This window comes from Lotus japonicus, chromosome 1, assembly GCF_012489685.1.
Source record: "Lotus japonicus ecotype B-129 chromosome 1, LjGifu_v1.2".
Lineage (NCBI taxonomy): Eukaryota > Viridiplantae > Streptophyta > Magnoliopsida > Fabales > Fabaceae > Lotus > Lotus japonicus.
This window is the reverse complement of record NC_080041.1, coordinates 33729855-33781962: the sequence shown is the minus strand read 5'-3', so window position 1 is coordinate 33781962 and position 52108 is coordinate 33729855. Positions and strand designations below refer to the sequence as shown.

At 37.7% G+C, this 52108-nt stretch overlaps 3 protein-coding genes across 4 annotated transcripts; all 3 read left to right on the top strand.

Annotated features, from left to right (window-relative positions):
- The first annotated feature begins 14792 nt into the window (after window positions 1-14792).
- LOC130734475 (uncharacterized) lies at window positions 14793-20060 on the top strand. Its single transcript, XM_057586917.1, has 7 exons — window positions 14793-15158; window positions 15242-15344; window positions 15698-16780; window positions 17365-17427; window positions 17536-17753; window positions 18329-18447; window positions 19715-20060. The coding sequence occupies exons 1-7, from the start codon at window positions 15117-15119 to the stop codon at window positions 19818-19820; spliced, it is 1734 nt and encodes a 577-aa protein (XP_057442900.1). The 5' UTR covers window positions 14793-15116; the 3' UTR covers window positions 19821-20060.
- A 6220-nt stretch (window positions 20061-26280) lies between these two features.
- On the top strand, window positions 26281-31518 carry LOC130734474 (protein PEP-RELATED DEVELOPMENT ARRESTED 1, chloroplastic). The gene is made up of 8 exons (XM_057586916.1): window positions 26281-26820; window positions 28876-28944; window positions 29042-29212; window positions 29940-30083; window positions 30293-30451; window positions 30560-30625; window positions 30872-30931; window positions 31165-31518. Exons 1-8 carry the CDS (start codon window positions 26371-26373, stop codon window positions 31210-31212), a joined length of 1167 nt encoding a protein of 388 aa, XP_057442899.1. The 5' UTR covers window positions 26281-26370; the 3' UTR covers window positions 31213-31518.
- Window positions 31519-32496: 978 nt separating this feature from the next.
- LOC130734473 (casein kinase 1-like protein 3) lies at window positions 32497-45228 on the top strand. 2 transcript variants are annotated; one of them, XM_057586914.1, is made up of 15 exons: window positions 32497-32693; window positions 32783-32823; window positions 34400-34469; window positions 34577-34725; window positions 34952-35047; window positions 35174-35244; window positions 36066-36127; window positions 36204-36267; window positions 36380-36464; window positions 42020-42146; window positions 42830-42903; window positions 43393-43447; window positions 43928-44040; window positions 44538-44702; window positions 44879-45228. In XM_057586914.1, exons 1-14 carry the CDS (start codon window positions 32618-32620, stop codon window positions 44697-44699), a joined length of 1245 nt encoding a protein of 414 aa, XP_057442897.1. In that variant the 5' UTR covers window positions 32497-32617; the 3' UTR covers window positions 44700-44702; window positions 44879-45228. The 2 variants fall into 2 exon arrangements, with proteins under 2 accessions (XP_057442897.1, XP_057442898.1); XM_057586915.1 differs by lacking the exon at window positions 44538-44702 and having other exon boundaries at window positions 32507-32693.
- The last annotated feature ends 6880 nt before the right edge of the window (window positions 45229-52108 follow it).

Genomic DNA, 52108 nt, shown 5'->3' with positions numbered 1-52108 from the left:
CCCTTTTCGCCTACAACCTAGGGAGCATCGGTTTTAATAATATAATAACCGTTGGGATTTCAAATTTTATACAGCATTACATAATGCCGCTTCACGTCCGCTTGTCTATAAATACGCCATGATGTTTCTTTACAAGCTTTATGCTTTTCAAATTCTCAAAACTTCTCTGAAACTCTCTGCAATTCCTACTTCCCCATTTTCTTCAGCAAACCTTTCAACCATTTCCATGGCTTCCGATTCTGGCGACGCTGTTCCGTTGGCTTCTGACCTCAAAATGGGTGAGGCCAAATGTGTCCCTATTCCAGACCCACCGTATGAAGAAGAGAAGAGAGCTATCTGAAAATCTCAGGTACTCATTCCTTTCTCTGTTAATGGTACCTTACGCGCCATTTTAGGACCTCTGAAAAAAGTGAGAGAGAATAGACCCACTAGCCTCCCCGATGACTATGAAACATTTCACCCTAGTATTCGAGGAAAGGAACTTATATTGGCTTTTCGATCTTCCTATCGCTTGCCTTTTCTGAGTGACCCCAAGAGAGCTTTTTGATCTGCCCCTTTCAATCCAACTGCTAACGATGGAGCTTATTTAAAATGGCATGATAGGGTAGAAGCTTGCAAGTCTCAACATTGGAAAAACACTGGGATTTTCGACCTAATCCAATTGTCGAGGTCACCCATTTCATACCATCCTGCCATGCTTTTGAGCTCATTCTACTTCTGGGAGAGGTCTACCAACAGTTTCCATGTTCCCTTTGGTATGATCACCCCAACCCTTCTCGACGTTGCTACGATTGCTGGCCTCTGACCCATGGGTGATGACTATCACTCTACCGCTGCCCCGGTTAAGCCTATCGCAATTTCAACAGACAATGTGGCCTTTAGTCGATTTATCAAAGACCATTACGTCGAAGAAGGTGAAGTCTCTGATGCTGAGCATGTCGCTTTTCTCCTGTATTGGCTCTCTGCCTATGTCTTTTGCACCAAGTCCCTAAGGATTCCTGCCAAACTCCTTCCTCTGGCTAACTTGCTTCATGAAGGTCGAAAGGTCGCAATGGCCAAGCTTGTTCTCGGCAATCTTTACCAGATGATCAACGAAGCAGTGGCTGATATTCGAGATCCCAAAATCACTTCTTTGAACGCGGTCGGTCCCTTATGGTTGCTTCAACTCTGGTTGAACGCAGTTTTCGAATCGTTTCTGCCGGCCAAGAAAACTCCTTCTGCAGTCTCCAACACGAGGATTGATGCTCACAGACTTGAAACTTTAACCCCTCCTTACGATGCTTCTACCTTTGAGGCGGATTTTAAGAAGTATTTTACTATGTTTTTCGTGTTGAAACATTACCGATCCAGTTATGCCCCATACAACAAACCAAGTCATGGCCCGAGATGGTTGAGAAATTCGTACCTCAACCTTCCTAATTCAGGAGATCTTTCCAAACACCAACTTGAACTCTGGCAAACTATATTATCTCCTAGAGTTTTAACGATAGGTTTTGCCAGCAACGATTACACCCTGTGTAGTTACAACCCTCAGCTAGTTTCTCGACAATTTGGGTTAAGTCAGGACATGCCCAACACCTTATTCGACAATACCCTTGTTCTTTATCCTGGCGCCGTCACCAAGACTAGTGTTTTCGACAATACCGTTCACCACTACAACAAGAAACTGCTCAACCTTAGTCCTTTCCCTTTCGTCTCTTCTTACTATGTTACCAAGTCATTTAAAACCTGGTGGTCCGAGTATTGGACTGAAATTTCGATGAAGCTTGAGGATTGTCTTCAATGCATGACAAATGCTTTTCTTTTGCAAAAACATGCTCCCAAGAAGACCAAAGGTATGCACCTGGCCGAAATCAACGCTTTTCAACAATTCTTTGGTGTGGTATATTTTCTAGGTCCTCGACTTCGAGAAACTGTTGCTAATGTAGCCCGGGTGCCCAGGCAAAAGTGGGAGTCTAAAGCCAAAAAATCTCGGTTGGTCATCCCTTCCCATGAGGATGGTCTTTCTTTTGTTACTCGTAAAACTGGCTTTAAATTCCCACCGTTGCCTACCTGTGAGTATGCTTTGGCCTTTCCATTGGTCCTTCCTAAATGGGTTGACCACGTAAGTATAAAGAATATTTGGAATGAGGCGTTGCCTCCTCGGAAGCGAGTGACCTGGACCAAATACTACCCATGGAATTTTCCTTTACATGTGCCGGTCGAAATCTTCAACCACTCGCTAAACGCGTGTATTGGTCAAGGTAACTATTTCGACCTGGCCTTCTTGCGATATTTGTTGCTTGACCCCTTTTCCTTTAACTCTTTGCAGCTGAGCCAATTCCTCGACCAACTCCTCAAGTGCCTCCAGCTACCATTGAAATTGTTGATGATGATGACGACGATGACGCCAGCTTGGCTGATAAGCTTAATGTGACAAGGTAATATCTGGCTGAGGCTTCCTTCTTTTTAAGCATGTATATTGTGCTAATTTTTCATTTTTTTTAGAGTCGAAAAAGAAAAGCCATTCCTACCACTTCTGCCAGTCAGAAAAAGGGCAAAGGGGCCAGTGGTTCAGCTGTCAGCAAACCCTCTCCGGCTAAATCTACTAGCCGTCCTGGAATGATTGAAGGAGATGATGGTCAAGCCATTGATAAGGTTTGAAGTTTCCTGCTTACATCCATCTTTCCATATGTTTTGGCGATGGTACTTATGTTTTGCTCTTCACCTAGGTCGAAGTGTAAGAACACTCTGCTTCCAGTCCCCCTCCTCATGAAGACCTGCCTATCCCTGATTCAGCCACGCCCAAACGCAAACACGGTGAGAAGGCTTCAGTCGAAAAAGTTCCCAAAAATAAATCCAAATCTGGTCGCAAGTCTGGTAGCCACTCTTCCCAACTTTCCAAGAGTTCAACGAGTTCCAGTCCTCACAAGAGGTCTGCTCACAAGGTAACCCATTGTTGGCAATGGCCTATTTCAATTTGTTTTCCCTTTTTCTTCCCTCAAGGATTTTTGCTCTTCGTTCTTCAGAGGGTTGGCATGTCTAAAATGGTTGTGCCTCGAGCCAACCTGTTTCCTCGTTATCCTCCTCCAGTCGTTCTGTCGAGTCCTTTGCGCAGTTTGGAGTCCTCGAGTTCGAGTTTAGAATCTAGCGAGTTAGACCCTGTGTGGGACAAGTTGACGTTCTATTTCAATTCAAAGCCAATTGCTTGCCAGCATCCTGGTTGTGAACCTTATTATACCAAGGAATGTCGAGATAACCTTTCTAATTTTCCTCCGCAGGATACTCAGAGCACCTCCCCTCCTGCCCGTGAGCAAAGTGTGCCACATGTCGAAGTTCAAAGTGGTGAGGACCAGGTGCTCCCAGTCACTCAGCCTGACCAAGTGATTGGCGTCATGCCTCCTCCTAAGTCTCCTGTTGCTGCTGGCGTTGGGGCCCAAACCTCGACTCAGGCTTCCCCCGTTCCCAAGGCTCAACAAGACTCTGGAATGGCTCTGCTTTCTCCGCAAGCTAAAGGAGGTTCAGCTTCTTCGAGGACTACAGCCTTGTCCCATGCTTCTAGTGAAAAGTTAGATGCTCTCTTTGCCAAGGACCCTCTTGGTGCCATCCAAGGTTTTCTCGATGGTACTCTAGACCTTGATTCTCCACCACCCCAGGTCGACGTTGCCCAGACTGCTGAGCCCCGTGGGGTGGCCAATGCTGATCAAATCAACGAGAACTTGGCCAAGCTTAAGAGCCTGATCTTTACTGAAGGTTTTCTTGATCGGGTTCAGGCTGACCCTAAGGCTAGTCATGAGGTTAAGGAGCTACTCACTTTCCTCATTGGTCAGTGTCTTGACCATGCTCAGGCTGTTGCCCTTGTCGAGTTGCAAACCTTCTTGGTTGATCTCTTAGCTGTCTTCGATCAAGCCAAGAACGTGGGCCAAATCATCAAGAGCAAGGGGGCGCGGGTTGCTTCTGGTACAAGTCAAATCTCGAATATGAAAGATGAAGTTCTCAAACTGAATGCAAGGAAGACCTTGATAGCCTCTGATTTGGCAAGTATCGACAATCGGCTCGATGAGCTTTAAAGAGAGATGGTTAAGCTGGAAAAGGAGAGGGCGACCTTGGTTGAAGAGGGCCTTGCTGTGAACACCTGCTTGGCTGCTCTTGCTGATGAGTGCAAGAAGTTGATGTTGTCTACCTCCAAACTCTCCAAAGAAATCGAAGTCGACACTCTTGCTAAGCAGAGTTTGGAAGCCAAAATTGCTGCTGCCAAAGGCCAACTTGAAGCTTTTAAGTCAAAGTATTAGGATTTTCATCCTTCTTTCTTTTTATTCTCTTGGCCTGTAATGACTATGATCTTGGGTGGCCTTTGTTGCCAATTTATGTGATGCTGACTTAAGTATGTATTTCGACAATGGTTCAGTGTTTGAATTGGCACGGATTTCGACATGGGTTGTCCAGTGATATCCACCTATATTTTTATTGTCGAATTAATTCCTATTACACTGCCTTTTACTTTCAACACCATTTGAATTGACATCGTCCAAAGCAATCTAACTTTTCCTCTTCCAAGTTATTACTTGACTCCTTGGAAATAGGGTAATTTATGGCATTCTTTTACCACGTTCTTATTGACGATGAAACAACTTGCTCCACTCACGGTGGTGGCCTACGTGGCTGATGGTAAGTGAGTGAAAATTGGCAACTGATTACCCTTCATTAATGCAACTGTTTGTTACAATTTACTATAAATGAGGCTATTTTTACTCTTCTTCATCAGTAACTCCTCCACAGCCTTCTTCATTAGTAACATCTTTTTTATACCTTTGATTTTTTAACCATGGATAGCCGTATTATCCTTCGTCGTATTCGTACCTTGGCCTTTCAAGGGGATCTCTTTCAGGCCATGTACTCTTCCTTTTCCATGGTTGAGGAACTCTTGGGGCTTATTCATCAACTGCTTCAGAGGCAGATCATTGCTCGCGTCAGAGCTCCACTCCAGGAGTTACTTACCGAGGCACAGCCTCTGTATGAAGAGTATAATCAGCTTTCCGTGATGGTGACCTTTCAAGACTTCCTCATGGATGAGATGATGGAGAAGTTTGATCATCTCCAAGCCTCTCTAGGTCAACAAGATCCTAAAGGGTTCGTCTGACTGGCTGTCGAGATTTCGGCGGTTGCTCTCGACGAGCTAACAGCTCGGCAGGAGAAGGCTCGACTAGAGGGCCAGATGGAAATAGTAGTAGAGTGTTTGGCACCTTTGAGGGCTAGGTATCGTGCCTATAGGGCAAACCCTCCTTTTTAGAAGTTTCCTCTTCGCCATACTTGTAATGTCTCATTATAATTAATAAAACATTCCGATTTGGCCACATCTGTTCTATGTTTTGCTTCTTTACTTATTCGATTCTAACTTCGTGCAACATTGGCTTATACGCTTTCAAGTATTTACCATTTATTGTCACACGTCGACTTTGACCATTTAACTCTTTAATCGAATAAGCGTTGTTAGAAAGTACTTTCTCGACCTTGAACGGGCCTTCCCAATTTGGGGCCCATTTACTGTAATTTCTATCTTTTTTATCTACTGGCAAGATAACTTTCCAAACATAATCACCAACAATAAAAGATCGATTTCTAACCTTTTTGTTGTATGCCTTTGCAATGCGATCCTTTTGTCTGGTTAGAATGTCTAAAGCCAATAGTCTATCTTCCTCGAGATTCACCAATTCATCAAGCATCATATTCCAATAGTCTTCACTAGGGATTTCTTCTTGTCTTTGAATTCTACAAGATTGCAAGTAGACTTCCGCTGGTAATACTGCTTCTTGACCATACGCTAGTCGAAAAGGTGTTGCCCCTGTGGCCTCCCTTGGTGAATTTCGGTAAGCCCACAAAATCTGGCCTAGGGTCTCATGCCAGCTCTTGGGTTTTCGACCCACATGCTTCTTGATCAAACTGATCAAGGTCTTGTTGGCGGCTTCCACCTGACCATTTGCTTGGGCATAGTAGGGGGTCGAATTTAGGAGTTTTATGCCCCAGGACTCTGCGAAAGCTGCTACTTTTCGACCCACAAACATTGTGCCTTGATCTGTTGTGAGTGACTCAAGCAAACCAAAACGATATATCTTGAGTGACATTTTGTAATGGAATGGCCTCCACCCACTTAGTAAAATAGTCCATTGCCACGATTATGTATTTGTGTTGTTTTGAAGAAGATGGGTTGATCTCGCCAATTAAGTCTAAAGCCCAACCCCTGAACGACCATGGTTTGATGATGGAATGTAGTTCACTGGCTGGCACATGTTGGATCCCTGCATGCTTTTGGGAATCTTGGCAACCCTTTGCGTATTCGATGCAATCCTTCATAATGGTTGGCCAGTACACCCCTTGTCGAAATAAGATCCATTTCATTTTGGCTCCAGCTTGATTAGCGCCACATAAGCCATCATGCACTGCTGAAATTGCTATGAAGGCGTCATCCTCACTCAAGCACTTTAACAAAGTTCCATCGACATTCTTCTTAAACAATTCGTTGCCCATAATGGTGTAACTTAGAGCCCTATACTTGATTTTCCTGTCCGTGGTTCCTACAGGGTTCTGCAAGTAGTCGACAATTGGCTTTCTCCAATCACTAGGTGTTAGATTGTCGATAACCATGACATCGAGATCTAATGGGTTCAACTTTTCCTTAATCTTGACCAATTCCTTCAATCTATTTTTGTCTACCATATACCAGGAAGCGATTTGTGCCAATTCATTGGCTTCTTGATTGCTTATCCTAGGTATATGGCCGATTCCTGCTTGGTCGAAATTGGCTAGTAAACCTGTAGCTTTTATGTAATATCTTGCTAAGTTTTCACTAACGCATTTATATTCCTTGGTAAGCTGTTTTATCACCAACTCAGAATCCCCTTTTATGACAATGTTTCTTGCTCCTAAAGCCAATAAGATTTCGAGGCCAGAGATTAAGGCTTTATATTCAGTTTCGTTATTAGAACAATTCTTTCGAATTCGAAACATGAACTTAGTAGGGATGCCTTGTGGAGAAATGATAAGCATTCCGATCCCCGCTCCCTCTTTATGGCTTGAGCCATCGAAAACAACTTCCAGGGTTGAATTCCTACGTACGCTATGGCTTCTTCAGGCAACGTGTGGTCTGCCAAGAAGTCTGCCACTGCTTGCCCCTTGATCGCTTTTAAAGGGACATATGTAAGTGAATAGTCAGTCAAAGCCAAAGCCCATTTACCAATTCGACTATGCAAAATAGGTTTAGACAACATGTGCTTTATTATATCATAGTGGGAAAACTCAATGCCATTTTCATCTTCCTGAGCCAACATGCTTCCAATGGTTTCATCTGTTGCTGAAATGTATAACCTCATTGGCTTCCCTTTTATTGGTGGGATCATCACTGGAGGACTTGACAAGTATTCTTTGAGTTCGTTGAAAGCCTTCTGGTGCTCTGCTTCCCAGCGAAACGTTTCTTCTTTCTTGAGTCGAAGAAGCGATGAAAAGGGCTTGGTCTTCTCGCTGAGATTTGCTATGAATCTTCTAAGAAAGTTGATATTCCCTAGCAGTGATTGCAACTGCTTCTTACTGGTTGGTGGGCTGGTGTCGAGGATAGCCTTGGCCTTGTTCTTGTTGATTTCGATGCCCTTCTTGTGCACCACAAAGCCCAAAAAAATACCTGCAATTACACCAAAAGCACATTTGAGGGGGTTCATTTTCAGACCATGCTTCCTCATTCTTTCGAACGATCTTCTTAGATGTAGCAGGTGGTCGTCCCTTGAAGGGGATTTCACCACTATGTCATCAATATAAACCTGCATGAAAGTTTCGATAAAATCATGGAAGATGATATTCATTACCCTTTGGTAGGTCGCGCCAGCATTTTTCAACCCAAATGGCATGACCACCCACTCGTATGTCCCCAAGGCACCAGGACATTGAAAAGCTGTCTTCAACACATCTTCTTTGGCAATAAAAATCTGGTTTTACCCAGAATAGCCATCCAACAAACTCAGGTACTCATGGCCAGCTGCTGAATCTACCATCATTTCTGCAATTGGCATGTGATACTCGTCTTTAGGTGTGGCAGCATTCAAATCTCGAAAATCAATGCAAACTCTCATCTTGCCATTTTTCTTAATCACTGGAACCACGTTAGCGAGCCAGTCGACATATCTAGCTGCTCTAATGAACTTGCACTTCAAGAGTCTCTCGATTTCCTCTTTAATTTTAACTAAGACATTTGGGTGGAATCTCCTGGACAACTGTTTTACTGGCTTTTTGTCTTCTTTGATTGGTAGTTGAAACTCCACCAATTCCCGACTGAGTCCAGGCATTTCATCATAGTCCCAGGCAAAGCAGTCCTTGAATTCTTTTAACAAATCCACCATTTTGTCCCTGAGCTCTGGGTCAATAAGGGCACTTATGTAGGTTGTGTAAGATCAAGTTTTGATCTAGTAGTACAATTCTATGTTTTGATGATTACAAGTTAACCTTTTGATATGAACAATTGTGGTACTCTAACGTGTTTTTCTGAGTGTGCTATTTACAGGCTCTGACCTCAACTCAATCTCACACAAATCAGAAGCACTGTGTATAAAGAGCAACCCAAGCAACGCTTTCGCATTCACCATGTTCAGTATGAACAGTGGAAAAGCTTCAGAAGTTCTGAAGTTATACAAACTCTGATGTGGACTCAGTCACTAGAAGCTCTGAAGATCCAGAAAGTCTGATAACCAAGAAACACTGAAGGCTCAGATATTCTGATGGTGTAGAAGACTCTGAAGATCCAGAAGCTGATTAGTGAAATTCTGTTGTCCAGAAGCAAGATACTCTGAAGACCATGTTCTTCCCTCTGAGTTCAGAATCAGAAGAAACAATGGTCAGAGGATCTGGGCTCTCCCTCTGACTCTGATCAACCGGCTTCACAAGTTCCAATATGAAGCATTCCCCTGATCAGAAGTCTCCTAGGTTTAAAGGTCAAGTCGCTATCCAAGTACAAAAGCAATTGTACCTTCCTGACGACCTACCTAACAGTCTCAGACACAGCAGAAGCTGGATTTTCCAGAACTGCCCTCCAACGGTAGCATTTCCCATGCAACGCTCAACCCTAATCCTTGGAGTATATAAAGAGGCTGAAGACTGAAAGAAACGGCTAGAAGCATTCACATACGCGCAAGACAAACAAAAATTCTTCTAAGCTTTCTTTCATCTGAAATTCATTGAGTTTACTATTAGCTTTTTAGAAGCAAATCTCTTGTAAACAATTCTTTGATAAACAGTTTGTTTAGTTCCTTTAGGAGATCAAGGTTGATCGGATCCTAGAGAAGACTAAGAGAGTGAATCTTAGTGTGAGCTAAGTCAGTGTAATTGTTAGTCACTTGTAGGTTTCAAGTGCAGTTGTAACTCTTACCTGATTAGTGGATTGCCTTCATTCTAAGAAGGAAGAAATCACCTTAACGGGTGGACTGGAGTAGCTTGAGTGATTTATCAAGTGAACCAGGATAAAATCCTTGTGTGCTTTTCTATCTCTTATCTTTAGCACTTAAGTTCTCGAAAGATTTGTCAAAATCTTTAAGGTGGAAGTTTTATACCGAAAACGTTATTCAAACCCCCCCTTTCTACCGTTTTTCATACCTTCAGGTTGGCCTTTTCTTCGATCCATCACCCAGGTCTATTTCCTCTAAGGGATCCTGTGCCTCCATTTTCGTGACATCCACCAGGGGTTTTTCGAATCCCAAGGGGCCATCGTCATAAATGCAATCCAACCTCAGATTGCGTAGATCCTCTATGCTTTCACCACCTGGTTTATTTTCCAAGCATAAATCGTCTTTCTCATTTCAAATCATCATCTCGACAGGCAAAATTGAAGCATCAATTTCTCCTTTGATGGCTGGATTTTCAACTATTCTGTCGGCCTCTAGAGCCGTTTTCACTTTGTTTTCGACCGCATAGGCCGAAATTCGAGCTAGGCTCGAATTAATCATCATTAGTTGATATTCCCACTCCTGTTGTGACATTTTCATCCTTGACCACTTCCTTTGTGGCATCCTCGTCTTCTTCACTCTGCCATCCACTCATGGCATCCACCTTGCAAGACTCATTGAGGTGCAGACCTCGAATTGGGTCTAAGGTTACAGAATACTCCGAGTAAGGGTTGAAATACTGGTTGGCCACTGTGTCCAAGGGAGCAATTGTAGTCAAGTTCTTCTCAAAGTTCTTTTTGTCGACATAGCCTGCTTCCGCTAAGTAGTAGCTTTGGTCTGCTTGTACATTCTCGACCACTCCATCTGCTTTCCAAATGGAGATTCTTTGATGCAGGGTGGAAGGTACTACCCCCACACCATGGATCCATTCACTGCCCAGCAACAGATTGTAGTTGGCCTTTGAGGGCACAACAATGAAGATAGTAGATCTGCTCACTGTTCCTACAGTTATGTTCAATATAATTGCACCCATGGAGGTGCTTGTCTTGCCTTCATAGTCTGACAAGACCATGTCATGAGGAATTAGATCCGCCTCTGTTTTGCCCAACTTCTTCAACATGAACCTAGGCATCAAGTTAATGGCAGCTCCTCCGTCGACTAGAACCTTGTTGACTCCTTTGTCTTCTACTTTGGCCCATACAAATAAAGGCTTCACGTGACTCTTCATGTGCTCCGAAGGCCTTTGGAAAATGACCCTCTCATCTTCGACAGCTCCCCTCTGCATAACGTAGTAGCATAAAGGATTGTCATCAGCCTCTTCCCCGACATAATAATCCTCGTCACCCTCGGTAACTTCTAATATTCTGTCGAAGTCTGCCGGCAGGATGGACACCATGCAAATGATATTGAGGTCTTCTCCATCGCTGTCCTTGAAGTCCTCTAGCATATCTTCATCCTCATCCTCAGTTACCACCTTCACTTTTTCCTTGGCAGAGTCTGGCAAGGTCATCCCTTGTTTGATAGCATGGTCGAGATGATTAATGATTGAAGCCGAACTTGACTTGTCTTCTAGAGCATCTGCTGGCTTTATATCCCATAATGATCGAAACTTTCCACCTCTTTCTTTCTCAGCCTTCCTCTTTCTTAGAAAACGTCGAAATTGGGTCTTTGTCATTTGTTCTGGCCCATAGTAGTTCCTTGAGCCATAAGAGTAGTTCCTCGACACCTGAGAGTTGTTAACATAAGAGGATCCTTGGCCTAAGCCAATTCTCTGCCATTTCTGTCGTGGCTTTGGCTTAGGGGGTGCTGACCTAAACCACTGGTTCTTGGGCACATCAGCATTGGGGAGGTAGGTCTTGCCCTTCCCCTTTTGATCTTGGCCTTTCTGACCGCGGTGTGCTTGGGTAGTTTCAGTCAGCTCTTCATGGGGGTAAATGAGCCTCCTGTCCACAGGTACCTTCTGTTGGTAGTGCTTCTTCATCTCAGAATCTTGGTAGGCCTTTGCTGCTGACTTGTCGAAAACGGCGTTGTATCTAGGGCACAACATGACTTCTTTCTCCCCATCTTTGCTTCGAGATAGGAATTCGACGAGAGTTTCTCCAGCTTGCGGGTAGACTTACTCCAGACTAATGTCTTCAGGTGGTTCCTCCACTGCCACATCCTTGGCCTCTGATTCCCCAAGGGTCAAACCCAGGTCGAGTTTCTCAGCAATATCTACCATGCAGATGTGGAGAGGCTCCACATAGTTGGCCTCAGCTTTCTGCAATGAGTCTGAGTCGACTTTCATCTGCCCTAGCTTTAGCCTTTTCGCCATACTTGAGCCTTCCTAAATCCAGTGCTCCCTGAACGAGGTCCCTTAAACGAACACACTGTGAGGTCCAGTGACCAAAAAAGTTGTGATACTTACAATATTTTTTCCCTTTTTTTTTGTTCAGGAGAAGGCAATTTTTGGTCCTTAGGGACCACAATCAAACCATCAGATACAAGTATGTCATAAATCGCATCACATTTGGTTACATCAAACGTATAGGTTTTAACAGTAGGAATGTTATCCTTGGGGGGTTCTTCCCCAACCTTTTTTCATAAGGCTTTAGAGCTTTGCACACATAAGGATCTCCTGGCTGTAGTTCAGCCAGATTGATGTCATTAATGTCGACATCAGGGGCAACCTCATGATACACACATGTGTTTTGATAAATAGATTCAGTATCTATGTAAGCCACTTTCTCTTTCTTGGGCCATTTGTGAGTAGTTTTAGCCTTCTCGTCAGTCTTCTCTGCCTTTAATAATTCGACATGTCTCACTCTATCTGCGAGTTGTGACATATCTCGAATATACTGCGTGTCGAGTTTCTTCCTGATCGAGTATTCTAAACCACCTACAGCCAGGATAACTAGCTCATGTTCTGGGACATGAGTAAAGCATCGAGATTTCAGCATTCTGAACCTATTTAAATAATCATCAATGGACTCTGCATTCTTCCTCTTGACACTAGCCAGATCTTTCAGGCTCACCTTACACTCCCCCCTAAAGAATTGTTCGTGGAAGATTCTTTCCAATTGAGCCCAAGTGTGAACTGACCTTGGGGCAAGGGTTGTGAACCACGTGAATGCGTTCTTCGTTAGAGAACTAGGAAAATACTACATTTTCAGATTTTCATTAATGGCTAAGTCTCCAGCTTCAATCTAGTACCTAGCCACATGCTCTACCGTGGACTCTCCCGAGTTTCCTGAAAACTTAGTGAACTTAGGGACTTTCCAGCCTCGAGGAAGCTCGGCTTCAAGAACCTCTTCAGTAAAGGCTGAGACAAAATGGGGCCTATTCGCAAAGCCCTCATTGAAACCATGTTGGTTTAACAATTATTCGACAATGGCAGCAACATTCTGCTGCCCCCCAGCATTCTGGTGTCGAATTCTCTCCAAAACTCCATCAGCATGTTCATTCCTGTTCACCACGTAAAGGTTTTGGGGTGGTTGATGCACTCCCCCATTCTCCTCGAACAAGGGGTTTTCCCCTACGTTTGGGTATGCTGGCACAGGTCTATGCGCGGGAATCACGACAGGCGGGATTTGTTCGATCCCTGGCAGAGGTGCGACTTCGACTTGAGCCCTAACATTGTGGCCAAGCGCCCCATCTGATGAGCCAATTGCTGGTTATTGGCATTCGTATTTTGAATCAGAGGGTTAATAATCTCTCCCATCTGTCGAGATAGCATGTTAACCATTTCATGGTTACTATCGTCGACTTGTTGCTTGATGGCCTAAAGTGACCCTGAGTTCATGCCCGTGGGCAAGTACACTTGTGGACTTTGTCCTGTGGTGAAGCCAGGAGGGCTTACTCGACTTCCCAAGTTCATCATTGTCCCGTTTGCCCCAAAAGGGGGTACCCCAAAGGGGAGGACGTTATCAGAAAACGTCGAATAATTACCTTGCAAGCCCTGCATCAAAGATGCGGGCATGCCAAAAGGCATGTCTCTCGCAGATAGAGAGACATTTGGCATAAACGAGGTTCGGGGCACATTGGCCACTCCTCTTGTTACCGTTGAGGGTGCCACTGCCTGAACCGTCGTTGGAATGGGCATTTCCGCCATTGCGGAAACCGCTAGACTTTGAGTTGGCGTGGCGGTGCCAGAACTTAAACCGGAGGATAATTCCTCATTATTGTTACCGCTGCTTCCACCAGGACTACTCTGATTAACCACATTGGATCCTTGGGGGGAGGTCCTACCTCGATTGCTTGCCATACTTACAGTTCTACCACTCCTCAAGTGCATAAAAATAACTCACGCAAGCAGAGAACAGGTAACAAGTAACATGCAACACACAAAACACTTCTGTAAAACTTAGTTTTCACAAAAATGGTCCCAACGGGCGTGCCAATTTGTTTACGGTGATATTTGGTAAACAAACATTCTCTGAATTTGATTGGAAAAAGTTTAAGAGTTGTGGGAATTAAGGGTTCTTTTGGGAAAACGTCTTGTCAAAGTGCTGTGTGTGAAATATGAGTTTTCGACAACCAAGTGTCAATGAGTGAGTTCAGTAACTTGGAATAATCAAAACAAACAATCAAAAGGGCTGAAAGTCGAATTTCATTAAGTTAAAAGAAAGTTACACGAAATAAATCGAAAAGCTGGAAATTACATCAAATGAGAAAATATCGACAGGAAACCAAATAAACACAACACAAAGCTTGAAAGCATAAAAAGCAGGAATCTTAAATGGCTGGTTCTGCAACATACTCCTTCATGGTCACGTTAGGCTCATTGAGTCTCTTTGATGCGAACATGTGAGCTTTTTAGTGAATTTTTGGGAGTTGAGTTGGGAACCCTTTTTCGGAATGATCTTCTCCTATTTATAGTGCTTCATTGCTTCACATGTCCTTGGCGGTTTTCCTTCTCGCTGGATGAATTAGTGGGCTTAGTGATCCACGATCTCCTACTTACTTTAGAAGCTTCTTACATCGTGGGGGAGGGGTGTACCTCAACCGTTCGCCTGCATCGTGGATGGAAGCACGCTCCTCTAACCGTTTCTGTTGCAACATGTGTATTGTGCACGTGCCAATTTTGCCCGTTCAAATAGCAACTGCCTCCATCGTCAGCTTCGTCGAATTGTGCCATCAGTTTAACTTAGCATCTTTCCTGATTTTCCTGGACTCATTTCTTCGACGGGCCCATGTGGCTTTGGGCCAAATATTTTTGGGCCAACACACATGTAACAATACAGACCCACATGAATAGTACTAAGAACTAAGAAATAATAACTAGCCTTGGAAATACTCTTAAGGATGTTGAAATGAAATGTTAAGACAACATTATCCCTAATTGAAAACTTTTTTGTGTGGAATTAAATAGTACCTTTTTCCTTCTCAAAGTGAAAAAAACCATTTTGGTATCAAGATGTTCTCCCCTTGTCTCCTTCCCTCCAAGTTCTCGAACCTACAAATATTCGAATGAATTTGAACAAAATCAAACGAACCCACATCACTGTCTTTATTTAGTCTCCCACATGATTCATTTCACAGACAAGGAGGCAACATTTGAAAGCGCGCTCCTCAACTCACACTCACACCAATTCAAATCACTTCCAATTTCTCTCTCTTCCTTCATTCTTTCCCTATTTTCACTCTTCACTCACAACCAGATCCAATTCGAAACCCTAACCCACTCAATTTCTTCGCTTTTCCCCTCTTCCACTCTCAATTCATCGATCGAATGTTGCAATGGATGAGGAATGCTCTTCGGGATTAGCCTCGCACTCCAAGGTTCGTTCTTTCGAAGCTTCTTGGGTTCGATTCGATTGTTGTTGTGAAATCTGAATCAATTTTCACCCTTTTCGTTTGTTTAGGTTATGGGAGAGAAGCGTGGTAGTACCCATTTGGGAGAGAATCATGACCACGCTCGTAAACGGATCAAAATGAAAGATCTTCAATCCATTGTTCACTCCGCGGGTAATTTACATGATTTTGGTTTTCAATTTTGTAAATTTGAACTGGATTTTGGACTTACATGTTTGGAAAATTCAATCTTGTGCTTTTGTTTTCATCGCCGAGAGCAAAAGGTTGAAGCTTTTTTCAATTACGGCCAATTTCGCAATTGTGTTCTGAAAGATTTTAGCATCTGAATACTTGAACTAGGTTTTACAGTTACATGTTTGGAAGTTTCAATCTTGTGCTTTTGTTTACATGGTGGAGGGTACAAGATTAATTTTTTTTTCTTCTTTTCAATTACAGTTATACCTGTTTGAATTTCCCTGATGGGGTTTTATTTTAGTGTATGATTTGTGTTTGCATTTGTGGTGCAGAGACTAAATCTCGCGCCTCGGAATTTACGGACGATAAAGAAAACAGTGGTCAGAGTTCCTTTGGTGACAAAGAGATGTCACAAATTACTGAGGTCCCTGTAACTGTGGACATAAATGCTTCTGAAGAAGAGAAAACTCTGGATCTTAATACTGAAGCTTGCGGTGCCAGAGGTTTGTCTCTGGGTAAAAGTGATGAGAATCTTGCTAAAGAGTCGTTGTCTGAGAAGCAACAAGGTGGTAATTTTGTAAGCACAAGAGGAATTGATGTGGATCTCAATGCAGAAGATGATACTAGCTCTATAAATGTGGAACGTGGGGATTCTCACAAAGGATATGGCCGCCGCGTTAAGGCAAAGGATGTGTCTGAGAGTGGGAGCTGTATTGGACCTTTAGAAGAAAAAGATTCAATGAGAATATGGAAGGAGATGAAGCAAAATGGGTTTCTTTCATCCACCTATGGAGGAATCCCGATGCCGAAGCCACGTGGGAGGAAATGTAAAAATGAGATGCTTAAGAAAAAGATGGAAATCGCAAAGAGAGAACAGGTGAACAGATTTACAAAGATTGCGGCTCCGAGTGGACTGCTGAATGATCTAAACCCTGGAATTATTAATCATGTGAGAAACAGAAAACAGGTCCATTCAATTATTGAAGCTCTTGTAAGGTCTGAAAAGCATGAAAATAGCAGCTCAGGGAGCAAGCAAGCAACACATCGAATGAATGGAAGTATAGGAGTTAGCAAAAGGGACCTCGAGCATATGAATGATGCGGGTAAACATCAGCTTTCTTTTCCTCATGAAGAAGGGACCTTTCATTACTCTTCAGGGATTAGACAAGCACAAAAGGGTCCAGTGGCAATGAATGATTCCTCCTGCATTGTGGAGGACAATGTTTGTGACCACGACACAAATTCTATTGAGAAAGCCAGTCTTAAAAGTTGTGTATCAAAGACAAGCTATGTCACAGAAGATGATATTTTAACACTGAAATTGTCATCTTCGATGAAGGCATCAGGGAGTTCTACCAAATTTTCAAACGAGGAATCATCAAATGTCATGATGGTTTCCCCTCTTTCCCTAAAAGGCTCGTAGGCATTTCTTCATTCTTTTACTTCTATTATTTTTTTCCAGTTTTAATTCCTTGTCTTCTTTCATTGTTGTTCTTGATAGCATTTCATCTTATGCTTAGAGATAGGAAGGGATCAATTCTTTTTACTTTTTGGGGTCTGAAAGCTAGTGATGGAATGATATATTAGAAAAATTATTTTTTACATCATACTAGTTTAGAAATCATGCTATTGGTCCTAAAAATGTTGTTGTGCATCACTGTTTCAGCTTGTCAATATGCATGAAGCATAGACACCCGTACGACATTTGTACTTCACGTGTCAGACACCAGACACCTTTTTGCGGTGTTTGAGCAAAATATTTTTTTCCTTCAGCTCTGACACCTCATGCCAAGTCCTCTTGTTGGTCAGACACTTGTGTGTTTGTGTGTGCATGCGGTGTCCTACATTTTTTATGTTAGCCGTGTCTTGTCCGGTGTCGGAGTCGGTTGTTTCATAGAATATGTACCATATAGATTTAGCTACAAAAGAAACAATAGCCATAGCTGATATAAATGCTTGTTTGGGCCTTTACTGATATTGGTGCTTTTATGTTTTTCAGCTGCCACTGTTGCTTCACAATGGTTGGAGCTTCTACATCAAGACATCAAAGGTCGTCTTTCAGGTAATGCCTTATTGATTTCATTTGACCATGTTTTGGAGAGGGAACTACTTTACATGTTGTTTTTATACTACTTACATATGGTTTTTAAACTCTTCTCTACACTTCCAGCTTTACGTCGCAGTAGGAAGAGAGTTCGATCTGTAATCTCAACTGAGTTACCTTTTCTTATATCGAAGGAATTTGCAAATAGCCAGGATTATGATCCTTATGCTGCGAACATGTCTGCTGGATTTCCCACTTGCAAAACAGCAGAATTGCATCGGGCTAGGTGGAGTGCTTTGTTTGATCATATGGATGAAGCACTTTCAGAAGAAGAAAAACAACTTGTGAGTGCAAAACAGGCAGAACATTTTTTTTCATGGTCTTAAGGTTTATTTTAGACTTTTTTTTAGTTCAAGCTATGCTAAAGGTACGCTCTGAATTTACACGTGTACATGCAAGAATAATAAGTTAGTGTTTGGTTTGTTTTCTATTTTCATTTTCAATTAGTATGTTTTTATTCATAATTACTAAATGTCACCCTACTTTTCTTTTTGTCAAAGTTTTATGTAGGAAAAATAAAAACTTTTTCTTGTTATCGTCCTTTATTGTACAAAACCTTGAGGAAGTATAATGAAAACTAGGTATCACTTTTTAATTATTGATTGGAACAGTCAAGTTGAAGGTACATTTTAACATCAGACCATGCCTGCAAAGCTTAGGGTCTATTTTATTTAAGTTTCATACAATTCTCTCCTTCCTTGTGTAAGGTGGATACTTAGATGTGTCCATGGCGAGATCTGCTAGCTAGGAAGGTTCCAAGTTGTTTGGTTCTTTCATTTGATTACATAATTAAGGAGAAAGGAGTTTGCGTGCTTTTTCTTCATCTAAATCTAAACTTTTTCCTGGTTCATAATTTCAGGAAAGTTGGTTGAATCAAGTAAAAGAAAAGCAATTACTATGTGGTCAGGGTCTGCAACTTGTAAACTGGAGCAAGGTTTATGGTTTACCAGAGCTGGGAACTTCAGAAAATGACTCCAGGTAAATGTGTTAATACATGATATAAGCTTATACGCCATTGTGCTATTAAATTGGAACAGGATGATTTTTCGATATCCATATATTTACATTATGATTGTTAGAAGTATAGTATCTTCACCTAATGGCTTAAGCTTTTGGGATAGGTAGTTCATGACATATGTCATAGCCTTTATAACAAAGTGGTCTAGAGTTCGATCTTTATTGCCCCCAATCCCCCATAATTCTAATAAAAAGAAAAGTTGAGTTTTAGCTCAAGGTATGTGAGCTTGTGCATCGTCCATGCTTCAAGCTTAGTGGTTGCATAAAGAGGTGTGTTAGAATTATAATATAAAACCATTCTCGTGTCTTCACCCAACAACTTAAGATATTGGGATATTTGGTTAATGAAAGTAATGACTCACAAATTGTGATAATACGTTTAAGGAATAAGAAAATAAAGGGAAGTATTTTGTTGTGTAAAATAGTAAGAGAGGTTGATGTTTGGAAGTCTATTGAAGAAATTTGTTTTAACGAATCCAACTTCAAAAGTTTGACTGCAGACTGTGTAGTCATATTAAGTGGCAAGAATATGCATCTGTTAGGTGTGTGAACTTGGGGCTTAGCAACAATGTCATGTTGATACCTGACATGACAAATTTACATTTAGCTGGACGATATACTAGACATATTGTTGATGTACATGATTGCTTTTTGCTTTTTACTCTCTACTTTTGCTTCTTCTGAAAGGAAGTAGAGTTTCTGAAAGAGAAGAGGTATTTTTTGTTTTTTTATCATTTTGATAGCCATGTTTTGCATATGGAGTATAGAGGTCTCTTAGAAGATGCTTTCAATTTACATAACTTCCTATGGTCAAATTTCATCCTGTGCATTGCATAAGTAGTGTTCTTCTTAGTCACTAATGGAAAGAAGCTTATAAAATTGGCTGCCTCACTTAGCTCTAGTGTCTTGAATTGTACTGCAACTAGGAATTTTTCAAGCAAACTGGTCAATGTTTTCCTTCCCTCTCTTTCATGCATCTTCCAAAGTCCAAACATATAAACATACTATTTTTCACTCATTTTTCTTCCTATCAACTTCCCTCATTCCAAAACACCCCTAAACAAACAGTGTCAATATATTGGCTTTATCTCAGTCTTTACCTTTGACAGCATTATAATTTGCACATAATTATCTGCCAATGTATAAACCTATTATATTATAGCCTATAGAGCGAAGCTTACTGTCACAACTCACAAAGCTGACAATTATGATGTTCTATAATGTGCAGAGTCTCACAATTAGATAGCTCGGAGAAAGAGTTAGCGGTTAATGCAGCTGCAGCTTCCATATATTCAACATGCAATTTTCTGTTGTCAGAGTTAACCTGCATGTGACAGAGTTTGTACGTTTATCTAATACATAGCGTTGCAACCGTATCTTGAACGAGTGATGATATCCGTCAAGAACCAAAAAGAAAAAGTAATTGTCATGGTTATGTAGAGAAGCTAAAGCCTAGGTTCTCATGAACTAACACTAGGTATCATAATAATACTTATGATTTTTTCTTCTTCTTTGGTGTAATACATGGTATGGTTGTAACACTAGCTGTTGAATTAATTGTTTTCTTTTTTTAACTTTTGCCAAACGTCACCGAATGTTTTTTATTAACATTCGTTTATTAAAAGTCTGAAGTTAAAAAAATCTAATTTAAAGAAATAAACTTAAAAAGCAGAGAAATAAGGGGAGTTTGCATTGATGTAAATGCGCTAGAGTCCACTCTGTTGGCATTGAGGGAAGAATAAGTAATCGTCTCCAATAAATCATAACAATGAATGTAAATGTTCATAGCTTATCTAGCTTTATCCTTCGGGAAGCCACTTGAGAACATGTGGACCTGATTCAAACGCTCCTCTTGACTGACATTTACAATTTGTGCTTGTTCCAATAAAAATGGGTAAATGGTTCTTGGCGTTGGGAGCTTATATGGCGTAGACCAATTCTGGATAGAGAGGTGATTTTGATGACTGAATTTCTGAACCTTGTGTTCAGTTACTCTTTCAGATGATTGGATTTGGACCGAAGAAGAAAGAGGCCATTTCTCTGTTAAGTCTGCCTATTTAATTCTGCAAGGAGCAATAGTGGAGCCTAATGACAAAGTGTTTCGCACTCTCTAGTCCTTGAAAGCCCCTTCAAATGTTCTGTCACTAGCTTGGAAGGTGCTGAAAAGCAGAATCCTATCAAAGGAGAATCTGAAAAAAAAAAAAGGAGAATTTTACAAAACACACCCCAATTTCCTTGCTCCTTCTGCTCACTTGCTGAGGAAACAACTTCACACATGTTTTTCACCTGCCCGTTATGGAGTGTTTGGGTTTTTATTTCGGCAAAAATTCACCCACGTTTTTGAAAAGGTTACTAAAGTGACCCTCGAGAAATCGGGGCGTTACAAAAGGGTTGTCACTCTGGCGACCACCATAACGGGCTATCAAAGCTCATTTTAGTTTGACCCAAGTCAAAACCTTCTTTATTTCACAAAGGAGATTGAACCAGAGGATTGTGGCTCCTTCCATGCCCAGCTTGGCCAAACACACCTTCACTTCCTCAGACGTCCTTTGTACTTTGAAGTATGTCTCAGTACGGGTGATCCACCCAACCGAGTTTGTACCATCGAACGATGGCAGTTCCACCTTCTTCACTGCCATTTTGTACTCTATTGCAAAGTCCTCCAAGAGTAGAGAGCCTGAGGTCTCCTCCTGACGCTCATTGCGCAATTTTGTAAACTCCAACAGTATGGATTGGCGGAATTCTACCAAGGATTGCAGCATAGAAGCCTCCATCACCGACATACGCTCCTCTAACGCGTAAACTCTGTCAGACATCTTCGGTGACATGGACAACAACACACCAAGATAGGTTTATGGACAAATCTGAATGAACAATGTTCGGGGATGAACAGTGCTCGCGGGTGAATAGTACCTGATGAATAGTTTTTGCAGGGTCTGTAGCGCGCGGCGGTGGTTGGAAGAATTCGAATTCGGCAGGTCGAACCAATGATAGAACTCAGAATTTCTGAGGTAGATTATAATTGAATATGAAAGGAAAAGATGAGCACAAGACTCTACAATGGAAAATACTCCAGAGTTTGCGACTCCTCACCAGAGAGATATTCTCTCATAACCTAATTCTCACCAGCAAAACATGCATCCTTTCTCCTGCTCTCCTTCCTCCTTATAAAACCCCGATTAACCTAAAATAACCTAGCTGCCACATAGGCTACACATATTTATTTTTAATATATAAAATAACACTAATACTAATTATCTTCAATCCTTCTAACTCTATTGCTCTGGCTTGGAGGATCCTTCTCAATAGAATTCAAACGAAGGCAGATTTGGTACATAGGAATGCTTTACCTCCTAATTCTGGTGTGGAGTGTGGGCTATGTTTGAGTGAGGAGGAAAATTGCCACCATCTGTTTTTTGGTTGTATTGTAAGCTGGAAGGTTTGGATGAGAATTTGCAACTGGCTTGGTGTGTCCACAGTCTTGCAGCAGGAGCCTATTGCAAACTTTTCACAATTCTGTGCGTTTCAGGGGACAATGTCTTGTTCTAAAACTATGGCCTTGATCTGGATTGCTACTGTGGGTGCAATATGGTATTTTAGAAATGGTGCTGTTTTTAGAGGGGAGGAGGTGAGTGTAGACAGAATTGTTGAATTAATACAGTTCAGGTCTTGGTTATGGTTGAAGGTGAAGGGAAAATGTTCTTTGGTGTCACATTATGACTGGGTTTCTCAACCTGCATACTGTATTCAATTGATGAATTGAGTGGAGGGTGGGATTATTTGCTAGTGGTCTTTTCTGGTCTGCTGTTTGCATTAGTTGAAAAACTGTCATCTTGGTATATTGTTGAGTGTTGGTGTTATTTTTTGGTGGTGAGCGTGAGGCTAGTTAATGTAGCAAAGGGGATATTTTTTTTGCTCATTCAGATTGACTATGGGACCTGTTATTGTGTTTCTTGGCTGGTGTTCCTTGGTGCTATATCTACTGTATACTATAGGGAGGCTCGTGACCTTAATGGAGTTTCATATGTGGCTCTTCCAATTTATAGTACAACATAGGGCTGTGGTTTTTTCTTTTTGATGGCTGACTGTGGATGCTAAATTGTTGCTTTATGGTGAATAGAGGGCAATTGGAGGGCAACTTCAAAGGAGGATTTGTTTTGATAGGAAGGGGGTTTGGCTTGTTCTATGACTTCTATCTTTGTTGAGTATAATACTGCTGGTGTTTTCTTTGGCTGCTTCATTGGTGCCAAGGCTTTGGGATTTGGTGGCTGCAAGTAATGAAGGTTATTATGGTGATCACTTCCATTAGCACTTTAACTATTTGTTGGAGTATATATTGAGGACAGTGGTGGAGGAGACTTCTTTTGCTATCTTGCTATGCTGTGTTGTGTGTTTGCTTTATTTCAGGTGGATCGTGGTTTTTGGCTTTAGAGATGCAAGTCAAATGTTTTATTTTTGGCTTGGTGAATATTTTCAAGGTTGGTGGTGACGCTGCTCTTTTCTTGGAGTACTCTACATATTATTTTGGCTCTCTGGAATTTATATTGAAGGCAATGGTTGGTGTTATCAATTAAGCAGATTTGGTTTGGTGTAGGGGCAGTAGCTTGAGTTGTAATTGTACTCTATTTAGTGTTTATTATATTACTCCTTGGAAGGGTCGTTTTTTATCTTAGTAAGAGATACTCTTTTTTCTTCACTAGGTTTCCCAAAGGGGTTTTCCCTAGTAAGGTTTTAATGAGGCCTCTTCCTTTGATCTCTCTTCCTTGGAGGGGTTGGTGGTGGGTTAGTAAATGGTTCTTTACCATTTTATCAATAGGCTAATGTCTTATTGTATCTTCTCTGTGCTCTTTCTCTTTTTGTATTGGGTTGAAGTACCCATTGTACTTCGCTTCAATATAAATTTTCTATTGCCTATAAAAAAAATCTCTAATAACCCCATCCCACTGATCAAAGAAATCCCCCCTAATAAATTGAATCCCACTAATCAAGGGAATCCTGCCAGCCCCACCCCCACTCATTAATCCTCATATCTGGTGTCCTATCAGACACAATTAGACCCCCTTCTTGTGTCCCTATGATTAACTTTAGTTGGTATTAGAGTCTCAATTGGTTTTAGAGTCTCGCTCTTGGTTGACATCTTAATAGATATAGAGAAGATCCAATGGCTGACAACTAACATACATCAATCATGAGCGGCAAATCCACCATCAAAATCCCTCTCCCCAAGAACAACAACTACACCTACTGGAAAGAAAGAATGAAGTTGCTTGTGGAGCTCACAAGCTGCAAATTGTGGAGCAAAAGAGACTATGCCATTGCAAATGAAGCAAATTGAGAACATATATATCATAATCAAATCAATGCAAAAGAAAATATCTTTCTCATATTCTCATTAAGTGAATATGAATATGAGAACGTACGCAAGTAATCTACTACCGAGAACATCTGAGATGCCTCAACAATGGCTCATGAGGAAACTTCAAATGTTTAAAGATCAAACTTCAAGATCCATATCTATCTCATATGAACTCTTTTGATCTGGATATTTTGCTACGACTCTTGGAATCACCCCATCTACTAATGGCAAAGATAAAGTATAATCATACCTCAAAACTTTGGTGATTCCTTAAGAAACAAGGTAGATTTCATTATTCAACACTCATCTAAAAATTGAAGTCTGAAGATCAATCTTAAAAAGATGAAGGATGAAAGTTGAAAGGTGCACTGAAGCAATAGAGGAAGAGCCAAATCAATATGAAAGAAACAAAGTTTGGATTATGGTTCCTAAATCAAGACAAAAAAGGACCAGATCTTTGGTGCACATGGGTTGACACAAACATGACAGACAAAGAAGAATAAAGCAAGTTCGGAAAATTCCCAAGTACTATATCCTTACTCATAAGGTGAAACTCAATATACATAAGCCTTATCTTGCTACATACTTTTAGTTGATTGTTATCTTTGTATTGCTTTCTGCTTAATAGTACTTCACATGCTCTACTCTATTTTTTTTTCCTGGGTATCGTTTCTTTGATTGGTGGTGGCCAAATTTGCCCCCAAACCACCAGCATAACCTACCACACGACATAGCCTGATTCCGAAAATGTAACATTCCGATCTGATGACTGACCTCACACTGACAACACGAGTCTTTTCAGCGTGCTTTGTCCTGACTTACGCGCTTCTCGAGAAAATTTCCCAGGAGATCACTCATCCCAATATTGCTCCAAGGCAAGCACAGTTAACCATGAAGTTTTTTATGAGTTGGGCTCCCGAAAAGAAGATGCGTCTTGTTGTCATGAGTGATACCAATCAAATCTTTTATTCCCTCCTCAACTGTATAGTCTCATACTTATGCAGTCTCAGAATACCTCTTCTTCGGGTGCGAGATCGGTTCATTCTGCGTCCCTCTGCCTAGAAGCCTTGCAGAAGCTGCTCCTTGTCCGTTCCTCATTGTATTGGCGATCACTCCCCGCCCTCGTTGGCCCCGGGTATCACAGGCCCACTAGCATCCGCTTGGTTCGTCCCCAAACCACACCGTAGTGGGAGAGGTCGGCTCTGATACCTTTTGTAACATCCTGATATGACGACTGACCTCACACTAACAACATGAGTCTTTTCAGCGCGCTTTGTTCTCACTTACGCGCTTCCTGGGAAAACTTCCTGGTACTTGTTGTCATGAACAGTACCAATCAAGTCTTTTATGCCCTCCTCAACTGTATAGTCTCATACTTATGCAGTCTCAGAATACCTTTTCTTCGGGTGCGAGATCGGTTCATTCTGCGTCCCTCTGCCTAGAAGCCTTGCAGAAGCTGCTCCTTGTCCGTTCCTCATTGTATTGGCGATCACTCCCCGCCCTCGTTGGCCCCGGGTATCACAGGCCCACTAGCATCCGCTTGGTTCGTCCCCAAAGCACACCGTAGTGGGAGAGGTCGGCTCTGATACCTTTTGTAACATCCTGATATGACGACTGACCTCACACTAACAACATGAGTCTTTTCAGCGCGCTTTGTTCTCACTTACGCGCTTCCTGGGAAAACTTCCTGGTACTTGTTGTCATGAACAGTACCAATCAAGTCTTTTATGCCCTCCTCAACTGTATAGTCCCATACCTATACAGCCTCAGAATACCTCTTCTTCGGGTGGAAGATCCGTCCATTTATGTGTCCCTTTGCCTGCCAGGAGCCGCTCCTTGTCCGTGTGTCATTGCACCGACGATCACTCCCCGCCCTCGTCGGCCCCGAGTGTCATAGAAAACAGAGACCCACCCACGGTTGATTACAAATCAAGTCATACACATCTCAGTTTTGGTCAAGTGGGCTGAAATTAGCTCGAACCTGCCCGATGCTCCGACCTAGTTTTTACCTCACACAACACTTGGGTAAGAAGTAACAAGGGACGCGCTTCAGTATGTGGGCCAAAACATGGGCGCCTTTAGCATGCACAACAAATACTTGTGCAAAGTTTCACAATGACCTATTTACCTATTATCATAGGTAGAGGAGCAAGTCAATTCTTTTCTTTAAAAAAAATTATTCAAATTTGATCCAAATCTATCCTAAATTATATTAGGACCCCTCCTCCTCCCTTCCTCCACCTCCTCTCCCCTCAACCTCCTCCCCTTCGCCACAACCACCGAATCTTCTCCCAAAACACTAGGGCCAACTTTGAATTAATTTGGAATATGATTCTAGTGTCAATATAGAAATCATATTAGTTATGGGCCAAAGTATAAGAAAGCTTTTTTTTTTAAAAAAGAAACAACAACATATGGAGGTCAAAATGGGTTTGTGCAACTTTAAAAAAAATCCTTTGCAGGTTCCGCTAGAAGGCCCCCCTAAGACGGGTTTCGTAGAACAAAATCTTATCCTCCGGTGTCACGAAATGTTTTCTTGCTGCTTCTCTATCTCACACACTCATCCTCCTCTAAACCTCTTCGGTTTCCCTTGTCGAACGTTAACTCCCTCCCACCACCGCCACCACCAGCTTCAGTTGAAGCAGCAGCAACAACCCAAGAGAATCATTGTCTTCAGCTACGAAGTGGGTGGCGGTTACGCCGCGGAGGAACAACTCCACCACCGGAATGAACCAGATATTGATACTTCTGCCCAGCGTGAGGCACTTCTCAATGGAGGTGAACAAGTCATCTCTGTTCTCCAGGAAATGATTACCCTTTTGGAAGAAATGGATATTCAAGAAGAAGAATCTGAGAAAGTTGCAGTGGAGCTCGCTGCTCAAGGAGTTATTGGAAAGAGAGTTGATCAGATGGAGTCTGATTTCATGTTGGCTCTTGATTACATGATTCAGCTTGCTGAGCAAGACCAGGATGATAAGGTAGTATCATTTTTAAATACCACTTTAAAAAAAAAAAACTTGATTCATTTTATGTTATGTTCCATTCCTTATAGATTTGTATACATTTTATGTAAAATCAACCTGTGATTGGTGCACAAACTTAAATTAATTTGAAGTTTCATCAACAAACTATCCTAAAAGCTTATGTTGTTGGGTTCACACATGAATGGTTTTTTGTTATATTTCTAACATGCCCACATACAAGAGTCCATTGGGCTTGCGGACAATGCACAAGTCCAACTACATTGTGTCGAACAAGGATTAGAAGTGCGAACTAGACACTAGGGAGAAACTAGAAGAGTGAAGGAAGAGATGGGTTTCAGGCAAACTAGGAATGAGATTGGCAAGCGGAATAGCAGGTAGAGTAGAGTCAAGGGTTGTGCAACAAGATTTTGGGATTTGAACATAGGAAAATATGATTTGTTTTTAACTAGGTTATGTGACCTGATACAGTTTGTTTCCAGCTGCAAACTTGATTTGGGGCGAACAATCCTATGATTCAATGATTTAGAGTGGTGATCCTACATGAGTTAACCTGGACTGGGCGAGACCCCCATCCCCTAGAGGGACTTGCCCAGGGACAAGGAAGTGCCCAGGGACAAGGAAGATCATGTAAAGCGGAACCGCTAGTGGCGAAGGAAAAGACTTAGGTAGATTAGGGTCTCACCCAGGCTTGTTAATAGCGCGCTATAGCGGCGCAATAGCCTATAGCGTAGAGGCCTGGGGGTTCACCGCTACTCCACTATTCACCGCTATTTGCGCTATTTTCCGCTATAGCGCCGCAATAGCGCTCGAAATAGCATTTTTTGGGATTGCCGCTACACTACGCTATCTGCCATTAACAACCCTGGTCTCACCTAGGGTGATCGCCAGTGGCGGTCGAGAGGTGTAAGGGAATTGGGCCGAGGGCATTAAGGCTCAACTAGCTCTGTTAGTGAAAGAATTAGGGCTCCGTGTAACCTCCCAATAAAAGGGGACTTTGACATCATTGTAAAAGACTTTTGGCATTTTATCTAAAAAAGGATTAGGTTATTAGCACACCCTCTCTGCTAGGGTTTGAGGCCTATACCCTTTCTGAGTGTTCATTCCGGAACATAACCATTTTGCAAGTTCAGTATTGCTTGGAAGGCCATAATGCGTAGACTCTTATGATCCAATGAGTTGAGTCACAAGTTTGACGACCATGATGAAGAAGAAGGGGAAACAAAATAATGCAGGATTGCTTTATTCCCTTGAATACCTAATGCGAGTACGAAATCTACATACATAGCCAAAATAGAGTCAATGAAATGTGTGCACGAGAGTTAGAAACTTTATAAGTTAATGATTGCCAAGAAAATGATTTTTATTGTCTCACAAATTTATTAGAATAGGTAATGTTAAAAATAAGGTACAGAAATTTGCAAACCTGTAGACTCATCGAATTTTTCTGGTTGTTCCGATACCTTAATGAACATAAACAAATTAGTTTTTGAGTGGGTAGTGTTTCCTTCTCCTTAGAGCAATCCCCAATTCTAGAAGCCATGCTAAGATCACCTAAAAGAGAAAATGAACTAGTAGGGCTTTGAACTTTCATCTAAGTCCCAAAAGGAATGCTTAGTATCGATTTAAAATAAAGCAAAATGGAAGGAAAAGAGAAAATGCAGAGCAGGAGGAGGAGACAACCGTGACAGAAGAAAATTCATGAGGTTGAGTCTTTGAATCTAATTTGTTTAAATGAAACTGGGCGACACATTATTGGGAACAGACTAATGGTTTTTGTTTCATGTTATTTTATTTCGTACTGTTCTGCTTTTGTTTCTTTGTTTTCATAATGGGTGTCATACTGCAATTGATGCAACTTACTTGTACTCATACATGCACACACTTATTGGTTCTTCCTATTTGATCATATCAAGAGAAGGATATTGTACATCTGGCTATCCCTCAAGCCCTCTAAATGATACCTCTATCCCATAATTTAATACTCTTTTAGCAAAAAACACTGTCATTATTTTGTGGGTAGGAAATAACCGCTTATCTCTTTCCATTCAGCGCAAGTCACTGTTGGAAGTTATCAAAGAGACTGTATTATCACATCTAACAAAAAAATGTCCGCCCCATGTAAGTTCTTTAAATGTCTTGATCATATTTTTGATTTAAGAATGGTTCCAACTTATATTTTGAATATCAATGTTCAATACTTCCCCTCGTCATTTAGGTTCAAGTAATTGGTCTTCTATGTAGAACTCCCCTAAAGGAAAGCAGACATGAATTACTACGCCGAGTTGCAGCCGGTGGTGGAGTTTTTAAAGGCGAAAATGACTTGAAGATTCACATCCCAGGGGCAAATCTTAATGACATAGCTAACCAAGCTGATGATTTAGTAGAGGTATTTATAGAAATTTCAAGCATTATATAAATTACCTGGATCTTGCTGACTTTTGAACTTTATAACGTCTCATATATGGCAGTTGGCATCTATCTGACTGTGGTTAGTAAAATGTAATTTATAAAAGATGTATGAGAATAAATTAGATTTTTTCTTCCAGTATTCAGTTTCCTTTTATTTTTTCCATTTGACATGTCATATGCTGATGTCTGCTATCAATCCAAATGGATGAGAATAAATTAGATTTGATCTCATATTATGTTTCTTCACAGTTTCAGTACTACTAAGTATTATCAAGTAATAATATTTTTCCAATCATACCTTTCTAGTAATCCTTTTAATTGGCTTTCAAAAAACAAAAAGGAAATAAAGGCCATAATAACTGAAATAATATCACAGTGAAACAGAATAGAGGAAAACTGGAAAAAGGAAGATAGGAATTACTCTATCCTAGAGTTGTACCATTTACATTATTTACAATACATCAATAGTTTTCGTTTTCCATCAATTTTCATTATTTTTAAAATTATGTCGGTCTTTCAAGAGCTGTCTTTCTTTTGTATTGTTCATTCTCCTAGAAGTACTCTAAAATGTTCAAGTACTTCCATTATTTTTTCAATCGAGTGAATTTTTTTTCCCTCTATCTTGAATATTGACAAGTAAATCTCATGAGTTCTAGATAATATGTGTGTTTGGTTAATAGTCTTGTGGTGAACTATGTTTGTAGACAATGGAAACTCGTCCTGCTGTGCCTGATCGAAAACTTCTGGCAAGGCTTGTTTTGATCAGAGAAGAAGCTCGTGATATGATGGGAGGGGGGATTTTGGATGAACGAAATGACCGTGGATTAAGTACTCTACCTCAATCTGAGGTATGTTGATGTGTAGTTTTCATGTTTGACCTTAATATGGTTTTACTTCTGGTGAAATTTTACCCATTTTTGTGTCAATTTCACCTGATTATTTCTGTTGCTAAAAGGGCATGGAAATGTCCACAACATGTGGACATGTGGACATCTAAAAGTAAACCAAAATGCTATTCATTGTAAAAATATCATCGGCGTGACTGTTAGTAGCGCAGGTGAACTTCTTAACCAAATTGGTGGCTTTAAAACCTGGGAAAGTCGTGCTTGGAATGATAAGAAATGTAATGCAAGGAAAAGATGAAGGTGCAGACAACTCTGGCCGGAGCGATGAAGATGACACCACACATAGGGTTACAAGTGGAATTGCTGGAAGGGTGGGTTGAATTGGATGGATGTGTATTACTTAGCTAGTTACTGTGTTATACAAACAAGTCATAGTCTCTGAATAGCATATTTATTATTTAACTTGCCATGATATCCAGGCTAGTGTGACAGGACGGAAGCCACATCCAGTACGCCCTGGCATGTTTCTTGAGACTGTCTCTAAGGTAATGCTATGTCCCTTTTTATTTCAGTTGAATAGTTTGCTCTGAAGCGTAGCGGGTTGAGAATTCCTTGAAGTTGCAAAATACTTGGTTCAGTTTAAAATTTCATCCTCTTGGGACCCAATACTATTGTACTGTGATATTTTTTCCCTAAGTTGTTGTTTAACAGCGTGATTAAGTTGATTTGAGTGATCTTCTTTTCCAGTGTATGCAGTTCTAATTGATATTTTTTGATTCATGGCTTACCAGGTCTTGTCTGGTATATATGCGGGAAATGACTCTGGCATCACTGCACAACATCTAGAATGGGTAAATTTTCTATCTCTTATGAGAATCATAAGTTTTCCTATGTTCAATATCATGTGCTGTTTATACGTTACCCTATTGGAAATATAAGCACCACTTTTATTAAAAATATATATTTTTAACTTTATGCGCAAGCTTCTAGAATTTTATGTTTTTTTTTTATCTTTTTGGAATTTTATATTATCTCGAAGATTCACTGAATGACTTGTTTCTCTTGTGTCTTTCTTTGGTTCCAGGTTCATCAAAAGACACTTCAAGTGCTTCAGGAGATAGCATTTAGCTAGTTCTCTCCCTCTCTCCATATAATTTTATTTGTTATGAACGAAGGTGGTCCATTCTGTATCCACTCTTTAGCCTTGTGCTGCCAAAAGTTAGGCTGTTTATAGGGATAGCATTACAGGTTGTTATAAAACATTAGAACCTAAGCAAAATGAATAATGTAATTTGTTATATATGAGTTGAAAAAGAACAGTAGACATTAGAATTTTTGAACTTTGCTTTGGGCTTCTGGTTTGAGCGTGATGCACTTAAACCGTGATTTGTGACATTTCCCATAGTTCTGCTTAGTTAAATATTTATTTTACATGATAGTTTTGCTGCTGAGGTAAAGCTTTGAATCTCTGGAATTAGATCTTTGAACCGATGGTCATCCACTCTCCAATCAGATCTTTTACCTTGTGATAATGTGTAATTAAACACTCATTAAGTAGTTGCATATTCAAATTTACTTTTACATTTAGAGTCAACTACAGACATCTTTCACGTCTTCATGATGTTTATAAGGCTTTTTTAGAAAGAAACAAAAATGTGTGCTATGCCAATAAAATTCTTATGAAGACATTATTCACCTCAAATAAATCAATCCGAAAGAAACCCTCTCAATAAGTTGAAAGACTTTAAAAGAAGGCCGTGGAACTGACAAATGAGATTGCTAAATTTACAAAAGGACAGGAAGACATTAGCATTATACTTGGAACAAGCAGATCCCCTTTTGATGAATCTGCCATATGTTAATGAAGAACAAGAAGATTTTTATTCCTCAAAAACTCTTTCTTGTTCTACCAATAAAAAGTCTAGACACATTACAAGCAAGTGTGCCCCGTAGAGGAGCCATATACTGATGTTCATTTTTGTAAATTCCGATTTCTAGCTTTCGGCGTGAAATGATGTGTTGAGAAGTCTCAGATTGACTAGAGATATGACCAATATAACTCATATAAAAATGCAAACCTTAACTATTAAACTAACTTTTGGGCTGAGTTAGACTTCCTAAATTCTAATATTAAGGATCCAAATCACTCATTTTAATACACGGGGGTGGGTTTACACATTCGCTTAAAGTGAGGAAATAAAAGTGCAATGGATCCTAAAAGGCTAAAACTATCTATGAACCATGACAAAAAAAGCTCCATTATAAAAAGTTAAAAAAAGGCATTTTGTTTGTTCTTTGGACAAGGTGACAAACCTTACGCAACCTGGACTTGTCAGTCCACATCATCAAAGCTAACCACAACACGTTATCTATTCTCTTCTCATAAATTCCAACCCAACGCAGAGCAACAACCTCAGACAGCAAATGTTACTATTTTGCTTTCTCACTTTCTTCCTAGCTAGCTAGATAGAGAGCTTCACTTCACATAGCCAATTCAACACTGCCATTGCTATTGCCATTGCATTGGTTCAGTTTCCATGGAGAGAGTTATCAGAGGAAAGTATAAAGTCGGTCGCAAAATTGGTAGTGGATCCTTCGGTGAAATTTATATTGGTCAGGATCAGGAACATTCAGTTTTCATTTTAATTTTAGTAATTTATTCATTTTTGTTCAACATGTGTTTGTTATATTGCCTTTACCAGGGTCGCATGTCGACACTTCTGAGATTGTGGCCATCAAGATGGTGAGTCAATTCTTTGTAGTTTTAATGATTTCATAATCTTAATTTTAAGGGAACTTAATTGAAAATCATCAATTCTTTGTCGACACCTCTAGGGTGTTGATGAAGTAAAGAGAAGTAGAAGGTATTTAGTAAAAAGGAAAGCATTTATTTTTTTAAAACACAAATACTCTCTCTATTTTTAATTATAAGTCATTTTTAGGACAAAATTTATATCAAGTGATTGACATTTGTTTTTAGAAATAAAATCTACTGGTCAATGTTTGGATAGAGAACTTAATGGAAATAGATTTTAAGAACTTAATCTAAGTTTTTTCTTTTTTTAATTCTGAAATCAAAGTTTTCTTTTTAATTCTGAAATATAACTCACCTTAATATTTACAAAACATTAAATACATTTTTTTCTAATTTTATCCTCATATTTAATATGAAAGATGATTAGTTTTTGAAAATTTATTAACTTGGAGAAATAAAATTCATGAGAAATTAAACATAATTAAAGTATAGACAGAAGTTAAGTAAATTTGTAAGTTTTTAAATAAGAGTAATTTATGCAAATTAATAATTTTTTTTTGCAAATTCATTTATTGTAACCACTTTTCTTAATCAAAGAGAATTAGTTAAAAGTTTTTTTTGATAAGCCAAATTGTATTAAAAAATAGAGAGGTACCCCAACCCTTAATACATGAAGAGAAAATTAAAGACAAAAATAGTAACAACAAGAGAATTAGTTAAAAGTGACTTATAAACAAGATAATTTTTGAAGTAATTGGAAGCATTTAATAAAGTGTATTAAATTCTTTAACAACAAGAACCTCTCTTTTTGATACCTTTGCATTCTACTCCCTACGTTTCAAAATAACTGTCAACTTAGAGCATCTCCAATGCAAAATTCTTAGTTCTTATTTTTTAATTTTTTAGTTAAGAACTAGAAATTGAGTTCTTAACCATTGGAGGTGCTGACATAGAGTTTTTAGTTCTTAAAAATAAGAACTCAGTTCTTATATAAGGAGTTTTACTTTTTGAGTTCTTAGCATAAAAAATTATTTTTTCTCTCTCATACAAATTACTTTATTACTTAATGAGTTTTGTTTTATTATTTTATGAAAATAAAAAGTATAAATAATGTGGTTGGTGGGACCAAATGAATAGTGGTAAGAACTAAGAACTAAAAACTCATGGTTTGAGCAAAATTGCTTTGAGAGTTGCTTAAGCACATGTGGCAATACGGGCCCACATGAATAGTGCTAAGAACTAGCATTGGAGATGCTCTTAGATAAATAAAATTATTTCATAATAAATGTCAACTTAAAATTTAAGGAAATTCGATTGATGATTTTCCATATAATACCCCTATGAGAATAATAAATGAGGAGAGATAAAAATACATTTTAAAGGATAAAATATAAAACAAATAATATGTTTAAAAAAGTTAACAACCAGAAATAAATAAAAAACACATTTTTTTTTTTGAATATATATGTTTTTTTTTAATTTCTTGACAATTATTTTGAAACATTTGGAGTAATATATATGATATATGGATGTGACTTATAACGTCCATCAACTTGTTTTGTAGGAGAACAAGAAAACTACACATCCGCAGTTACTGTATGAGGGCAAGTTATATAGTATTCTTCAAGGAGGATGTAAGTTATGACAGAAATACTTACATATGTGAAATATAAATACTCTTCTGACTTTTTCCATGTATTTTATTAATTGTTTCTGATTCCTCATAGTCATGGATTTGCAGGTGGTATTCCGAGAATGAAATGGTGTGGTACTGATGGAGATAACAATGTTCTCGTTCTTGAACTTCTCGGACCGAATCTTGAAGATTTCTTATGCTACTGTGGTGGGAAGTTTTCATTAAAAACAGTTTTGATGTTGGCTGATCAGATGGTAATTATTGATTCATTTTGGAGTAGTTTCTTAGTTTTCCATGAAGGAAAACATTTCCTAGATGCTTTTCAATTGCACTTTGGATATGAATATGATCATATTTTCTGCATGTTATTGTAACAGTTTTATCCCTTAACATTCCATCTATTTACATTAAACTTCCTTCAATGGGAATTATTTAACACATGAATTTAAAATTGAGTTTGTTATATTTATTTGACTACAGCTTACTAGGACAGAGTATTTGCATTCCAAGGGATTCTTGCATAGAGATATGAAACCAGATAACTTCCTTATGGGTCTTGGGAGGAAAGCTAACCAGGTAGCTTAATTAACATTAACTCACTGGCTAAGTAATGTGGATAATTTACAAATGTGGTAATTCCTTCTTGCTGCAAATGTTATAGGCATGTTATATATGAATTTCAGCAATATGTTACACTCACAGGTTAATATGATTGATTTTGGACTTGCAAAAGGATATAGGGACCCTAATACAAACAAGCATATCCCTTACAGGTATGAGATTATGTGTACAATTTTATTTTAATCTTTTCTTGTTTTGGCTCTTACTTTATTGTGTGATGTTTATGTTGTAAGGTTTTGTAGTCACTCGAACATAAATAACTACCTGTGATATTCTTTCAATTTGTGAAAATAAACGATGAGAAATCTTTCTTTTTTAGATCATTTCTCTGGATGAAAAACAGATTTCTCTCATTTGCATGATGAGATGTTAACTAAATTTAATGGTTTCTTCTTGTTTCTTTATTAGTTTGCAGATTTACAAAAGATTAATTGTTTTAAAAATGATGGTGGACTTGATATAAAATATATACCAAATTAGAGTATATAAAGGATAGTATATTAGAGGAAATGGGTGTGAAACTTTCAAATTGTATATGTTTTGGGTAATAACACTAGGATTAAAATTAAAAAAAAATCCTCTGCTCTCTATGACTCATTTTTATCCTCATGTAAGCTTTTAAGACTATACTGGTAAATTTCTTTAAAAAAAGACTATGCTGGTAAATGTTTGTACTTCCGTAGACTTTCAAATTCATCCATATATAGTAATTTTGCTTTTTTTAATTTTTTTAGATAAGCCAAATAATATATTAAGAAAATAATTAGTCTCTTTGCTTCTAGAAGTAAATGCATATTTTGTTGATCAAATGAAAACTTCAAAGTTTAAGTATATAGCTTTGATTTCTAACAACTCTTTTTCCCAAAGAATTTTGATTTAGTCATTTAGTGTGACTTGTACTTTGCAAGTTTAATTTTAGCAAGGCAGGTTATTGTTGCTTATTATTTGTTTTAACCTTGATAAACTCATCCAGAGAGAACAAAAACTTAACAGGAACTGCACGCTATGCAAGTTGCAATACTCACCGAGGAATTGGTGAGTTGTTTTTCTTGTTTATGGTCTATAGATTGTAACCAACAATTTTTCCTCAATTTTACTTTTACTTCTTTAGAGCAAAGTCGTCGAGATGATTTGGAGTCTCTTGGCTATGTTCTTATGTATTTTATAAGAGGAAGGTATGTCTCATCCTACTAATTGTACTTTTATCCCTTCTTGATTTTTTAAAATTGATGTTTGTTACTTAGGATTTTCAGGTTGATGTAGCTTGACCATTTGGTTCTATTTTAGCCTTCCTTGGCAGGGTCTACAAGCTGCCACCAAAATGCAAAAATTTGAAAAACTTTGTCAAACCAAGTTATCAACTTCCATTGAGGTATACACACAAATTTTATCATTTGTTACTTATACTTATTTTTTTCCTTCACCAAAACTTATATGAACGATTTTACGACTCATTTATTGTTCAAAAATTAGCTAGAAACTTGAATGGAGTTTGACTTGGTAGACTTTCCTTTCCCATACACTCTTTCTATTGTTTTAATTTATTTAAGTTAAACAACACATGAATATTATTTTCAAGAAATTTGTTGGAGTAAACCATCATTTTAGTATCTGAAAGATACTTAGTCGGTCACTTTAGTCCATGAAAGAAAGAAGTCACTTCTTGTTCGCCAATGATGAAATACACACTGGTTCTAAAGCTAGTTTATCTAATCTCTTTTTAGGTAGCCTTCTTTATAACACTTCTATTAACCGATTATTGCTGAAATATATGCTATGTTAATTAGTCTGTTGTATAAATTTCTCTTTACTGTGACGCCAATCTATTTTAAACCAAAACGGGAATGATGCTAATTCCTTATTTGTTGTTACAAAATAGTCTTGCAGGAGTTTAATATGTAACTTATAAGCAACAATGGGGAGTAGGACTTTGATAGATTTCACCTTCATATTTTGAGAAAATATTTCGTAACAATTGATTCTTTTAGCCATTACATCTACAAATTCATGTCTTCAAGGGAAATTTGCTTTGGTGATCAATCGTTTGGTTTTTATTTATTGAAGTTTTTTTTTTTCAATTACGATGTACTTAACCTTTAATGTTGTACTAGATTATATGCAATGCGTTCATTGACCTTTATTTTTCAAAAAAAAATTTATTGGCTGTTTTATTCACTCATAATGATCCTCATCCACACTCAAACTTCTCATGCTAGAACTCTAAATTTAGCATTAGCACAATACCTTAGAACTTTGTTCTTCTTCTTAATACTTGATCACAAGATTTTCTTCTTAGAATATTCTATGTTATAGCAGGAGGTTGATTTCCTATAAGTAATCAAACCTACATAATGAGTATCATTGTATACATTGAATAATAAGTTTTTACTCATGTACCTCTTTCTACAGGGATATTGAGGTAAGGGTTATGTTTTTTGTAATTGAACTTTGAGCGAGTTTTGATTTTCGTCCCTCAGTGGCGTAATTTTCAAAAAAGGCCCATGTACTTAAGAGAAATAGTCGGGATTGGTCCCTGTCGGAGGGGTGGTGTTGATCACCGTGCTTATTTGTCACGATTGGCTACATGGCAGTGCCACATCAATTAATGAGGTGATGTGGATTTTTTCCCTTTTCATTTAAATTTAAACATTTTAAAATCATTACAAAAAATTAAATATAAAAAATGTACAACTATTTCCCTTAAGTCCAAGGGTCTTTTTCATAAGTTACACATACGAGAGACGAAAACCAAAACTCGCTCAAGGTAGGTTCAGGGATGAAAAACATATTTAACCCTTAAGGTAAATAATGCTAATAAAATATGCTAATTTTGGTTTGTGTGTTCTAGATTTAGGAGTTTCCATACCAGCCTCTAATGTAAAGCTTTGTCAACTACTTATGGATTTCTTCACCAACAATTTGGTGATTTTTTCCATTGGAATTCCAATAGCTTAACATCTAAGCTTTTAGTGTTATTGAGAAGATCTAGGACATACTTATATTGAAAAATAACCGATAAATATATTTTTGGGTAGGACAATTATTTAGAAATATGTTGGAAATAGAGAGGGATAAACGGAAAACTCACATACTTTTATTCATAATAACATCCTTTAAACATAAGAAAATCATAATTTAAAACTGATAACACTTCTACTATTAATATGAAAACAAATCAAAAATAAAAACTACACATAAATTTGTAACAGACTATTTACACCCTTAATTCCAATAATTATAACTTATAACAGTAGGAATTTTAATAAACTGTAATAAACATTGATTCAGAATCTCAACACACCTTCAAGAACCATCCAAATTTCTCGTCTCTTAATTTCTTAGGGTCTGATTGATTGCATTTTTAGTTTGTCACTTTTTAAAACAATTTTCAGAAACATTTTTTAAAAATAGTTTTCAGAAGATGAAAACAGTTTGAATGACATGTTTTCCAACATTTATAAAACTAATATCTGAAAAGTAAAAACAGAAACTAAAAACATCTTTTAGTTGTTTTGGTTTTTTAGCTTTAAAAACTGAAAATGAGAGTTGTTTTCAAAAAAGTAGCATACTCCCTAACTAAACATGTGTCTATAACTCACAATAGAGAGTCAGTGTTATCACTCAAGATTGTCAATCTCTAGAGATTACCTAATCTCTAGAGATTACCTAATCTCGTAGAAAGAGGTGATCTCGTAACGCAATATCGTAACGTAATCTCGTAAGAGATTACCTCATACAAAAATAATACTTTTAAATCCATAATAATGACCAAGTCACACTAATAGTACTCCTTACATTCCAAAATGGGTGTAGTTTTAGCTTTTCACTTTTTTTTTTCAAAATGGTTGTTGTTTTAGCATTTCAAGACTATTTATCACATCTTCTTCCATATATACACTCATTTAATATTTTATCTCTCACCTAACACCTCCAATTCTCACCAATTACAATCCTCGCCAATCACTTAACAAATAACTATCATTCTCTCTCTTTAATAAATCTTAACTTTAAATAGGGTGTTATAGGAAAATTTTATATCAATTAATGAGCTCTTAAACTATGTGCATTACCTTAAACAACAATCATTTTGGAACGGAGGGAGTACTAAAAATTATCCAAATCATTCAACAACGACAATTAAAACCATGCATAAAATTATCAAATATTCAAATCTAAGGTACGTATGCCATAACAATTTAACAAAGCATCAATACAAATTATGATAAATGTAAGACAATAGTAACAAATAGGTCACTAGAGGTTATATGAGTGGAACGAACAGTGGCTGTAAATGCAAGAATGATGATTGATTTTGTTAAAAACCTTAAATTGGTAGGTTAAATGTCTGAAATGCCCCTGTACTACTCTTTTTTTGACATTTCAGACCAAGTAAGCTAATCTCGTTGTAATGTTACGATATTAAAAGAGATTAAGAGATATCTCTAGAGATCACATGAGATATGAAAAAATAGTTATTACCGCGTGTTGATCTCGTTTTTGGTACCAGATATCGTAATCTTGTAAGAGATTAAGAGATATCTCTAGAGATCGACAACAATGTTATCACTAATAGTCTTTAACCTATTGACAATCATTTTAAACTTTCAAGCAATTCTTACGTCATGACACTGCACAAATCTAAAGCTGAAGATACATTAAAATAATAATAATAACATTAGAATTCATCTTGGAGTTATTTTGGTATTATCATTGTATTTTGATTTGTTGTGCCTAATAGATGCTTGTTCATAAACGAATTATTCATAATTTTCAAGATTTATAATTACTAGAGAACCATACAATGGAGCATTGTTAGTGGGAGGCAAAGCCTAAGTATGTGTGAAGCTAAGAGTCGCAAATTAAAATTAGAATCATGCAAAACTGGATGAAACATATATATGATAGGTACTCACGGTTAGTAGTTAGTGAGCTTGGAAGTTTTAGCAATTTTTTAGTGGTTTAGAAGATTAATGAGGTATGTTGCCTATGAATAAGAGTGGTCAGACAACATTGGGTCCACCTTTTGCATCACTGGGAAATTGGAATTAGAAAGAGGGTCGAGACTCTCTTGTATTTCTCTCCGATTTCCTAATTAGGAGTTAGGAATTTGTGTGAATAATATCATGATTCTGTTTCGGGTATATCGATTTACCCAACAAATCTGGTATCTTCATATAACTTCCAAGGTTATGGTAGAAAATACATTCTATATTTTTTTGGTACTTATCATCGGTATCAGAGCACTAGTTGTGGTGCCCTAGCCAAGAAGATCAAACAACAAAACAACAATAAAAAGGATATGACTGGAGGTTTTGTGAATTCATTTTCATCAAAGACAAGGACAAAAATCATTGGCATGTTGTGAGAGTTACAAATAGTGTGAGGGAATAAGAAACAGTTTTAGATTGGTGGAGAGAACTCGATGAGCGAAATCAGAAGAAGAAAGAAAGGAGTGCATCAGAGGCATTACAGAGGGAAAAGTAGGAAAGAAAAGTACTCAAGGCTAAGACGAAGATGACGCTAGCGGCAACAGAGGTGAGTGATGGGCCATCTACAGTTTCAGGATGGCTGAGAAAGCATTTGAAATAGAGACTTAGCTTTGATCCTACAAGGAGATGGTATCGTTGGATCCATCAGAAACCGACAATGATGGATAAACACAAGCATCCTCTGCCACCAGTGTTGAATAAAGGATTGACCAAGGTGGCGTCAGCTGCGAAGCTCCAATAACAACTCTTCACATCCGTAGGGATTAAGTTGTTGGGTGATAGAAAGAAGGGATCGGTGCCCCAAAATTACAAGGCACATCATTCACGGTAGGGTTGTAAGGGGGCGGAGAACCCACCTCTACCGTTGGATCGGCATAGTCACAATTTTCTGTTTAGGAAGATGAGATCGCTCAAGCAATTACCACCTAAACAACCTAACAACATGGTGCGTCCAGTGGTTTGTGTGTCTTTGTGGGTAGAAAAGGCAGAGTCGTTACATGTGGGAAGGACATCGAATGAGTGGATCGGGAGACCACCATCAAAGCTGCTGAATCCATATCCTTGAAGGTTAGAGAAGGCAAAGCAGTCACCGGCTAAACTGCCGAACTTGTGAGGTGGTGACAAGTGTGACTTGGCGTTGCTGGATGTGTAGGCATGTGATTGGGTGGAGAGACATGAACACAAAGGAAGGAGGGTTTGGAGGGTTGAATGTACAATTTAGACTTACCAAATGGGCCAATCCTTAATCTCATATTAGAGGAATTGGGCCTAGTGAAGATTGGACCCAACTTGGAAAAGGAATGTCGTTTTAAACATGCAACTATGCAACAAATATGTTGGGTTATTGAGTGTGACACTAATTACCCAAAGCTTAAAAGGGGAAGGAACAAAGAAGATTATAGAATTTTTGTAATTTTTTTTTTAATTTTGGATTAGATTTTAGGCTTGTATTATGTCCTTCACCTCGAGGACAAGGTAGGCTTTCAGGGGGGTATTGATAGGTACTCATGATTAGTAGTTAGTTAGCTTGAAAGTGTTAGTGGTTTGTTAGTTGGTTAGAAGGTTAATGAGGCATATAGCCTAAATATAAGAGTGGTTAGAGAGAATTTGGGTCATCATTTTTATCATTGGAAAATTGGAATTAGGAAGAGGGTTGAGACTCTCTAGTATTTATCTCTGATCTCTTAATTGAGAATTGAGGATTTGTGTGAATAATATCAGGATTCTATTCTAAGTATATCGATTTACCTAGCAAATCCTGTATCTTCCTCTAGTTCCCTATTGGTTCTTGTGTGAAATACATTATATATTTTTTGGGTTATTATTAACATATCTTAGTTTTGAAGACTCAACATATCTTATGTTATAATTTGATTGGTTGAACTTGAGGTCATTCCTCCTAAGGGAAAATTTCTTAATCTATTTTTCTTGCTTTTAGGTACTTTGCAAGTCATATCCGATGGAGTTTAGTTCTTACTTTCATTATTGTCGCTGTTTAAAATTTGATCAACGACCAGATTATGGATTTTTGAAGGGCCTATTTCGCGATTTGTTCACCCGAAAAGGTACTAGTTGATTGTTTTATCCCATGCCTTGCTTAAGATGTCATTTCATATGGTTAGATTATTTTTGCCCAATTAGCATTAACTTTCATTTTAGTTTTGTTTGATTTATGTAAGAGCAAGCTACCCCGTATAATGAGATAAGACAATTGGTGTTGTTATCGGCATCTATTGTATAAGTATAATATCTAATCGAAATATAACTATTATAGTATGTAGTAAATTTCAACTTTACTATTTTGGGTCTTGATTTTGTCCAACTCACCTAAGTTATTAGTTGTTTCAACTTGATAGCAACATACTAAAGATTATTCAAAGCTGTATAGAAATTTCTAGATTAATTTATTTTTCATCCCCAAATTTTGTTCCTAGAATCTCCATTTTGGTGCATACTTTGTTTACATTGATTGCAAAGATCCATATAGGAGAGCGGATATGCATTTAATTGAGTATAAAACCATCTTAGATCTTACTACTTCTGTCATTTTTATTGTTTTACATTGTTCATTATCCAAAATCATAAAATTTAGTTTCTGTTTTGTCATAACTTTATGAGTTACTTGATTTAATTCTCAATGTTTAGTAGTATTTAGGAAAAAATATTTTAAAATTATTGTGCATTATTTTTTGTCTCGTCTGTGTTATATATATCTACTTTGTTAATGTAATGAAATCTGGTTTGGCAGGATACAAGTCTGACTATTTATTTGACTGGACGATTCTAAAATTTCAGCAGACAATGCTACAAAGTCAATCAAATGTTCGTAGTTCCTTGGCCCTAATTTTAAATAAATTTTCTTTTATTTACTTTATGCAGCTTCCCCTCCCCTTTGTTTCGTGGGTGAAAGTTTTCATGGAAACTATTGTGTGTGTATTTTAGATTTTCGTTGAACTGAACGTGGATCCATATTGAAATCAAAGTAATAAAATCTTGCTTCTCCGGTCTACATAAAACTCAACATGTCAAGGTCTAGATTCTTTGTTGATATTTGATACCTTAAGAGACGTGAATTCGTGTTAGAATTTACTTAAACGTGAAACCAAGTATACACCAAGCCTCTTATCTCTTTTTTCCATGATAGATTACTATTCTTTTATATATATATATATATATTGTAGCATGTTAATCATTTACTTTAAATTATTGTTTTGTTAAATTTGTATGAAGGAATTAGAAACATTATTTTTTACATTCAATTCGTAATGATATGATATAATATTCTCTTTTAAATGTCTTACTATTTTTCAGGCTCCAATTGCTATCCTTAGTGATCTTGACCAACTAGATGTAGATAAGCATAAAGGTAACTTAGATCTTATATCATGCAATTGTAAAATTAAGTTCTATAATAGGTAAGAATTTGTTTTTAACTTTATTCGATTTTCGCCTTATTATTTCCTTGTAAAATTAGTTACGAATTGAATGATATTTTGATGCCCATATATAAGGGGTAATGAAAAGAAAAGAAAACAATTGTTAGTTACGAATTGAATGATATTTTGATGCCCATATATAAGGGGTAATGAAAAGAAAAGAAAATAATTGTTGTTATATGTATTTCAATTATTTTTTATGGACCTTTGTTGCATGAAAAAAAAAAGTAGTATTAGATTCTAAGACACAATGCTATTGGGTTTATTTGGATAGCAAATGTTTACATCTTTTTCATTTGTTTTTTTAGCTTTAAGCCTGTATAAGTTCTTGATTATGAAAACTTTATAACATTTCCAGTATAATGTTGTTTAACATAACATGTTATGATTACTTTGATTCATTTTTTCAGAAAATTATTCCATTCAAAATGCTGTAGAAAGACCATCAGTCAATTGTGATCCTCCACGTGTTTGTATGGAGATAAGGGCACCTAACGTTCAAAATATTAATCACAAGATTCAGGTAAGAAATATTGTAATCAAAATTTCAACATGACTTTCTTGCATCCCCATTTAATAAAATAAGTGAAATAAAACATTTTGATTTTTGAAAAAGTATTTCCACCATAGCTAAGTCCCTAATTCAAATTAAATTATTTATCACCGGTGAGGACTAATGTGGAATGACTGTGAATTACTTAAGAACTATATCATACACATAACTTATTATAGAAACTATAATTAGAGTGAAATACATCCAAATATTGTTTTACCCAATAGTATAGATTATCACCACAAGTGTATGTAAGATGTCTTTCATTTATGCAAGATACAATTATTATATGTGGTAGTATAGATTGTTTTGGTTGTGAAAGCTTTGAAATGGTTTGTCAAAAAACATTTTTGTGGTAGTTTCTACCTAATCCATAGTTTATGAATTTTAAATGTGGATTCAATCACACAAAATTGGCACTATTTTTTGGTGAAGCAATTTAGTTGAATGGGATACAATATTTGCAGACTGTGAATGTTGACTCATCTATTTCCAAAGTCTCTACAAATAATCTCTCAAAACCAAAAAGGCCCATGGAAACCTCAAAATTTGATCATGTATCTGGCAATAAATCTAGTGCTCTTGAAAGTTTTGTTCCTTCACTGCGCCGAGTTTCATCATTCAAATAGTCGGTAAAGAAATTATTTATATAGCCAGAATTTTAACTTTAAACTATGATTTTCATTATTGATATTTCCCTGTATATTGATTGCAAATTATTTCATCATAAATACTACAATGTACTATAGAGGGTTCATTTTGCTTATAAGATATAAATGTTTAAAGTGTCAAATACATTCTTTAACAGAAACAATAGACTGTCATGGAAGATGCCATTTCAATCTCTTCGAGCACGAGAGTTGTAAAAAGTGGAAAATTAACAGGGTTGGACACAATTGAAGAATAATGTATGATCTTAGTTGTTGATTGAAATCATACAAGGACCAAGCTCGAGGTAATTAGCTATAGAGCTTAATTGGGAGAGGAAATATGGAGGCTATGATGCCTAAGGGGATTTGTGTTTTCTCTATTATATTTATCTATGACGAATCAAACATGCATGGATGAGGCTTCTTTCAGTCACATGTTGTTTTACTTTGATGAAGACTCAAATTTCGATTTCTTGTCTAGTGTGCAATTGAATATCTTTTTATACTATGAACACCATCGCAATATAATCGAGACATCACTCCTCCATAACCGAACCAGCTGCCCACCACGGTCTCTCAAGTGATTTCTTCTCCAAGATGCAAAAACACAAACCTCAAAATTCTTTGTCATCATATTTGGAATATTGCTTGATATTTAGTTTATCTTAAATCTTGGCTACACATTATTAGGACTATGAAATAATGATGTAAAAGGAAAGTGATTTTGGCACCCCAAATCACACCCACCTTTTTTTCCCAAAATCCTAAAATACACTATCCCCTATTCTTCTTCCCACAACCTCACTCAGTTTAAAATACCCCTTACCATTCTTCATCTTCACCTTCATCTTCTTCTTCCCTCAACCTCACTCATCACCTTCATCTTCTTCCTTCTCGCCCCCAAGCCCCAACTTGTTCGAGAGAATTCTATCCTTCATTGTTGCTAATTAATTTAAAATATACTACCAAGTTTTAAAACCCGATAGATAAAAAACACACTTCTTAAAAATACACTACCAGAATATGTCAAAAACAAACTTCTTAAAAATACACTACCGGAATTTTCAAGATTTCGGTATCTTAAAAACACATAACTCGGTTTTAAAACAAAACACCGACATTTTAAAATACATTACCGAGTGTCGAAGACGGCATTGTATATGACAAGATCGCCTAGTATACACAAGTTTTTCCTTGTGCAATCTTGGAAAAGGGAATTTTCACCCGCTATTGTAGATTTTTTATATTCTAATCAACAAAGTTAATCTTTTTTATACATTTGACCCCAATTTAGCTTAAATTATATCAGGACCCAACCTCTCTCTTCCTCTACCTCTTTACCACCATAGTCCCTCCCCTCAACCTCCACACCCTCCACCACAACCACCATCACCACCACCAGATCTTCTTCTCCCTCCTCCACCGATCATCATCCACTACAAAAAAAGTGGGATTTAACCACCGCTGAAAACACTCAGCGTCGGTGGGAAAAATAACGCTAAATTTGGCGACGCAAAATATTTGGCGGCAGTTTTAATGGTGTTGGGTATACCGCCGCTAAATATTATGTTGATTGTAACCGCCATTATATAGAAAGCAATGTTTTTTCTTTTCTTATCATACTGGCGACTAAAACCGCTGCTAAAAAGCCCAAATTCATTTTAACATATAGACTGCACAATTTATAGGGTAGAGAACTATGAACCTTATGTCCCCTCTAAAAAAATTCGCATCAGTTTTATAAGAAGCTCAGCAATATATGTCTATATATTAGTACCACATCAAGCGAAACAAGGAAGCACGATAATTAACATGTATAACAGGTTAAAGCATACAACAAGCAAATAAGGAAAAAGTAACTTACTTGCAAAAGAAATACTTCTCGCACTATTGGAAGCCTAAAACTAATGAACAAAAGCGATAGCATAATTAAAATGTACATCACAAAAGACAAAATTGAGGCTTTATATTTCACCAAAATTTAGGCATTATAGCCCACACAGGTTAGATATTTTGCAGCGGAGGAAGTATATATCGTTTTTCAGTTCTTGCATATCCCTTCTCTCTCTCTCTCTCTCTCTCTCTCTTGTATTGAAAATAACCAATCAAATCCTTCACACCTGTCAAGATGTTTCTTAAGAATATATACCAAGTATCAGAGAATCTATGATTCCATATTTTGAACAGTTTCTAACCTGGTATGTATCTAGAGGTCTTCCTACTGACCTGGCTTTTTTCATTATCTTCCTACTCAAAAAAACATCAAATTGCTCACAGACTACTCCTGAATGAGAACCTTTCAAGCATATTTGTTTGGTCCATGAGCCTTTTCCATCTGTAGTTGATCTATCTATAAAAACGCCAACTGTTCAATTAAAGATAAGCACAATGTAATGAAATCATGTTTCCGAACCTGCCTATTTAATTCAATAAAATATCAAAAATAAAAATCACAGTTAGAATAACTATTTCAGTTCTTGCATATTCTTTCTTTCTCTCATTTTCTACTAGCATAGAGTTTCAGCTATGGAACACACAATAATCAAATTTATGAGTCAAGGAATGTAGTGCTTATTTGTTCAGGTGCATAATGGCTATCCCAAAATTGTGGTACTCTTTTTCCTTGCTATGTTGTTATCCCACTGTATTTTTCCTAGCAAGGTTTTAATGAGTATCTCTCTTGGGATTTCGTTACATGTAATTTTGTGGGTTTGTTGTGGGTTTTTAGCACAGCTCAGGTTGTACTTTAGTCACTTTATTCACTGTCAGATCATATTGTACTTTGTCCTGTCTTGAGTTGCTTTATGCTCAGACTTTTATTAATAATATACGTTTCATTTAAAAAAAAAATCCTCGACGCATGTCAAGGGTACTTACTACCCTCTTTGTCTTGGACATCTTCCAAGAATAAAATCTGAGAAAGGTAATTAAGTAATATTAATTAGATTAGATGCATTCTTTTCTCCATAGTTACAAATCATGGAATGAAAAAAAGGAAATCATAATAATAATTAAAAAATGGAAGATGCAGAGACCAAGTTCTCAGATTTGAGGTGTGAGCCGAATTAGCATTTGCATCAATTGAAGACAAAAAGTTGGGAATTTGTACATACCAAGCACAAGAGTGAAGAGAATGAAGAAAACATGTCCACTCACCATATCATGTGTGTTGAAATGTTCACAAGATATCACTTCAGTAATGGAATAGTGGACTAAGCCACAAGATGTTATGTTTCCAATTTAATGGGTTTGTCATACATAGAGAAACAGTTCAAGGTTACAACCACAAGTCAAGGGATCCATAGGTTCAAAACTGAGTTATCAAATCAAAAAGCAACACTGTAGAATTGAGAAAATATTCTGAACTAACTAAAAATATATTGTTTAGCAATATATTGCTAACTAAAAGTTCTTGGATATACACTTTACAACTAGAACTGTGCGCTGGATTATCCAGACAAATGGTGATTGAGAATCATAATATTCAAGGGAACAAACAAAATGGGGGAAGCACAAGGAGTATGCTTATGCAAAATGAAGCCTTCAAACAGAGAAAACATAAAAAAGTAAATAAAAAATGAAGCAGACTTAAGAAATCATAATAGAATGTTCAGTGTGTCAGCAAATTCTTCTTACCAAGATATCAAGTCTCCCAAACTAGGTCTTACCAAAATCGACCAAAGATGCAATAATAGAAGGGTCAGTGACATCAAGCTGGTGAAAACCCACCAAGATAGAGGAGAAACCACACCCTTTCAATCTCTCAACAGCTTGAATCCCTCTCTTCTCATCTCTGGTTGTGAGCACCACCTTGATTCCATTTGAGGCCAACCCTTTCATAGTCTTAATTCCTATCCCTTTTTAGAACCTGTAAAAACTGCATACTTGAAAACAAAATTCAGCAAAATGTTAGCACAAACATACACAATTGCTTGCTTTTTCTTACCCCTGTTATGTTTAAGCTCTCCCATGGAAGACCCTGAATCTCCTTCCCCTCAATTGTTTGTGTAGCTGATGTATCAGTGACCTTAGTAAGCTTCTACAATCATCAAACACTACAAAGAAAACAGCAAAAATAATACCCTCGGTTCAACGATGAATACATAAAAAACACTAAGAAATTTTTTCAAACACAACAAGAGTAAAGAAAAATAAACAAAGTAACAAACCATCTCCTATTCATCAAGACCCTAAAACCAGACAATGTGTTGGGGTTGCGAGAGAAGGAGCTTCAACATAACATCTGCAATGAATTTGAGAGAAAAGAAACAAATTCATATATTAGAATTGCAAGGAGATCTCAGGGAAGAAGTGTTTGAGGATGTGACGAGCACAACTGTCATGAGAGCTTGATTTGCGAGTACATTCTAAAGAGAGCTTGAGCGGTGAGCATATGTTCAAAAAAGGAGAGCCTAAAGGTGACAACTAGGTTATGTTTGAGAGGTTGACGGTTATGATTGAGATTCAGGGGAAGATAGAGGTGGGTGAAGCGGTGCAAATTGAGGGGAGGAAAGGTTAAGGGAAACAGGAAGAGATATTGAGGTTGAGGGTTTTCAAAAATGTGAGAGAAAGGGGAAGTGAATTTGGGGAGCAGCGGAATTTTTATGATTATGAAATAGCGACGGTTCCAACCGACACTATGAATAAAACAACCTCCACTAAGTCACAATCTTCAACCCTAGTTTAGAACTTTAGTGGCGGTTTTTTGGAGTGATCCCTCAACTTCTTCCTCAGATATGCAACATTGACGTGTAGGGTTGGCAAAACAATTCATCAATCCATATCCATCCAATCCAACCAAATTCATCCACATAAGAAAATAATATAAATGGATGGATTATCTTATTGGATGAATCACAATCCATCCATTTAAAATTAAAATCCACCAAACTATTATATTAAAATTTCACAGATCACTAGTGGATTTCACAGATTTTTAATGTATTGACTTGAAATCCTATTTAATTACAAAAATGGATCAAAAATCCTATAATTGAGCCAAAGCCTTAATATCCCTGAACCCTACCTAATCTCTGAAATCGACTATAAACCCGACATGAAACACTAAAATTGGTTGAAAAAACCTAAAATCGGCCTAAAACTCTAAAATCAACCCAAAACCCTAAAATCAGCAAAAATCAGACCAAAAATATAAATTCAGCCATAAATTGAAAAACCAGCCGATATTTGGGTCCAAGTTAGGTGTACGACCAATTTTAATGTTTTCAGAAGATTTTAGAGTGTAGGTCTTGTTTAGGGGTGATTTTTGGGTTCGTGTCTACTTTAGGGTTTAAGGCAGATTTTAGGGTTCAAGTCTTTTTTAGGGTCAATGTCAGGGCTCTAAGTTGATTATAGGATTTAGGTCGGGTTTAGGGTTGATTTTACTATTTTTCGTCGATTTTAGGGTTTTTTTTACCGATTTTCGAGTTCATGTTAGGTCAATTTTAGGGTTTTTGACCAATTTATGGTCGAAGTAAGGTTTTAGGCTGATTTTTGCATTTTTTGCAATTTTTAGGGTCCAGGTTGGTTTATGACGGATTTTGGACAGAGAGAGAAAAAATCAAGAAAAAAAAATGTAAAATGTAAAAATAACTAAGTTAATGGATGGATTTTAATAGATTAGTCATGGATACATTGGAATTGGAAGGACTTAAACTACTTTAGTGGATCTTAATGGATTAAAGGATTGTTGTTGATCCATCCATATCCAAATCCATCCATTTGCCACCCCTACCGATGTCCTCCTTCTCTATAAGACCCAAAAAAGTATTAATATTTTATTATAATTTTGGAAGTTTTTATTATCATAATAATAATGTATGTGAAATTTTATGTGTTTTTAGTATAATATTGATATACTTATTTTTCGAAGTATTTTCGAGAAAAATATTCTCATAAAATATGTGTGACATGGCAAGATATTGTGACGTGACAAGATTTTGTGAACCACACCTAGGAAAGGAGTGAGGCCACGCTTACCATGTCTTGGGGGGAGAAGAGAACAATTATTTTAATTATTTTTTGATTTATTGGGAGAAAAGAGGATTATCTCTTATTTGAATTAAGAGATAAGATATAATATATTTGCTTTTGTTTTAAATTAATTAAATACCGAAAATATATTTCAATTCCTTAGCATTCTAGTGATAAGGAATTAACTCAGAAATTTCTCTCTCACATTTCTCGAACTCAACGTGTTTCCTCTCTTTCTCTTGGGGAAGAAAATTATTTTCTTTCTTTCTTTCTTTCTTCTAAGTACAAGATGAGGATATCAAAAGAAGTTTAAAGTGGATTTGAAAGATAAAGATATTTGAAAAGAAGATAAAAAAAAAGAAATAGATTTCTATCAATGACGTAGCTGCACATTGCATGAGCTGTTTCTCTTAGCACATACATTTGATTGACGATCCGACTAGTTAGATTGAAGATATATGAGTTGTTTACAACATACCGAAATTTCAGTTCGATCCAACGCTAATGAGTCTGTACTAGTTATTTTATGAAAATAGGTCAAAATTGTCAACTTCATATTTAAGGTCGGTTTTTGCGAATTTTATCACATATCTTCACATTGGAACGTATTGAGACTTCAAGGGAGGATGCTCTGGAGATATTGGGGCTCTTCTAGGGTAAGGATTCCACTGTTCTAGTCCGGTCCGGTTAGCAAGGTTCATGAGTATCTAGGACGTTCTTTTGGGAAGGAAACCGACCAAAGTAAGAGCGCTCGGTTATAGAGCGCCTTTTGTCTGTGATTGTGTGCTATTGGTTTGTTTGAATGCATGATATATGATTTTTGTAAGAGTGACTTCGGTGCTAGAAGTGTCAAGAGCCATGCTTGTCATATTGCTATTTGACAATTGTTATAGCATGCTTGAGTTTGTGGATTTGTTTGTTACATGATTTTGTTTATGATATTTCTATTTGATAATTGTTGATCTATGCTAACTTGCCATGATACTTGTTGACTTGGAAATTATTTTGAAGTTGTTGTTTTTACGGCATGTGCGTCGTAGGAGTTGAATGCCAATCCATGGTAGGTTACTAGTATTTAGGCTAGTAACTTGGTGTCCGTGTGATTGTCCACCTTACAAGATGTTTTGGTTAAAGTGGCAAATCCCTGGTAGGTTACTAGTAGTGAGACTAGTAACTGGGTGTCCTTATGATTGTCTCGTCTTGTGAGACGTTTGAAACAGTTTTGTTTGGTAGTTCACATATAGTAACTTCATCCTAGACTAACCCTATGATATTTGACTTGTTAAGTTGTGTCATTTGAACGTGTTGTTGTTTTTGGATATTATATTATGTTGCTTATATGAACATGCTTGTATAACATGCTATTATATGATGTCTATGTTTTCTTTGAGTTGACCCTTGCTTGTTTGAATGTG

Bases quoted from the DNA above. Each gene is read 5' to 3' on its own strand.
- LOC130734473 (XM_057586914.1), top strand. From the start codon at position 32,618: ATGGAGAGAGTTATCAGAGGAAAGTATAAAGTCGGTCGCAAAATTGGT. The intron at 32,694-32,782 runs GTCAGGATCAGG...TGCCTTTACCAG, and splicing joins CTTCGGTGAAATTTATATTG to GGTCGCATGTCGACACTTCT. The intron at 42,904-43,392 runs GTTCGTAGTTCC...ACTATTTTTCAG, and splicing joins TGCTACAAAGTCAATCAAAT to GCTCCAATTGCTATCCTTAG.
- LOC130734475 (XM_057586917.1), top strand. From the start codon at position 15,117: ATGGATGAGGAATGCTCTTCGGGATTAGCCTCGCACTCCAAG. The intron at 15,345-15,697 runs GTAATTTACATG...TTTGTGGTGCAG, and splicing joins ATCCATTGTTCACTCCGCGG to AGACTAAATCTCGCGCCTCG. The intron at 17,754-18,328 runs GTGAGTGCAAAA...TCATAATTTCAG, and splicing joins CAGAAGAAGAAAAACAACTT to GAAAGTTGGTTGAATCAAGT.
- LOC130734474 (XM_057586916.1), top strand. From the start codon at position 26,371: ATGTTTTCTTGCTGCTTCTCTATCTCACACACTCATCCTCCTCTAAAC. The intron at 28,945-29,041 runs GTAAGTTCTTTA...CTCGTCATTTAG, and splicing joins CAAAAAAATGTCCGCCCCAT to GTTCAAGTAATTGGTCTTCT. The intron at 30,452-30,559 runs GTGGGTTGAATT...CATGATATCCAG, and splicing joins CAAGTGGAATTGCTGGAAGG to GCTAGTGTGACAGGACGGAA.